Genomic DNA, 72,089 nt, shown 5'->3' with positions numbered 1-72,089 from the left:
TGTGGCAACTAAGTGTGAATTAATAGCCACAAACATAGAACCAAGCACTCAGGTGTTGGAGAGGTACAGGTAGTCCTCAACTTATGACCACAGTTGAGCCTCAAATTTCTGTTGCTAAACGAGACAGTTGTTAGGTGAGTTTCATCCCATTTTACATCCCTTTCTTGCTACCGTTGTTAAGTGAATCATTCTAGTTATTAAACTAGTCACATGGTCGTTACATGAATCCGGTCTTCCCCATTGACTTTGCTCACCAGAGCGTCACAAAAGGGGAACACGTGATCCCCCCTCCCCAGGACACTGCAACCGTCGTAAATATGAGTCAGCTCATAGGTGTGAAAAATATAAGTGGAGGACTACTTGTATCTACCTGTATCACAGGACCACAGGGAGGCTGCAATGGTCATAAGTGCGAGGACTGGGCTGTGATTTTTGTGACTTTTGAATGGTTGCTTATCGAAGAGTTGTAACCAATTGCCGCTTTATAAAAGCTTACTCAGGCCACACCTGGACCAATTTTGGTCACCACTCTACCAAAAAAGAGGTTGAGACTTTGGAAAAAGAAGAGCAGAGAAGAGCAGCTAAGATGATTAATAACTTAGGGACTAAATAAAACACGAGGAACGCCTGCAGGATTTGGGTTGGGCTAGTGACTAGTCCGCTAGTCTAAAGAAGAGAAGGACTAGGGGGGACATGATAGCAGCCTTCCAGTACTTGTGGGGCTGCTGCAAAGAAGAGGAGGTTAATTTATTCTCCAAAGCACCAGAAGGCAAGAAGTAACGATTGGAAACTAACCAAAAAGAGAAGCAACCTGGTATTAAGGAGAAACGTCCTGACAGGGAGGACAATTAACCAGTGGAACTGCTTGTCACCAGACATTGGGGGGGCTCCGTCACTGGAGGTTTTGAAGAGGAGACTGGGCAGTTACTGGTCTGACATATTATAGGTTCTCCTGCTTGAGCAGGGAGGGATGGATTAGAAGGCCTCCAAGGTCCCTTCCAGATTCTATTCTATTCTATTCCTATATTCTATTCTATTCTGTTCCGTTCCATTTCTTTTTATTGTATTGTATTGTATTCTATTCAATTCTATTCTGCTCTGTTCTATTCTTTTCTATTCCGTTCCGTTCCATTTCATTCCTTTTTATTCTATTCTATTCTATTCTGCTCTATTCTATTCTATTCTTTTCTATTCCGTTCCGTTCCATTTCATTCCTTTTTATTCTATTCTATTCTATTCTGCTCTATTCTATTCTATTCTTTTCTATTCTGTTCCGTTCCATTTCATTCCTTTTTATTCTATTCTGCTCTATTCTATTCTGCTCTATTCCGTTCCGTTCCATTTCATTCCTTTCTATTGTATTGTATTGTATTGTATTCTATTCTATTCTTTTCTATTCCGTTCCGTTCCATTTCATTCCTTTTTATTCTATTCTATTCTGCTCCATTCCGTTCTGTTCCGTTTCATTCCTTTCTATTGTATTGTATTCTATTCTATTCCTATATTCTATTCTATAGTATATTTTCTATTCTATTCTATTCTATTCTATTCTATTCTATTCTATTCTATTCCATTCTATTCCATTCTATTCCATTCTATTCTATTCCCTATCCTATCCGGAAAACAAACACACGGCAGCTGCTGGTGTTATGGCTCAAGTCACTCTCTGTTCAGATGTTGGCTGATCCGTTTCTTTCTCCCCCCTCCCCCCTAAGGAATCATCCTACTTAATCAGGACTGACTTGAAATGGGACCTTCCCCCCCTGCACAAAAGTGACAACTGCAAAGGAACCACAACGTTTCAGTCTCTGTGCTTCCTTTTTCCTTTCCCGGCAAGGCACAGAAGATGAGGCTGGCGGGCCAGGCACAACGTTGGCTCACCACGAAGTTGCACCCACTCCTGGAAGGCAGTTGCACTCCTCCCACGTGTGTGTCACGGTTGGGCCCCGAGTGCAAGAGAGGGCTGTGAGGCTCCCTGATTGGCTGGGCAAGCTGTTTCACATGCACAGCCACGCTGGAGATGCGTGATTACTTCTCTTGTTGACTCTCCCCAGTTGGGATCCGTCCAGCTCTCCGTCTCACTTTCCGTTTGGAAACGAGACTCCTTCAAGGTGAAAAAAGGAAGATCTTAGACGGGGAGATCTGTTGGGAGATCAATTCCCCTTAAAGTGGCCAGCGGGGTTTCCTAAAAAAAAAAAAAACCACCAAGGTTTTGCACTCAGATCAACCCAGTTGCTCCCAAAAAGAAACTAGATAGCAAAAAGCAAAATTCATCAGGTTCAAATTACATTAACAGATTAACAGAGTTGGGAGGGACCTTGTAGGTCATCTAGTCCAACCCCCGCCCAAGCAGGAGACCTTACACCATTTCTGACAGAGGGCAGTCCAGTCTCTTCTTGAATGCTTCCAGGGATGAAGCTCCCACAACTCCTGAGTAATAACAGATTAACAGAGTTGGAAGGGACCTTGTAGGTCATCTAGTCCAACCCCCGGCCCAAGTGGGAGAACCTACACCATTTCTGACAGAGGTCAGTCCAGTCTCTTCTTGAAAGCCTCCAGGGATGAAGCTCCCACAACTTCTGAATGCAACTTCTGTTCCATGGGTTGATTGTTCTCCCTGTCAGAGAATTCCTCCTTATTTCCAGGTTGAATCTCTCCTTGGTCGGTTTCCCTCCATTCTTCCTTCTCTGGCCTTTGGGGGCTTTGGAGAATAGCTTGACCCCCTAACCCCTCTCTGTGGCAGCCCCTCAAATACTGGAAGATGCTCTCCTGTCTCCCCTGGTCCTTCTCTTCCCTAGACCAGCCAGGCCCAGTTCCTGCAACCGTCCATCGTCTGTTTTAGCCTCCAGTCCCACCATCATCCTGGTTGCTCTTCTCTGCACTTTTTCTAGAGTCCCAATGTCTTGTTTAGAGTGTGGGAACCAAAACTGGATGCAGGACTCTAGGTGTGGCCTTACTAAGGCTTTACGGAGTAGTATTAGTGCCTCCCTTGATCTTGATTGTATCAAGATTGGAGGCGGAGCCGAAAGACATCAGATGGTTCCGCCCCAGGCGCCTGATGGAACCAGATAGGTTCCAGATGGAGCTTGGGCCACCTCCTGTAGCCCTGACCCGCCCCCGGGTAGAGGACCTGGTGGTCGCGTGGAATAATGCGACTACCGGGGCCTTAGACCGAGTGGCGCCTTTGCGGCCTCTCCTGCGGCAACGATCCACCCTGGCCCCTTGGTTTACCGAGGAGCTAAGGGTGATGAAACGCCGCAAGAGACGCCTAGAGAGTCATTGGAGATCCTCCCGTTCCGAGTTTGACCGAGCACAGGTACGAACCCATTTAAGGACATACCTTGTGGCATTGAGAGCGGCCAAACGTCAATATCGTGCCGCTCTTATTGCATCCGCAGATAACCGCCCTGCCGCCCTGTTTCGGGTGTCCCGCTCCCTTCTGTTTCAGAGGCCGCGGGAGGCCCCTTTACAGGGCAGGGCTGAGGAATTTGGGAAATATCTGCAGGATAAAATCGCTCAAATCCGGAAGGAATGGGTCCCTTTCAGTGGTCTAGTGGTGACTTCCGAGGCGAGTCTTGTGAGACCATTCTGGGAGGAGTTTGACTTGGTTGCCATCGAGGATTTGGACAGACTGCGTGGACGGCTGCGACCTACCATATGTTTATTGGACCCGTGCCCCTCCTGGCTTGTACTGGCATCCTGGGAGGTTACACGCGACTGGCTCCTGGGCCTAGTGAACGCTTCGTTGGGCGAGGGGTCTCTTCCGGCCGCCTTGAAAGAGGCGGTGGTGAGACCCTTACTCAAGAAGCCTTCCCTGGACCCTACGGAGCTAGCCAATTATCGTCCTGTCTCCAACCTTCCCTTTCTGGCGAAGGTTGTAGAGAGTGTGGTAGCTTATCAGTTTCCGCGACACCTGGAGGAAAATGATTATCTAGACCCGCGCCAGTCTGGCTTCCGACCCGGGCACAGCACGGAGACGGCCTTGGTCGCGTTGGTGGATGATCTCTGGAGGGCCAGAGATAGGGGTTGTTCCTCTATCCTGGTCCTATTAGACCTCTCGGCGGCTTTTGATACCATCGACCATGGTATCCTGTTGCACCGACTGGAGGGGTTGGGGGGTTCGAGGCACCGTTTTGCGGTGGTTCGGCTCCTACCTTTCCGGCCGGATGCAACGTGTGTTGACAGGGGAGCAGAGGTCGACCCTAAGCCCCCTCAATTGCGGGGTGCCACAGGGGTCGGTCCTCTCGCCACTCCTGTTCAACACATACATGAAGCCGCTGGGCGAGATCATTCGTGGTTTTGGGGTGGGATATCATCTGTACGCTGATGATACCCAGATGTACATTTCCACCCCGAACCACCCCAACGAGGCCGTCGAAGTGATGTCCCGGTGCTTGGAAGCCGTACGGGTCTGGATGGATGGCAACCGACTGAAGCTCAACCCCTCCAAGACGGAGTGGCTGTGGGTTCCGGCCCCCCGGTTCAACCAATTGCTTCCATCTTTGGCCATTGGGGGCGTACAACTGGCCCCCGTGGAGCGGGCGCGCAATTTGGGCGTCCTCCTGGATGCCCGGCTGTCCATGGATGACCATGTGACAGCCGTGGCAAGGGGGGCGTTCCACCAGGTTCGCCTGGTGCACCAATTGCGCCCCCTATTGAACCGGGATGACTTACGCACAGTCACTCATGCGCTGGTGACGTCTCGCCTGGACTACTGCAATGCTCTCTACATGGGCTTCCCTTGAGATGCACTTGGAGACTGCAGTTGGTCCAGAATGCGGCCGCGTGGGTGATTATGGGGAGTACAAGGTACTCCCATGTGACACCTCTCCTGCGCAAGCTGCACTGGCTTCCTGTGGTCTATCGGGTGCGTTTCAAGGTTCTGATTACGATCTTTAAAGCGCTCCATGGCACAGGACCTAGTTACCTGCGGGATCGCATCCTGCCCCATACATCCCTGCAACCAATTCGCTCGCACAGAGAGGGACTCCTCCAGGTGCCGTCTACCAAACAGTGTCGGGGGGCGACGCCTAGGAGCAGAGCCTTCTCTGTGACGGGCCCAGCCCTGTGGAATGACCTCCCCCCTGATATCAGGACTACCTCTGACCTCCGCTCCTTCCGTGCAAAGCTGAAGACCCACCTCTTCCAAGTAGCTGGCCTGGCTCGACCATAGTTTTTACCTTATCGCTCCTGACGGGTTTTTTAAATCTTGTAATTTAATCGAGGGTGTTTTAAATTGTCTATTTTAAATTCTATTTTATATATTTGATACCTCCTCCATGTATATGTATATGTGTACGTACGTGTATGTGTTTATTTTTATCTGTATATGTATTCTTCATTTGTATATTTTATGTGTTTTTTATTGTACGCCGCCCCGAGTCCTTCGGGAGAGGGTGCGGCTAACAAATAAAAAATTTATTTATTATTATTTATTTATTATATCCCTCTGTTAATGCAGTTTAGGATTGCATTGGCTTTTTTGGCTGCTGCTCCTATTTAGCTGGTTGTCGGCAAAGACTACAAAATCCCTTTCACAGTTCCTACTCTTAACCCTGGCTTCACCCATTCGGTATGTGCACTTTTGGTTTTCCTTGCCTCGGTGTAGGACTTTACTTTTCTCTACATTGAATTTCATTTTTTCCGGTTTAACAATTTTATTAAATTATGAGATAAGATATAAAATACGAAAGCAAATAGGAAAACAGGGTGGAGGGGAGGAAGAGAAAGAGGGGGAAGAGACGTAAGGAAGAACAAGAAAAAGAAAAGAAACATTGACTTCCGACTCTTTCTGTTGCACAAGGCATTAGCATCAAATCACAACTTTTTTGTTTTTCCATACTAATATGAACGAGCCATTTCTATAAAGATCTATCAATCGAATCGGTAAAACCCAAAATCAAAGTTTTAGTCTTTTCCACTTCAAGCGCAAAGTTCAGAAGCGATCTGATCTGTACTTAAGTAACTTAACTTAACAGTTAAGTACTTGACTGTACTTATACATATAATATAATGTATTCTATATATTATTTTCTTTGATCCAAATAGTCAGTTTTGCCATTTCAGTCAACTCCATCCATTTCAGAAATTACATTATCTTTAGCGGTTTAATCCAGGTTCCACACTCAAATAAACCCAGATTCTACACACCGAACCCCAAGTAACCACCAAAAAAAAAAAAAACCCTCACGACAAATCCGTTTTAAAACTAAATTATTTTTGCAAGATCGAATCCTGGTCGATCACCAGGACAAGAGGTTTTGTCTTCTGAGCTTTCGGATTCGTACAGGAGCCCATCCTGAAGGAATTCTCTCTACTGAAATTGTTTTTATTTATTTACCGAATTAATTGGGGGTTCATGCTAAAATAAATCCAGGTTCTAAAACAAAAATCCAGGCAACAAAAAGCACAATAACTTTCAAACTAGATTATCTTTTACTTCTTTAATTGGGGCTCTGCACTCAAATAAACCTAAATTCTACATATTAAAAAAACCAGGTAGCAAAAAACAAAACAAAACACAACATAGGTTGATTTTAAACTAAATTATTTTTACTTATTTAATCGGGCTTTCGTGCTAAAATCAACCCAGATTCTAAACCGAAAGTCCAGATAACAAAAATCACAATAAAACAATAAAAATTGGACAGCCATTTTTCCAGAATGATATATAGGGCGGGGGTGTCAAACTCAAGGCCCCCGGTGTGCTTAGATCGGGCCCTTGGGGCCACCACGGAAACAGCAGAGAGCCCCCAGTGCCTCTCTGTCCAAAATGTGGACTTCAAAAGAGTGGCTTTCGTCTTTGGAATGCAGGTGGACTGAGGAATCTTGTCCTGATGGATTTGTTCTCCTATGTTGTGCCATGCGCTTGTGAAGTGGCTGTTTTGTTTCTCCAATGGGCAGGTCTGCACAGAGCTCACTGCATTGTACTGCATGTACCACATTGCTCAGTTTGTGTCTGGGTGGATAGACTCCCTGGTCTACCCTTCCTCCGCTGGAGAGAATCGTTCCCTCCCCAGCTCGCCCGGGCCACCCACAGGTACCGCCGACATAAGTGACGTTAAGCTCGCCATGCCCACCCTGGCCACCCCCACTCTGCCCACGACCACCTGATGTAGCCTTCAATGAAATTGAGTTTGATGCTCCCACCCCCTTGTATAGGGTCTTCTGCTTAGCAGGGGGTTGGACTAGAAGACCTCTGGGGTCCTTTCCAACTCTCCTCGTTTTGTGAAAAGCTGAAGGTGTCTTTGCTGCGGGAACTGGCAAGAAACCAAGGAAACTGGTGAAGGATGTGTGATGGTGGGCATTTATCTGCCCCCAAATGATCCTTGTGGGCCAGTTGGCAGTGCAGTGCCCATTATCCCCAGCCAGTTTGTGAGGTGGGATTTTAAAAAAGCCCAGGTATCTGAGCTCCCAGCAGCTGGCAGGCTCTATCTGCCTACTCGGTGCCATAGTTATGGACACAGGGGGGCTGACATTGCCCGTGGCAACATTGCACACCCCATAATTATGGCAATCATAACAACAGCCTTTTTCAATTCCAGAGCAGTACACTTTTTTCCCTCAGGAAACTATTTTTTTGCAGCAGTGTTTGTCAACGTTGGCAACTTTAAGATGTGTGGACTTCAACTCCCAGAGTCCCCCAGCCAGCACAGCGCAATTCTGGGAGTTGAAGTCCACGCGTCTTAAAGTTGCCACAGTTGAGAAATAGTGTTTTAAAATATAGATGAACTCAGAGACATCTCTTGAATTTTTTTAAAAAAACCACATCTAAAGAGGAATAACACCATCACTTCCCCTGCTGTTGAACTGCCTTGGTTTGAGAGGTGAGGGTCTTTATTCCATCCTGTTTATCAAAACTCTATCAATGCAAAAATCCTGGACCCACTAAAGCCACAAATGGTCCTTTTGGAGTGAGAACAGGCACATAAAATATCCGGAAGGAGAAAGCATCTTCAAAGTTTGATCATCTCTGCTGGAATTTTAACCTGGACAGGTCTCTCATGTATCTGCAGAAAAATTGAGTGGTCGAAAACAATAAAGGAGTATTTCCCTGGTGGGTTTGTTGCTTTGTTATTCATTTGTTGTGGAAAGCATGGTTTGTTTTTTTGTCCTTTCGTTTAATTTTAATTTTTTACGTTTTTTAAAAAAAGATTAAATATCTTTTTTTGTTACAAAAATTAAAGACGTGGAATTAAAGCCATCAGAGACAAGTTTAAAAAAAGTATTCATTTGTTGGATTTACAGATAAAAGATTTAACAGAGTTGGAAGGGACCTTGTAGGTCAGGGGTGTCCAAACTTGGGAACTTTAAGACTTGTGGACTTCAACTCCCAGAATTCCCCAGCCAGCCATGCTGGCTGGGGAATTCTGGGAGTTGAAGTCCACAAGTCTTAAAGTTCCCAAGTTTGGACACCCCTGTTGTAGGTCATCTAGTCCACACACACACAAAGCAGGAGACCCAACACCATTTCTGACAGCAGATTAACAGAGTTGGAAGAGACCTTGGAGGTCATCTAGTTCAACCCCTGCCCAAGCAGGAGACGCCTGCACCATTTCTGACAAACGGCAGTCCTGTCTTCTTCTTGAAATTCTCAACTGATGAATTTGTTAAGCAAATGTTGCTCTGATGCAGTTAAAGTGACCACCGGAAGGATAGATATCCATTGCACAGGGTGACATTTAGTCCTGGTGGTGACATTTTCAAAGCTGCTAGTCCTCAAGAGGCCTGCTTGACCTCCATCTATAGAGGAACTGATACTCAACTAGGGTGGCAAAATTGCATTTCTAGACATATAACTACCCCCATTCAGACAGCATATTTTATGGCTGATCATTTAACCTCCTTTGCATTATGTCAACTTGCAGGGGGGAAAATGAATTTTGAAAGGGCAGATCAGATGTTAATATTTTCCCTATTTTATTTGCAAGTGTTGAACGCTTAAGGACTGAAAAAAATATATGAATACGGGGTTCCTTAAGGCGTTTTAATGGCTGCCAGTAGAAAATGTTCTTTGACATAAAGATAAAAAGTTCAATTAAGTAAGAACTGTAAACAATTTTGATCGCAGACCAACCTAAGGTAATATAAAATTATATAACCTGAGACCAATCTAGTGTTTTTCAGCCTTGACAACATTAAGACATGTGGACTTCAACGCAAAGTCCACACCTCTTAATGTTGCCAAGGTTGAACAACACTCTTCTAGGGTAGAAAATATATACTGATTATATATATATATTGAAAACATTAACAGCACTATCACAAATATTAATAACACTAAGGTGATCTAAAAGAAAGGAAATGTCATATAAAGATAAGCACAGTATTGCAAATATTAATAAATGCATAACAACAACAAAAAGAGAAAAACATGAATTTCGATCATGTGGCCTTGGGAATATTGTGCATGTGTAAAAAAAATGGTCGTAAGTCAGTTTTTTCAGTGCTGTTGTCACTTTAAACTGTCACTAAATGGATGGTTGCAAATCAAGCAATGCCTTAACCCGTTACCTAATGGCACGTGTACAGAAAATGGTTAGAAAAACAGCCAAAAGCCAGGCCGTATTTGGGGGGGGGGGGGGGCGTTTTCAGGCTGTTTCTCGGGACACTTTCAGGGCAATTTTCAGATGCTTTTGGGGGCATTTTCAGGTAGTTTTTCGGGCGCGAAAAAGGCTGAAAATCAGCCTGAAAATGATCCAAAAAATGCCCTGAAAACGCCCCCCCAACTTCATGCCTGGCCTAAACACTGTGCGTCTCAACTTTAGCAACTTTAATAGAGCTGGGATTCAACTCCCAGAATTCCCCACGCGGCATAGTTAGCTGGGGAATTCTGGGAGTTGAAGTCCAACTGTCTTAAAGTTGCTAAAGTTGAGAGGCAGTGGTCAAATCTCTTTCTTATTCAGAACCGTGGGAGGGGGGGGTTGCAGGCGGTACGCCCCGGTACGGGCATGTTGCTTCGGAGGGACCGCCCGCCCACGTTCAGCTGAGCTGTATTTGACCCAACCGGGCCATTTGCACACTCAGGGTGTGGCGTGGTGGATGCCCAGCCCTGTCGCAGTGTCCCGGTTGCGATGGGATCCAGAACCAACCCCTGATTCAGAAGTTTACATCACCTCTTTATAGGATACATGTCAACAGGAACAAAACAAGGAGAGAGGAGGAAGGAAGTGGATGACCCACATCTCCTAATCTAAAGGTGTTACAAGCCCCACAGCTTCACCTAAAGCAAGTCATCCAGACCCAGCTTCTGTTGAAAGACTTCCGGAGAAGGCGACACACCACTTCATGAAGCAATCTGCCTGACCATTTGACAACTGTTTGACGGTTGGGCAATTCCTCCTCCTATCTAATCTGAATCTCCTTCCCAGCGGTTTCAATTATACAGATCCACAAAGTTGGAAGGGACCTTGGAGGTCATCTAGTCCAACCCCCACCCACCAAAGTAGAAGAGCCTACACCCTTTCTTACAAGTGGCCCTCCAGTCTCTTCTTGAAAGCCTCCAGGGGTGAAGCTCCTACAACTTCCAAAGGCAACTTCTGTTCCATGGGTTGATCGTTCTCCCTGTCCTTATTTCCAGGTTGAATTTCTCCTTGTTCAGTTTCCACCCATTATTCCTTGTCTGGCCTTCAGGTGCCTTGGGGAATAGCTTGACCCCCCAACTCCTCTCTGTGGCAGCCCCTCAAATACTGGAAGATGCTCTCCTGTCTCCCCTGGTCCTTTTCTTCCCTAGACCAGCCAGGCCCAGTTCCTGCAACCGTCCATTGTCTGTTTGAGCCTCCAGTCCCCTCATCATCCTGGTTGCTCTTCTCTGCACTCTTTCCAGACTCTCAACCTCTTTTTTATAGTGTGGGGACCAAAACTGGATGCAGGACTCTAGGTGTGGCCTTACTAAGGCTTTATAGGGTGGTATTAGGACCTCCCTTGATCTTGATTGTATCCCTCTGTTAATGCAACTTAGGATTCCATTGGGGTTTTTGGCTGCTGGGTCCTATTTAGCTGGTTGTGCACTAAGACTCCAAGATCCCTCTCCCAGTCACTGCTATTAAGCCTGGTTTGACCCTGTCTCTATATGTGTACTTTGGGTTTTTCTTGCCTAAGTGTAAGATCTTACTTTTCTCTACATTAAATTTCATTTTGTTAGATAGTTCAAGTCTGCCAAGATCCATCTGGACCATGAGCCTATCTTCTAGGGTGTTGGCTATTTTGCCAGCTTAGTATCATCTGCAAATTTAGTAAGTTCCCCTTCTGTTGCCTCATCCAAGTCATTTATGAAGATATTGAAGAGTCCTGGGCCTAAGACGGAACCTTGTGGTACCCCACTGCTTACTTCCTTCTTGGTTTGGGGTGATGAAAAGAAGGTCCTCTCCTTCCTGGAGGTGACTGTTCTTGAAAGCTGCTATCTCAGGAGGAACACAAGGGGAAGTCCTCTTCTGCATACCAGAAGGAGAACCTCTGGGCAGCTTCAATGGGGCTCTTCCATCATTCTTATCAGAACTGTAACTAGAGAAGTATGTCTTTATACGGGAGTTGACTCAGTTACCCTTCATGTAGATGTAGCTCCATTAAGGACTACAGGTTGAGTTCAGTTGGTCAGCCACTTATGAATCCATCAGGCTGTGATGCTGTCTATCCCAGATTTTTTTTAAGCTTCTCAAATGTAGTTTGAGGTCTACTTTGTCAAATGCCTTATTGAAGTCCAAATATACTACCAGTATGTCCACAGCAGGGATGCAGTGGCTCAGTGGCTAAGACACTGAGCTTGTCAATCAGAAAAGTTGGCAGTTCAGTGGTTTGAATCCCCAGCGCCGCGTAACAGAGTGAGCTCCCGTGACTTGTCCCAGCTTCTGCCAAGCTAGCAGTTCGAAAGCACGTAAAAATGCAGGTAGAAAAATAGGAACCACCTTTGGTGGGAAGGGAACAGCGTTCCATGTGCCTTCGGCGTTGAGTCATGCCGGCCACAGGACCACAGAGATGTCTTCGGACAGCGCTGGCTCTTCGGCTTTGAAATGGAGATGAGCATCGCCCCCTAGAGTTGGGAACGACTAGGACATATGTGCGAGGGGAACCTTTACCTTTGTGTCCACAGTATTTCTTTGATCCACTAATTAAGTCACTTTGTCAAAGAATGCAATAAAATTTGTTTGGCATGATCTGTTTTTGACAAACGCATGTTGGCTTCTGGTTATAACTTTGTTTGCAGGTCTGCAGATCTGTTGCTTGGTTATTTTTCCCAGGATCTTCCCAGCTATTGATGTCAGGCTAATACTGTAGGTCTGTAATTTCCTGGATCTGGTTCCACCATCAACCCCCCCCCCCGTTTTTTTTTTTGAAGATGGGAACCACATGAGCTCTTTTCCAGTCCTCAGGTAGCTCTGTGGTGCTTCAGGATCTTTGAAAGATTTGGGTCAGTGGTTCCAAGATCAAGTCTGTCAGCTGAGACTCTGTTGCTCTGACCTGCCCCAGAATGCAAATTGGTCATAGTCTGACGCCAAGCTTTTGCTCAATGAAAGAAAATTAATTTACAAATAATATAATATGGCAAGGCCTTGATTGGGGCAACTAATGGATTCCCTCACAAAATAATCACATTATTTACATCTGCACCATTCAAAGTAATGTTTCTCTGGGAAATAGACCACAGGGTGTCTTCAAACTTACAACCCTTCAAAATTATGGTGGTGCTGAGTGACTTACCATGGATCCTTGCACTTACGACAGACGCAATATTGTCACGTAGTCAACATTTGGGTGATTGACATGTAATTATGACAGTTGCAGCATCCTGGGAATCATGATAATTGCCATTTGAAATCCTCCCAGCCACAAGCAAACCCAGTGGGGGTCACCACAATGTAGAAAAGAGGTTGAGACTCTGGAAAGAGTGCAGAGAAGAGCAACCAGGATGATGAGGGGACTGGAGGCTAAAACATCCGATGGACGGTTGCAGGAACTGGGCCTGGCTGGTCTAGGGAAGAGAAGGACCAGGGGAGACAGGAGAGCATCTTCTAATATTGGAGGGGCTGCCACAGAAAGGAGTTAGGGGGTCAAGCTGTTCTCCAAAGCCCCTGAAGGCCAGACAAGGAAGAATGGATGGAAACTGACCAAGGAGAGATTCAACCTAGAAATAAGGAGGAATTTCTTGACAGGGAGAACAATCAACCCATGGAACAAACGTTGCCTTCAGAAATTGTGAGAGCTTCATCCCTGGAGGCTTTCAAGAAGAGACTGGACTGAGACTTCCGGTTCCGGCGGCTACGGCGACGGGCAAGAACTTTGCCCCCTCCCGCTCTTCGGTGGGCTTCCCCCATCCTCGGGGGGGCACAGGACGCCCCGGAGAGGCGCCCTGCCGAAGGAGCGGCTCGCGGAAGGCTCTGGCACCGGCGGCGGCTGGTGGGGGCTTCTCCGCTTTGCTCCAGGCACCGGGGAGCAGTTTTGGAGGGCGCGCTTGCGTCTCGCCCCATGCTGATCGGAGAACGCAAAACTGAAGGAAGCAGCGGCGGTGCGGTGAGATGCTTCCTCTCTTCATCCCCTTACTTTTGAGTTGATGGACTTTTCAGTAATTTTAAAAGTTAATCTTTCGGATTTATTCTTGGAGGAGCGGCTAGAGGGGAGGGGGATTTCCCCCCCCCTTGGACAAGCGGCTTGTAAAAATTCTGCTCTCGCCCCCAGGGGAAGGAGGAGGGGGGAGAGCCAACTAATGATGCCTCACCCCAGTAAAAGTGTTTTTCATGGGACTCAGTTCCAGAACTTATTGATGACCTGAGAACTTTCTGAACTTTTAAAATTTTTCCTATGCCTCTGAGCCCAAAGCTGGCAGGGCAAGATGGCACACTTCCGTTGTCTTCATGAACTGTGAAACCTGACTCCACCTTTAAAATTCAAGCTTCCGGTCTTTGTCTCCGTGTCACCCAGAGGAATCTCTTGTGGATTGTTATTTCCTGAACTCTTTGGAGAAAAAACTTTCATCTATTGCTAGATTGACTTAAGAAACTCCCACCTGTTTGGATCCTCTACCTTCTGGACTCATCTGCCTGCTCTACTTCTCCAGCTGCCCAGTCTCTACACTGACTGATCTCTTTGTTTTATAAACCATGTCTCCAAAAAGACCACCCCCTGGAAAACCTGGCTTTGCTACTTCTGCACCGACATCTGCAACATCCAGTCCTGCCACACAGTCAAAGATTACAGAACTGATGCAACCTAAGAGTACAGAGATGGATTTGCAACAAATGCTCCAGCAACTTATACAGGGCCAGGAAGAAATTAAGAAACAATTAAAGGAAATGAAGGAAGAAATTAAAGAGAATCAAGTCCAAATTTATAAGAATTCACAGAGACTGGACCTTGTGGAGGGTGGGGTGGCGGAGGCGAGGGGGGGGGAGAAGCATTGCAGAAGGGAAACAAAGAACTTGATATTCAACAAATGAAAACAGAGTTTGAGAGAATGTCCTTTTATCTTAGAATTCAAAATGTTATAGAAGCGGATGGGGAAAATATAAGGGACATTATGACTAATATTTTAGCTGAATACATACATAAGGATAAACAACAGATGGAATGGGAGATAGATCTGGTCTATAGAGTGAATTCAGCATATGCCAGAACACACAATGTCCATATTAAATTCCTTAGGAAAAGCACAAGAGACGAAATTCTGGGTGTACAAAGGGGGCAAGCATTGACATATCACGACAGGGAGATAGCCATCTTGAAGCAGATCCCCCAAAAAATTAGGGAGAAAAGGAAAAATTATTCGCAATTGGCGAATAAACTATACCAGAAGGGGGTGTGGTTTAGATGGTTGATGCCTGAAGGTATGCTGATATTCTGGGAGGAGACAAGAATCAGAATCAATACACCCATAGAGGCCTTTATGGAAAAAAATAAAGCGAACCTAGAAAAAACAAAAGACACCACAATGGTCACACAGGACACGGGAGGGGCCGGAGCTCTGCCAGCGGGGGATGAAGGGGCAACACCAAGAAAGCTCAGATCACAAAAATGAATAAGAAAACCACAATGTTCTAAACAGACCGAAAGTAATAATGAAATTATATCTAGACTATATATCATAACTATATAAACTGATTGAAAACTATTTTTTCTAGAATTAATATGCTGATTTTTTATGATTATGTATTAATGTTTTATATTTAGATGTATTCTATGAGTTTGGAGGGAGGGGGCGTCTGCCACACTTGCAACTGCGAAAATTTGTAACCACTCCACTTACCCTTTTCCTTATAAATGTTTTAAAAAACCAATAAAACTTTTTGAAAAAAAAAAAAAAGAAGAGACTGGACTGTCACCTGTTAGAAATGGTGTAGGGTCTCCTACTTGAGTTGAGGGGGATTGGACTAGATGACCTACAAGGTCCCTTCCAACTCTGTTAATCTGAATCTATCAAAGATTATCAAAGGCCTGGAGGCTAAAACAGATGATGAACGGTTGCAGGAACTGGGCCTGGCTAGTCTGGTGAAGAGAAGGACCAGGGGAGACAGGAGAGCATCTTCCAATATTTGAGGGGCTGCCCCAGTGAAGAAGGGGTCTACCTATTCTCCAAAGGACTTGAAAGCAGGACAAGAAGCAATGGATGGAAACGAATCAAAGAGAGAAACAAACTAGAATTAAGATCAAACTTCCTGACAGGGAGAACGATTAATCAGTGGAATGCCTTGCCACCAGAAGTTATGGGTGCTCCATCCCTGGAAGATTTTAAGAAGAGACTGGACAGCCATATGTATGGGATGGTTTCTTGAGCAGGGGTTTAGACTAGAAGACCTCCAAGATCCCTTCCAATTCTGTTATTCTGGAGGATTTACTTAACAAGATTGTAAAATCGGGGATGACTCACTTAAGGACCGCATTGCTTAGCAATGGACGTTGCAGTCCCCATTGTATTCATAGTGTGAGGGCTGGTTTCAGCTGAATGAAAAGAGGTCGTGAAAATTTTGAAACACAGTTTTTTACAGGCATGTTAATGAAAGATCAAAGACAATAAAGACAATACATATTTATTTAAACGTATTGTTAACAAAGTCACAGAGCGGTTAGAGAAAGGGGCCTTGCATGGGACTAGCTCCGTTCTGGGAATGATAAATCCAGGGAAAAGAGATTTTTTCTGCCTTGTGATGTTGGAGGCCGCTCAATCCAGAGTCACCGAGTGCAGCCAGGTTCTCTTCACTGAGTCAGAAATTTTGCACAAAAACATCCACTTCCTCTGGTTGGTTTTCTTTTAGTTCCCAATGAGTTCAGTTTTCCCCAGATGCTTGTGGGGCAACCATCCAGCTGCCTCAGGCTTGTGCGTCACCCCACAAAGAAATAGCTGCAGTTTAAAAATAAGCTACTGGCAGCTCTCTGACCCAAATATATATATATATTTCCCAATCTTGGCAGTGTGAAGTTGTGTGGATTTCAATTCCTACACCAAGCCAAGTCCCAAAACACCAGACAATTCTTGGAAGCTCGGTGCTGGGACAAATCTGCCATCAGCAGGTACATAGAGATAAGCAACATTTACACACCATTCAAAAGAGACAATCAGAAAGCCCAAAAGGAACAAAAAAGACCAAAATAGCAATTGACAGCCAGATAAGCAGAGATTAACACCAAGATTAACATTAGACTCACAATCAAGAAAGTAAACAATATCCTAATCAAGGAACTGCCAACTCAGACAAAGAAGATAATATTAAACAACAATCAAGGAACCTCCCAGGAGAAAATTATACTCCCACCAATGCTGACAGGGGAAGTATATTGAAAGAGAACCAATCCCACTCCTTTCTAGCACTGATGATGTTAGCTAGTTTAGTAATGAAAGGTCTGCACGAAAACAGCCAAACTCAGAGACCACCAAAGTCTCCAAAGTGGTCATCCTCCCCCTCCCCCGCCTCCTCTTCTTCCTCCTCCTCCTCTCCACCAACCTCACTCCCTTCTAGCCTTGATGATGATGCCTAGCTGGGTCATGAAACATCTGCAAGAAAACCACCAGGCTCAGAGAGCACCAAGGACCCCTCGTTTCAACCTTGAGGTGCAAATATTCTCTTCTATCAACACAACTTTTTTTAAACAATATTTCAGTCCTTGAGATGGATTCATTTTTCAAAAACTCACTTTTATTTTGACCCACACACTGGACCTTGTTTTTGTATCTGAGCAGTGGACGAGTGATCTGGGAATAGGGGATTTAGTTGTTACTCCCCTGTCATGGTCAGATCACTCATGTCTCCGGCTGGACTTCCCTGGCGCTACCCCCCACCGCGAGGAGGCGGGACCAGACGATCCAAGCTGGTACCGCCCCAAGCACCTGATGGAGCCGGATAGGTTCCAGACGGAGCTTGGGCCATTACCTGTAGCCCTGACCCGCGCTCGGTCGGAGGACCTAGTGGCCGCCTGGAATAGGGCGGCGGCTGGGGCCTTAGACCGGGTTGCGCCTTTGCGACCTCTCCTGCGGCAGCGACCCACCCGAGCTCCTTGGTATACCGAGGAGCTGAGGGTGATGAAGCGCCATAGGAGACGTCTAGAGAGCAGGTGGAGGTCCTCACGCTCCGAATCTGATCGAACACAGGTAAGAGCCTATTTACGGACCTACCTTGTGGCATTGAGAGCGGCCAAACGTAGATATTGTGCCGCTCTTATTGCGTCCGCTGATAACCGCCCTGCCGCCCTGTTTAGGGTGACCCGCTCCCTCTTATCACAGAGGATGCAGGGGGCGCCCTTGCAGGGCAGAGCAGAGGAGTTTGGGGAATATCTGCAGGACAAAGTCGCTCAGATCCGGAGCGGATGGGCCCCCTTCAGTGGACCGGATGGGCCGCCAACAGCGAGTCTTGTGAGACCATCCTGGGAGGAGTTTGATTCTGTTGCCCCCGAGGATTTAGATAGGTTGCGTGGACGGCTGCGACCCACCACATGTTTAATGGACCCGTGTCCCTCCTGGTTGGTACTGGCATCTTGGGAGGTGACCCGAGGCTGGCTTCTGGGCCTGGTGAATGCCTCATTGGGTGAGGGATCCTTACCAACCGCCTTGAAGGAGGCGGTGGTGAGGCCCTTACTTAAGAGGCCTTCACTCGACCCAACGGAGCTAGCTAATTATCGTCCAGTCTCCAACCTTCCCTTTCTAGCGAAGGTTGTTGAGAATGTGGTGGCGGAGCAGTTTCCACGACACCTGGACGAATCCGATTATCTAGACTCACGCCAGTCCGGCTTCCGACCCGGGCACAGCACAGAGACAGCCTTGGTCGCGCTGGTCGATGATCTCTGGAGGGCCAGAGATAGGGGTTGTTCCTCTATCCTGGTCCTATTAGACCTCTCGGCGGCTTTTGATACCATCGACCATGGTATCCTATTGCACCGGTTGGAGGGGATAGGAGTCGGGGGTACCGTTCTGCGGTGGTTCGGCTCCTACCTCTCCGACCGGAAGCAATGTGTGTTGACAGGGGGGCAGAGGTCGATCCTGAGGCCACTCACTTGTGGGGTGCCACAGGGGTCGGTCCTCTCGCCTCTCCTGTTCAACACATATGTGAAGCCGCTGGGTGAGATCATCCGTGGTTTTGGGGTTGAGTACCACCTGTACGCGGATGATACTCAGCTGTACATTTCAACCCCAAACCACCCCAACGAGGCTGTCGAAGTGATGTCCCGGTGTTTGGAAGCCATTCAGGTCTGGATGGGGGACAACAGACTCAGGCTCAACCCCTCCAAGACTGAGTGGCTGTGGCTACCGGCACCTCGGTTCAGCCAGCTGATTCCATCGCTGGCCATAGGGGGCGAACAATTGCCCCCTGTTGAACGGGCGCGCAATGTCCTCCTTGATGCCCGGCTGTCAATGGATGACCATGTGGCAGCCGTGGCAAGGGGGGCGTTCCACCAGGTTCGCCTGGTGCGGCAATTGCACCCCCTACTGGACCGGGATGCCCAACGCATGGTCACTCATGCGCTGGTGACGTCCCGCCTGGACTACTGCAACGCTCTCTACATGGGGCTGCCCTTGGGACGCGCCCGGAGACTGCAGTTAGTTCAGAACGCAGCCGCGCGGGCTGTGATGGGGAGTACTAGGTACTCCCACGTAACACCTCTCCTGCGCGAGCTGCACTGGCTACCTGTGGTTTTTCGGGTGCGTTTCAAGGTCCTGATTACCATCTTTAAAGCGCTCCATGGCACAGGACCTAGTTACTTGCGGGATCGCATCCTCCCACACACTTCCCTGCGGCCAATTCGCTCACACAGGGAGGGGCTTCTCCTGGTGCCGTCCACTAGGCAATGCCAACGGGCGACACCAAGGAGTAGGGCCTTCTCTGTGATGGGCCCAACCCTCTGGAATGACCTCCCCCCAGATATCAGAACCACCACTGACCTCCGCTCCTTCCGGCAAAAATTAAAGACTCACCTGTTCCGACTAGCAGGCCTGGCTTAATTACAACTGTTCCTCCTGGTAAACGTACTATTAACTGGTTATTTTAGGGGTATTGTTTTTAATTTAATTTGTGTGTGTCCTAGGGGTTTTAATATTATATTTATATATACTTGCTCTGTACAGTTCTTTTTAATTCGATTTTAACCTCCTCCATATTTAACTGTACATACTTAATTCTGTTATTTATTGTATTTTGATATATTCTTTATATGGACTGTACACCGCCCCGAGTCCCTTTCGGGAGAGGGGGCAGTCTAGAAGCACGGTAAAATAAATAAATAAATAATAAACCCTTGCAAATCATGCAAATCAAATGCCATCCCTCAAATACACAGTTTTTCACCGTCATCTGCTTAAAATAAATTTGCATAGAGAACTTTATTAATATATATTTATGAGATGGATGGCTTTACATCCCTCGTCTGCGATTTTTAGAAATAACTCAAGGCGGGGGACATTTATGCCCTGTTGTAAAGTTTTTCTCAGCCTTGCTCTTAAAATTTCCACGGTGAAGCAAAGGAAATGTAAAAACAAACTATTAAAATGCTTTGAACTTGGGAACTACTTTCAGAATTACTCCTCCTCCTGGTGTGTCCTTTGTTTTCCAAGAAAATGTGGTCATATAACCGTATATAGATGTCTAAAACTGAAAATAATTCCTATTTTGTAAGTACACTGGAGCCTGAATCTTTGCCCTGTTTATTCTGGATTGTTTTCAGGTCTCTGAACCAATTGCCTAATCGCAGCTTTGCGGTCTGGCTGCAGGAACATTGTAATCTAACCAGGGGAACAAAATATTTGCTTAGTTGTCTCCAGAAGCAAACACTGCTTAGCCCAGCTGTTCCTTTCTCTTCTCCTTTCCCTGCAACAGACTTTCACAACCTTAATTACTTTAAGACCTGTGGACTTCAGCTCCCAGAATCCCCCAGCCAGCAGGCTTTAAAATGGGTTGACTTCCACTCCCAGGATTCCCCAGGCAGCATAGTTTAAGACCTGTGGACTTCAACTCCCAGAATCCCCCAGCCAGCATGCTTTAATATGGGTGGATCTCCACTCCCAGAATCCCCCAGCCAGGAGGCTTTAAAATGGGTTGACTTCCACTCCCAGGATTCCCCAGGCAGCATAGTTTAAAAGGGGTGGACTTCAACTCCCAGAATCCCCCAGCCAGCATGCTTTAATATGGGTGGATCTCCACTCCCAGAATCCCCCAGCCAGGAGGCTTTAAGAGAGGTGGACTTCCACTCCCAAAATTCCCCAGCCAGCATGCTTTAAGATGGCTGGACTTCTTCTCCCAGAATCCCCCTGCCAGGAGGCTTTAAAAGTGGTGGACTTCCATTCCCAGAATTCCCCAGCCAGCATGCAATTGTCATAAATATGAGCCAGTCACCAAGGGTCCAGATTCTGATGACGTGGACCTGGGGCTGTTGTAAGTGTGAAAAGGATTTATAAGTCATTTTTGTCCAGTGCCATTGTTACTTTGGTCACTAAATGCTGTAAGTCGAAGGACGACCTGGGAACAAATGGTTGTAACTTGGAAGACTACCCAAAATGCCTTTCCTCAGCACTTAATCGGAAACGTCACCGTGAGCCACAGTGGCGCAGTGGTTAGAGGGCAGTACTGCAGGCTACTTCTGCTGAGTGTTGGCTGCCTGCAATTTGGCAGTTCGAATCTCACCAGGAGATTCTTTTTACCGGGAGATCCTCATTTTACCGACGTCCGTCCTTCCAACGTGGGCAAAATGTGGACCCACATTGTTGAGAGCAAGATGCTGGCTCTCTAAACCACTTAGAGGGCTAGAAAGCATTGTGAAGCAGTATATAAGTCTAATTGCTGTTGCTATTCCTTCCTTCCCAGTGGTTAGAATGCAGTATTGCAAGTTAATTCTGCCCACTGCCAGCAGTTCAAGGTTGACTTGTCCTTCCGTCCTTCCGAAGTGGGTAAAATGAGGACCCAGATTGTTGGGGGCAAGAGGCTGACTCTGCAAATTGCTTAGAGATGGCTGTGAAGCACTGTGAAGTCTATTGCTATTGCCCTTCCTTCCTTCCTTCCCTCCCTCCCTCCCTCCCTCCCTCCCAGTGGTTAGAATGCAGGATTGCAGGCTAACTCCGCTGCCTGCCAGCAGTTCGATCCTGACCTGCTCCGCTGAAGGTTGACTCAGCCTTCTATCCTTCCGAGATGGGTAAAATGAGGACCCAGATTGTTGGGGGGAAATATGCTGACTCTGTAAACCACTTAGAGAAGGCCGTAAAAGGACTGGGAAGCACTATTGCTATCTATTTTACGCATGATAATTGCGGGGACTTTATTGTGTGTCCAGAGATGGAAAGATTCGGCACTATCTGTAACGGAGGTGGATGTTGGGTGACGATGATGTAACTGGCTAAGACTGTTCTCCTTGCACATGGGAAGCCTCCTATCTGCCTTTATTGCAGATTGCAAACTCTTTATGGGCTTCTTGCAGGAACGAGAAATAAAATGAGCTCATGGTTTATAGGATTAGAGGGGACAGATTGTAGAAAGAAGAGAGGTATGTTGCAACCCTTGAGCAAGCAGTAAATTGATAATGGCACTTTTAACTGATGTAAAAGAAGATCAGATACTACAGGTAGTCCTTGATTTAACAACAGTCCCTTTAGTGACCGTTCAAAGTTAGAATGGGAGTGGAAAAAATGACTTACGAATGTTTTTCACACTTATCACCATTGCAGCATCTCCATGGTTACTTGATCAAAATTCAAAGGCTTGGCAACTGGCATGTACTTAGTTAGGACGGTTGCAGGATCCCGTGTGTTCCCCTTTTGCAACCTTCTGATAAGCAAAGTCAATGAGGGATCCTGATTCACTTAACAACCGTGTGTCTAATTTAACAACTGCAGGGATTCACTTCACAAATGTTGGAAGAAAAGTTGCAAAATGGGGCAAAACTCTCTTAACAGCTGTCTTGCTTAGCAACAGAAAATTTGGGCTCAGTTATGGTCGTACGTTGAGGACTTCCTGTACTTCTTTGCATTTTCTCTTTCTAATTTTCTTTTTCTTTCTTGCACTTTTAGCTTTCTCGCTGCTTTTCTCTGCTTTTCTTTTTTCTCTTGTTTTTTCCCTTTCTTTTTTGAAAACAAAATCTTTAATAAAAATTATATATTTTCTTCCTTTGGATTTTGTACGTTTCACTTTTGAAAAAAATAAAATGGAGGCAAGTAATAAAAATTACATATCAAAACATTTAGGGGCTGCCACAGAGTGGAAGGGGTCAAGTCACCGAAGGCCAGACAAGGAACAAGGGATGGAAACTAACCAAGGAGAGATTCAACCTGGAAATGAGGAGGAATTTCCTGACATTGAGAAAAATCAACCCATGGAACAGAAGTTGCCTTCAGAAGTTGTGGGAGCTTCATCCCTGGAGGCTTTCAAGAAGAGACTGGACTACCATCTGCCAGAAATGGTAGGGTCTCCTGCTTGAGTGGGGGGTTGGACTAGATGACCTACAAGATCCCTTCCAACTCTGGTATTCTATATTCAATGGGAGAGAAGTTGCCTTCGGAAGTTGTGGCAGCTTCATCCCTGGAGGCTTTCAAGGAGAGACTGGACTGCCATCTGTCAGAAATGGAGCAGGGTTTCCTGCTTGGGCTAGATGACCTCCAAGATCCCTTCCAACTCTGTTAATTTAATTTAGAAAGGAATTCTGCTTTGGCACAGAAAGAGTTGCCCAAGGACCCCTCCTGCTCCACTGGGTCGCCCTATATTGCAACCCCCCCCTCCTTAAAATAAAATGAAAGGCTGCAATTAATTGGGAGATTGCATTACAGGAGGTCCTTGACTTACCACTATTTGTTTAGTGACTGTTCTTAAATCATGTTAGCTGGGGAATTCTGGGAATTGAAATCGTGGCCTCTTAAATCATGTTAGCTGGGGAATTCTGGGAGTTGAAGTCCACCCTTCTTCAACTTGCTAAGGTGGAGAAGCGCTGGCTGCAGCCCCAGGAGAGAAACAGGGAGAGGCAGGAAGGATCCAGCAGAATCCCCTCGGCTGCTGTGTTGCAATCCACCCCATTTTGCAGAGTTTTTGGATTCCGGCCAGAGGGGAAGGTGGCTGGGGTGGAGCCCAGTCTCCCAGGAGCCTTATCAGAGCCGGAGAGTCATGGGACTGGGAAAATCAGCCCTCCTGCACGTAGCCCTTGGAGAGCACAGGGCGAGAATCCTCATAGGGCCAGGAAGGAGGCGTGGGGGGTGGGCAGATCCACAACCCAGGGGCCCCTTCCCCTAAAGCTGGGAATCAGGCAGAGACCAGGCACACCCCCTCGCTCCCCCTCCTCCAATTGCACAAGAAAAGCAAGATTTATGGCAAGCAGCCTTTCAAAACCACCAGCCGTTTCCCTTCACTGAATCAACAGCTTTTCCTTCCCGTCTCTTTCCATCAATCAATCCGAATAGAGCTAGGAAGGGGCCCAGGGAGGACTTCTAGTCCAGCCCCCTGCTCAAGCAGAAAATCCGATACCTTCCTGATTAAATGGATGTCCAAATCTTCTTAAAGACCTCCAGTGATGGGGAGCACACACATCTTCTGGTGGCAAGCTGTTCCACTGGCTAATCATTCTCATTGTTAGGAAGTTTCTCCTTCATTCCAGGTTGCTTCTCTCCTTGATGAGTTTCCATCAAACCTCTGGTGCTTTGGAGAATAAGTGGCCCCCCTCTTCTTTGTAGCAGCCCCACAAGTACTGGAAGGCTGCTATCATGTCCCCCCTAGTCCTTCTCTTCTTTCGACTAGCCCAACCCAAATCCTGCAGGCGTTCCTCGTGTTTTATTGAGTCCCTAAGTTATTAATCATCTCAGTTGCTCTTCTCTGCTCTTCTTTTTCCAAAGTCTCAACCTCTTTTTTGGTAGAGTGGTGACCAAAGCTGGATGCAGTATTCCAGGTGTGGCCTTACTAAGGCTTTATAAAGTGGTACTAAGACTTCAGCTGACTTTGATTCTATGTCTGCTTACACAACCAAGAATTGTATTAGCTTTTTTGGCTGCTGCCACATACAGCTAACTCATGTTTAAAGCAATCGTCCATTAGGACTCCAAGGTCCCTCTCACAGTTACTGTTTTTGAGCCAGGTTGCACCTAATCTGTACTTGAACCTTTGGCTTTTCTTGCCCAGGTGTGAAACTCTGCTTTTCTCCCCATTACATTTCATTTTGTTGGATAGGGCTCATTGTCCAAGTCTGTCTGTTTTAGATCCTGAGCTTGTTTTCTGGGGTGTTGTTGGCTATTCCTGCCAGCTTAGTGTCATCTGCAAATTTGATGAGTTCCCCTTCTATTCCCTCATTTAAGTCATTTATGAAGATATTCAACCTGGAAATAAGGAGGAATTTCCTGACAGTGAGAACAATCAACCCATGGGACAGAAGTTGCCTTCAGAAGTTGTGGGAGCTTCATCCCTGGAGGCTTTCAAGAAGAGACTGGGCTGCCATCTGTCAGAAGTGGTGTAGGGTCTCCTGCTTGGGTGGGGGGAGTTGGACTAGATGTCCTACAAGGTCCCTTCCAACTCTGCTAATCTGAATCTATCTAAGATGATCAAAGGCCTGGAGACTAAAACATATGAAGAACGGTTGCAGGAACTGGGCCTGGCTAGTCTAGGGAAGAGAAGGACCAGGGGAGACAGGAGAGCATCCTTCCAATATTTGAGGGGTTGCCCCAGAGAGGAGTTAGGGGGTCAAGCTATTCTCCAAAGCACCCAAAGACCAGACAAGGAATAATGGATGGAAATTGACCAAGGAGAGATTCAACCTGGAAATAAGGAGGAATTTCCTGACAGGGAGAACAATCAACCCACGGAAGAGAAGTTGCCTTCAGAAGTTGTGGGAGCTTCATCCCTAGAGGCTTTCAGGAAGAGACTGGACTGCCCTCTGTCATAAATGGTGTAGGGTCTCCTGCTTGGGCAGGGGTTGGACTAGAAGACCTCCCAAGGTCCCTTCCAACTGTTAATCTGTTAATATTGAAGAGTCGTGGGCCTTAGTACCATTTTTTTCAACCTTGGTGACTTTAATGGCCCTCAAGTCCCAGAATTCCCGAGCCAACAGGATTTTAAGAGAGCAGGATTTCAACTCCCAGAATTCCCTAGTCGGCGTGTTTTAAGATAGGTGGACTTCAACAGTTAGATTTGTGCTTTGCGTAGGATTTCCACACGTTCTCTTTCCCTAGAGTTTGGTAACAGAAGACTTTAAAACAGGGTTTTGATTGGGAGCCTGCTGACTGGGGAATTCTGGGAGTTTGAAGTCTATACATCTTTAGGTTGCCAAATTTTGTGGGGGGGAAACCTGCATGAGATTGTTACCAATAGCTGCAATTATCACACCCCGCTGAAAAACCCTGAAGAAAATGCTGCCATCTAGTGCCATCTTCAGGTTTTGCAGCCTTGGCCAAGACACTTCCTAACTTTGCATGTTGTGTGAAGCAAGCAAGCATTGTGGTTTGCAGGCGGTTTATGACTGAAGAGGCCAACATGGGATGAGGAATAATGGCTATGCCACCTCACGTTTTGCAGAGGCTATTTACTATGAAATTTCTCTTGCTGCCAGGCCGCCATCTCTGTTTCCCCCACATTATTGCTTTATTAAAAAATGCAAAGGTGTCATTAAAGGTTTTAAGCATTGGTATCAAGCAGTGGAACAGACGTTGCCTCCAGAAGTTGTGGGTCCATCACTGGAGGCTTTTAAGAAGAGACTAGGACAACCATTTGTGTGAAATAGTATAGGGTTTCCTGACTGAACAGGGGGTGGGACTAGAAGACCTCAAAAGTCCCTTCCAACTTCTTCTGTTCTTCTGTCATTCTCTGCTCAAGGAGGAGACCCTATACCATTCTTAAATAGATAGATTAACAGAGTTGGAAGGGACCTTGGAGGTCATCTAGTCCAACCCCCGGCCCAAGCGGGAGACCCTACACCATTTCTGACCAAGGACAGTCCAGTCTCTTCTTGAAAGCCTCCAGGGATGAAGCTCCCACAACTTCTGAAGGCAACTTCTGTTCCATAGGTTGATTGTTCTCCCTGTCAGGAAATTCCTCCTTATTTCCAGGTTGAATCTCTCCTTGGTCAGTTTCCATCCATTCTTCCTTCTCTGGCCTTCAGGGGCTTTGGAGTATAAGTTGACCTCTTCGTCTTTGGGGCAGCCCTTACAATATTGGAAGACTGTTGCCCCTTGGCCTTCTTGTCATTATAGTAGACAATTTGACTGGGATAGTATAAGTCTCCCGCTTTGCGTAAGGGGTTGGACTAGAAGACCTCCAAGGTCCCTTCCAGACGTAGCATTCTGTGTACACCATTATGTTGTGGTTTTTTTAAAATTAAAGGCTTGGCAGGAAGCACAGGAGGTTATGTAAGATATCAACAGAACTTTAACAGATAAAAACTGGGAGTGTAGATTTATGTTCCAAGAAATTCTTGATTACTGGTGTGGAAGCTGCCGGTGAGTCACCTGGCCAGAAACCCCCCTGTTCTTCAGATCTCCTCCTCTGCCCCATTTAATGAAAGCTTAGGACAACAACAAGGTAACACCTGGACACTAGGCCTTCTTATCCAACTGCGATAGAAAAACACAACATCAGCAAGAGCTGGAAAAGAGAAAGCCAGGAGGAGAAAAAAACAGAAGTGGGCCAAAGTCCGGCCAGCACTTAAAACTCTGGTGGACAGCCATAAATCCTTAGAACTCGAGATAATCACGATAAAGACTAGTAGTAATGAAAGAATAATTTACTCCGGAAGAATATTGTTCAAGCACATCCAATCAGATAATGGATGGCTTTACTTTGAAGGGCACACACAGCCAGTCCTCGGGGTTACGACCATAGGTATGTAAGCATGTACAGGTAATGCTGGACTTACAACTATTTGTTTAGTGGCCGTGCGAAGTTACGACGACACTGAAAAAAGTGACTTACGGTCCTTTTTAACATCCCCATGGGGCAACTGACTCACATTTATGATGGTGGCAGGGTCCCGGGATCCTCTTTTGCGACATTCTGACAAGCAAAGTTTGTGGGGAAGTCAGATTCCCTTAACAACCGGGTTAAGTAACTTATCAACTGCAGTGATTTACTTACCAACCGGGGCAAGGAAGGGGATAAAATGGGACAAAAGGAATTTAACAACTGCCCCGCTTAGCAACGGAAATTTTGTGCTCAATGTTGGTTGTAAGTTGGCTGTATGTATTTATGTATTTAATGTAATTGATTCATTGATTATTTCCCTTTTCTGAACCATCCATTTCCTTCAAAAGAGAGACTCTGAGCAGTGTACTATCTATCATCTATCTATCTATCTATCTATCTATCTATCTATCTATCTATCTATCTATCTATCTATCTATCTATCTAATCTATCTATCCTCTATATCCATCTATCATATATTTCTATCTATCTATCTATCTATCTATCTATCTATCTATCATCTATCTATCTATCTATCTATCTATCTATCTATCATCTATCTATTTATATACATCTATCCTATCTATCCTCTATAACCATCTATCCTATTTATCTATATCCATCTCTTATCTATCTATCCATCCATCCATCCATTCTCTATATCCGTCTATCTATCCTATCTATCTATCCTCTATATCCATCTATCTATCCTATATTTATATCTATTTATATCCCTATCCTATCTATCCTCTATATCCATCTATCCTATCTATCCACTTATTCTCTATATCCATCTCTTCTATCTATCTATCTATCTATCTATCTATCTATCTATCTATCTATCATCTATCTATCTATCTATCATCTATCTATCTATCTATCTATCTATCTATCTATCTATCTATCTATCTATCTATCTATCATCTATCTATCTATCTTCTATATCCATTTATCCTCTATATCTATCTATTTATCTATCTACCTACCTACCTATATCTATTTATCTATCCTCTATATCCATCCATCCATCTATTTATCTGTCTGTATATATACATATTGAATGAGCTGGAAGGGATCTTGGAGGTCTTCTAGTCCAGCCCCCTGCTCAAGCAGAACCTATACCATTCCAGACCGTCCAGTCTCTTCTTTAAAACCTCCAGTGACGGAGCCCCCACAACTTCTGGTGGCAAGCTGTTCCACTGGTTAATTGTCCTCACAGTTAGGAAGTTTCTCCTTAATTCCAGGTTGCTTCTCTCCTTGGTTACTTTCCATCCATTGCTTCTTCTCCTGCCTTCAGGTGCATTGGAAAATAAGTTGACCCCCCCCCCTTCTTCTTTGGGGCAGCTCCTCAAATACTGGAAGATGCTATCATGTCACCCCTAATTCTTCTTTTCCTTAGATTGGCCAAGCCCAATTCCTGCAGCCGTTCTTCATATGTTTTAGTCTCCAGGTCTTTGATATATACCGTGAGGATTATTTGTATTGTATCACGTGATTGTAAATACTTGTTGCTTTGCCAAGCAACCAAATGTTGATTACCTGACTGCAACACTACGCCGGTTGTAAGTGCGAGGATGATTGTTAAGTCCCCTTTTTCCAGTGCCGTCATAACTTCAAACAGCTGCTAAACAAATGGCCATAAGGGGAGAACTACCTATAATTGATTAATTTTATTGTATTAAAACCCAGTTGATTTATAACCATGTTAAATGCCCAGTAGAGACACAGTCATTTCCAGTCACCTTTTAGGCAGGATTTCTTTTTAAATTCTTTTTCAATGTGTTGTCTCAATTGTAAAACTGCTAATGGATGGAACTTTTAAAAACAGCAGCCAAAATTCTCAGGAAACGGGTGGTTTTTGTGTGTGCGCAAGCAGTACCCCCACCCAGGTTCCCGTTTTGGGTGAGATGCTTGCTTTGTTGGAATTAGGCTCCCGAGAGCACAGCCCCCCTCAGCCACAACCTGACCCCGTAGGCCTTCCCACAGGCCTTCCTTACAAGCCTGGCATTGGAAAGTGGAAATCAAGGTCAGATGAGGACCCAAAGCCCTTCTCCTTCTCCCGTTCATCTTTCTCAAATCAGAAAGAAATCTGTTTACTGGGCAGAGAACCAGCTGCAGAAACAGAGTCCTCAGCTGATGACCATTTGTTTCACAACAGTTCAAAGTTATGACTGTGATGAAAAAGTGACTTACAGCTGACCCTCGCCCTTGTGATAGTTGCGGTGTTCCCACAGTCACCTCTAGAGGGGACGTCGGAGGTGAGTCTTGAGGTTCCATTCTGGGAGGAGTTTGACTCTGTTACTTCCGACAATATGGACAGGTTGCGTAGGCGACTGCGAGCCACCACATGTTCACTGGACCCGTGTCCCTCCTGGCTTGTACTGGCATCCTGGGAGGTCACACGAGGCTGGCTCCAGGAGTTAGTCAACGCGTCTTTGAGAGAGGGGCTCTTGCCGACCATCCTGAAAGAGGCGGTGGTGAGGCCCCTCCTCAAGAAGCCTTCCCTGGACCCAGCTGTGTTAGCCAACTACCGTCCCGTCTCCAACCTTTGCTTTCTGGCGAAGGTTGTAGAGAGTGTGGTGGCACAACAGTTCCCACGCCACCTGGAGGAAACTGATTATCTGGACCCATGCCAGTCCGGTTTCCGGCCCGGCCACAGCACGGAGACGGCATTGGTCGCGTTGGTGGATGATCTCTGGAGGGCCAGAGATGGGGGTTGCTCCTCCATCCTGGTCCTATTAGACCTCTCGGCGGCTTTTGATACCATCGACCATGGTATCCTATTGCATCGACTGGAGGGGCTGGGGGTGAGGGGCACCGTCCTGCGGTGGTTCTCCTCCTACCTCTCCGGCCGAGTGCAATTTGTATTGGCAGGGGGGCAGAGGTCGACCTTGAGGCCGCTCACTTGTGGGGTGCCGCAGGGGTCGGTCCTCTCGCCTCTCCTGTTCAACACATACATGAAGCCGCTGGGCGAGATCATTCGTGGGTTCGGGGTAGATTACCATCTGTACGCGGATGACACCCAGCTGTACATTTCTACCCCGAACCACCCCAACGATGCCGTCGAAGTGATGTCCCGGTGTCTGGAAGCCATACGGATCTGGATGGGAAGTAACAGACTCAAGCTCAACCCGTCCAAGACGGAGTGGCTGTGGCTACCAGCACCCCGGTTCAACCAGTTGACTCCATCACTGGCCATTGGGGGCGAACATCTGGCCCCCGTGGATCGGGTACGCAATCTGGACGTCCTCCTAGATGCCCGGCTGTCAATGGATGACCATGTGACAGCCGTGGCAAGGGGGGCGTTTCATCAGGTTCGCCTGGTGCACCAATTGCGTCCCCTATTGGACCGGACCGCCCTCCGCACAGTCACCCATGCACTTGTGACGTCCCGGCAGGACTACTGTAACGCTCTCTACATGGGGCTCCCCTTGAGATGCACCCGAAGGCTGCAGTTGGTTCAGAATGCGGCCGCGCGGGCAGTTTCGGGAGTCGCTAGGTATTCCCACGTAACACCTCTCCTGCGCGGGCTGCACTGGCTACCTGTGGCTTTTCGGGTGCGTTTCAAGGTGTTAATTATCATCTTTAAAGCGCTCCATGGCACAGGACCTAGGTATTTGCGGGATCGTATCCTGCCCCATACATCCCTTCAGCCGATCCGCTCACACAGAGTGGGACTCCTCCGGGTACCGTCCACGAGGCAGTGCCAGCAGGCGACGCCCAGGGGAAGGGCCTTCTCTGTGATGGGCCCGACCCTCTGGAATGACCTCCCCCCCTGACATCAGAACAACTACAGACCTCCGCTCCTTCCGTAAGAAGCTTAAAACCCACCTGTTCAATTTAGCCGGCCTGGCCTAATCCCAGCTTACCCACCTCAAGTCTGCATTTTTAAAGTCTATGGGTTGGTTTTAGGCCGAGTTTTAATTTTTATCAATTTGTACAGGGTTTAAGGTTGAATTTGATTTTAAGGGTATTTATTATGTATATGGTTTTTTAATGTGGTACCTGTACACCGCCCCGAGTCCCTTCGGGGGGAGGGGGCGGTCTAGAAATCAAATAAAATTGAAATAAATTGAAATTGAAATTGCAGTTTGGACCGAGACCCGGCAAAACGCTTACACCAACGACATTTCTGGTGTCCTGCAAATTTGCAAACCTTTCCCTGCCGGCTTCCGACAGCAATGGGGAAGACGGCAGTCTAGGGAAGAGAAGGACCAGGGGAGACAGGAGAGCATCTTCCAGTATTTGAGGGGCTGCCCCAGAGACGAGGAAGGGGGTCAAGCTATTCTCCAAGGCCGGACAAGGAATCATGGATGGAAACTGATCAAGGAGAGATTCAAACTGGAAATAAGGAGGAATTTCCTGACAGGGAGAACCATCAACCCATGGAACAGAAGTTGCCTTCAGAAGTTGTGGGAGCTTCATCCCTGGAGGCTTTCAAGAAGAGACTGGGCTGCCCTCTGTCAGAAATGGTGCAGGGTCTCCTGCTTGGAAGTGGGGTTGGACTAGATGACCTACAAGGTCCCTTCCAACTCTGTTAATGATTCCGTGAAACTACAACCATCATAAATATAAACCAGTTGCCAAGCACCTGTATTTTGATCAAGTGACTGTGGGGGGAGCTGTCGTGTGAAAAAAAATGCTCACCATTCCCTTTTTTTTCCATGCTGTCATAACTTCAAATGGTCACTAAACAAAACAGCCGCAGGTCTACCTCTGTCTTGTTCATGAGACCATTTGGGTAACAGCTACGGCAGAAAAGGATCAACTGCCATCCTGTGGTGCCTCGCTTAATGACCACACTGCTTAAAAGAGGAATTCTCCAGCCCCAATGGTGGTCGTAAGTCGAGGACTCCCCATATGAGGCCCAAAACATCCAAATTTCACACCTGCCCCAGAAACTCCTACCCAGCGTTTGGGAAGCAGCTTGAGCAGGGGGCTGGACTAGAAGACCTCCAAGGTCCCTTCCAGCTCTATTCTATTCTTCTTGCATTTCCCCTTCAGGAAGCAAAGGGCCAGGGAGACCTTGGAGTGGAAAAATCGGGATGGACTGGCCCCCGATCAGAGTCCTGCACACCGACACCTCCCCCTGGGCAGGTGGGCAATTTTGAGCTGCAAGAGGTGGCAAACTCCTCCTATCAGTAGCACCCAGAGGCCCCTTTATAAAAATATCCAATGTTTGACTTCCTTTTAAAGTCGAAGGCGATTGACACGGGCATCACCCCTACTAATTCCCCCGAATTCAGAAAGCGAAGCCCAAAGGCTCATTTCTGCCAAAAGGGGAAGTTGGAGAAACTTGAGATTTAAATTGCAATCCGAAATTTTGCAGACACGTTTAAAAGGAGAGAGCCCATGGATGCCAACACGGCCACCCCTCCCACCCCCACCCCCACCCCAAAAAGCCCCCAGTTTGGCACTTTGATGAGCTTCAGGATCCAGAAAAATATCTCAAGTTTGCAGCACAAATTGACGAGGATCCGACAGGCAATGAAAACTCAAAGAATCACTCCCAACTCTGTCCACAAAATTGGCTTCCTCTTTCTGTTGAGTTGGGGCTAAACCAGCATTTCTCAACCTTGGTGGCTTGAAGAGGGGAATTCTGGGAGTTGAAGTCCACCCATCTTCAAACATTTTGGATGTCCTTCCTGAGAAAGCATAAATCATAGTCTTAGTCCAAAAACCCCTCTTTTATTTAAACGGCTGTGGATTGTGGTCATTCACAACCCGTAATGATCCACAAACAGTCGGTGAAGAGTCCGACAGATGTCTGCTAGAGTTGCCACGGTCTTTCAGAGTAATGTTGATAAGCGCCCGCCTTTATCTCCCTTGAAGCGCTGCCAGAGACCTAATTGCCAATTAGTTTTGCAAAGCCAAATGGAGCACAGCGTCAAACAGGATTTCTCAGAGTTTGAACGGACCCGAATGAACTAATTGCTTCCTGCAAAGGCTCATGTCTGTTTGCTCCTCCTTTATGTCCCATGGGAGGGGCCAACCATCTCCAAGCCTTACTCCCAAGTCGCCCCTTTTGTCTTAACTGCGCTTGCCTTCTGGCAGCTCTGCACATGCGCACACTGGGAACAGGCTCCCCCTGTTCCTCTGCCTCGCTGATGTCAGACTCCGGAGGTAGCACATAACTCCCAGGTGGCCTTGGTCCCCTCTCTGCCTCCGACGCAGAGTCCTCAATCCAGGCCTTCCCCAGATTCCAGGATCTTCCTACCCAACTTCCTCACTGTCCAATTCTGCTGGCTGCTGGAGGGCCACAACCAGAGGGCCTTTCTCTCCTCCTCTGCTTTCCCCCCACTGGGGACCAGAAATAATCGAACTGCATCCACACTACGCCCTCTTTTTGCAGAATCCCCCTCTTCCTCCCAGCATTCCCTAAACAATCCAAACTGCCCCCACACAGCAGATCCAGCTCTGGGTTAAAGGTGTTTAGATGTTCCTCAAAATTTGGAAAGTCTGAGGAGAAGAACTTCCTCCCTTCTTCTGCTTTGGACAACAAGCCCCTCAAATCCTGCTGGATCAGAGCCTGCTGGTGGGACTGGCTAAGGAGGATGGGTTATGTCATCCAATGCAAGCTAAGGAAGATAGGACATGTCATCCAATACAGGCCAAGGAAGATAGGACATGTCATCCAATGCAAGCTAAGGAAGATAGGACATGTCATCCAACACAACCCAAGGAAGATAGGACATGTCATCCAATACAGGCCAAGGAAGATAGGACATGTCATCCAATGCAAGCTAAGGAAGATAGGACATGTCATCCAATACAGGCCAAGGAAGATAGGACATGTCATCCAATGCAAGCTAAGGAAGATAGGACATGTCATCCAATGCAAGCTAAGGAAGATAGGACATGTCATCCAATACAGGCCAAGGAGGCTAGGTCATGTAATCCAACACAAGACAAGGAAGATAGGTCATGTAATCCAACTCCAGTTGAGAAGGACGGGTCATGTAATCTAATGCAGGCCAAGAAGGATAAGTCATGTATTGCAATGCAGCTCACGTAATCCAACACAACCCTATTCCCTCAACTCCAAAGATCGTGGTTTATGGGTGGTTTGGGAGGCTTCCAAACCTATTTGTTGCCCGGTCCTGGAGAACTTCGGAGCAGCACGGAATCTGCTCCACGTAGCCCCTTTTCGGAGGAAATCCCCATCACCGGGAGGTAAAATGGCTCACCAGCAATACGGAGCACTGATGCCATCTTAAAGCAGGGGTCTGGCTGGGGAATTCTGGGAGTTGAAGTCCACAGGTCTTAAAGTTGCCAAGGTTGGAGACCCTTGATCTAAAGACTGGAGACCCTTTTCTAGAGCCTTCAAGGATGAAATCGCCAGAAACCTCGCCAGGTGGCCTCTGCAACCAGCCAGCCCACTGAGGACCTCAGTAGATGGCTTCGTCCATATTGTCATCGCTGTCTCCCCCAAAATCTTCTCCATTGTCAAAATAGGACATGATGTAGTCAGTCTCCTGCAGCAGCAAAAAGACACAACAATAACAACCACAAGGGAAGCTGCTGAAATCCGGCATTTTCAGAGCCTGCTAAAAAAAACTTAGGAAGGTGGATTGGAGATTTAGATTTTAAATCCACTTTTGTCGGAAGCTGCGATGAGGTTCCAGCCCCCCCAAAGACGCCCTCGTTGGGGGACCTGGCACAGAATCTGACTCTGAGCATTGTCCCCTCGGCAAGATGGGCAGCATTGAAAGTTTAAAAATAAAGAGAGAAAGTAAAGGAAAAAGGAAAATATAATGAAGTAACGAAAAAGAGTAAAAATAAATAATAAAACAATAAAACAAAACAATAAAACAAAATAATAAAATAAAGTAAGGTAAAATAAAAGAATAAAATAAATGAAATATGAATGAAATGAAATGATAAAATAAAAATAAAATAATAAAGCAATAAAATAAATAATAAAGCAAAATAATAAAACAAATAATAAAATACAATAAAATAAATAAAGTGGAATGAATGAAATAAAATGAAATGATAAAACGAAAATAAAACAATAAAGCAAAATAATAAAATAAAATGAAAAATAGTAAAATAAAAGAAATAATAAAATAAAATAATAAAGCAAAATAATAAAACAATAAAATAAAATAATGAAAAATAGTAAAATGAAATAATAAAATGAAAAATAAAAAATGATAACATAAAAAAGAAAATAAAAGAAATAACATTGTGGGAGCTTCATCCCTGGAAGCTTTCAAGAAGGGACTGGATTTCCATCTGTCAGAAATGCTTGGGCAGGGGGTTGGACTAGATGACCTACAAGGTCCCTTCCAGCATCTCTTCTATTCTAATTCTGTGCTTCTCAACCTTGGCCATTTTAAGATGGACGGACTTCCGTTCCATGCTGGCTGGGGAATTCTGGGAGTTGAAGTCTACCCACCTCAAAATGGCGGAGATTGGGAAACGCTGCTCCCCCTAAAACTCAGGAGCAGCCATTTTGGGCCTTCTCCTCTGCTGTGGTTTCTCTTACCTCTTCAAACTCTTCTTCATCATACTCTTCCTCCTCTTCCTCCTTGCCTTCTTCACCCTCTTCCTTCTCCTCTTCCTCTTCCGATGTCACCTCTTCCTCTTTCTTTTCCAGGGTCTAGGAAACAATTAAAACAACTGGATCAAAATGTTGGCTACTTGGCAATTGGCACACATTATTTTAACATTTGCAGAATCCTGGGATTGTTTAAGCGCCATTTGCGACCTTCCCAACAAGCAAATCCCCCACAAAAAAAGGGGGAGCCACATTCACTTAATGACCAATGATTCGCTTAACGACCGTGGCTAAAAGGTTGTAAAATCAGGCGCCGCTCTCTTTTAACGAACGCCTTGCTTAGCAATGGAAATTCTAGTTCCCAATTCTGGTTGTAAGGCGAGGAGTACCTGTATGCTAAGCCACAAAACACAAGTTAAAACAAACCAAAGTTTGATATTGTGGTTAGATGATGGGCAACCCCTGGAAATGGGGAGGATTTTCGTCCAGGGAAATGTACGAAAAGAATTTGGAAATACAAGTAGCACTTGGCTTATGACCACCATTTCAGTTGCTAAGTGAGACAGTTAAGTGAATTTTGCCCCATTTTATGACCTTTCTTGCCACAGCTGCTAAGTGAACCACTGCAGGACTTCACTTAGTTGCGTGGTCATTAACGGGCTTCCCCACTGACTTTGCTTTGCCAAAGGGGATTTATGACTGCGACCATCATAAATACGAGTCAGTTGCCAAATTTTGATCACATGACGATGGGGAAGCTGCTACGGTCGTAACTGTGAAAAATGGCCATAAGTCACTCTTTTCAGTCCCACTGTAATTTTGAAGGTGGCTAAAGGAACTGTTGTGTGTAGAGGACTAGCTGTACGAGAAGAAAAACCTGTATGAGGTGAGTTGGACTAGATGACCTCTAAGGTCCCTTCCAACTCTGCTATTCTGTAAGAATATCCTGCTTGAGCAAAGAGGGCTGGACTAGAAGACCTCCAAGGTCCCTTCCAACTCTGTTATTCTGTAAGGATCTCCTGCTTGAGCAAAGAGGGCTGGACTAGAAGACCTCCAAGGTCCCTTCCAACTCTGTTATTCTGTAAGGATCTCCTGCTTGAGCAAAGAGGGCTGGACTAGAAGACCTCCAAGGTCCCTTCCAACTCTGTTATTCTGTAAGGATCTCCTGCCTGAGCAAAGGGGGCTGGACTAGAAGACCTCCAGGGTCCCTTCCAACTCTGTTAATCTGTAAAGATTCAACTTGAAAATAAAGGGGGGAAAAAAAACCTTATTCCGTCCCAGCCCGTGGGTTTTTTTTTCCTGGAAAGCCCTGCAGGAGATCTGCCTTACCTCCAACTTCTTGATGGCTTCCTCCTTGTCTGCAGGCACTTTGGTTTTCTGCTTGGGAACTGGGACCGCCGGCCCTGTGCCAGAAAAATAACAGAAAAGCTGATTACTTTTTATTTTATTACTTTTATTACTGAGCACTTTTTCCCTTGTCCTGCCTTCTGGTACTTTGGAGAATAAGTTGACCCCCCTCTTCTTTGTAGCAGGCAGCCCCTCAAATTTTGAAATCCTGTTATCTTGTCTCCCCTGGTCCTTCTCTTCCCTAGACTGGACATACCCAATTCCAGTAACCTTCGTTGTTTTATCTTCCAGTCCCCTGATCATCCTGGTTGCTCTTCTCTGCACTCTTTCCAGAGTCTCAATATCTTTTTATATACCATGGAGAAAAACAAAACTGGATACAGAAAAACAGAGTGGGAAGGGACCTTGCAGGTCATCTAGTCCAACCCCCGGCTCATTGGTCGATTGTTCTCACTGTTAGGGAATTTATCCTGAATTCCAGGTTGCTTCTCTCCTTGATTTAGTTTCCAACCATTGTTCCTTCTCCTGCCTTGAGGTGCTTTGGAGAATAATTTGAACGCACTTGTAAGTGGATCACAAGCTTCCTAACAGACAGAATCAAACGATCCATCCGTTAAACTATGGAAGTTTGCAGATGACACAACAGCAATTAGAACAATCTGGAACGGAACACACTCAAAACCGTAGAAAAATGGTGGTAGACTTTAGGAGAAGCCCCCCCATATTACCACCTCTTACGATACTGGACAACACAGCATCAACAGTGGAGACCTTCAAGTTTCTAGGTTCTGTCATATCTCAAGACCTAAAATGGACACCCAACATCAACGACGTCATCCAAAAAGCACAAGAAAGGATGTTTTTTCTGCGCCAACTCAGGAAGCTCAACCTGCCCAAAGAGCTGCTGATTCAGTTCTACAGAGGAAGGATTGAGTCTCTCATCTGCACCTCCATAACTGTCTGGTTTGGCTCTGCAACCCAACAAGAGAGACGGAGACTTCAGAGGAGAATCAGAGCTGCAGAAAAAACAATGGCTGCCAACCTGCCTTCCGTTGAGGACCTGCACACTGCAGGAGTCAAAAAGAGGGCTGGGAAAACATCTACAGACCCCTCGCATCCTGGACATCAATTGCTTCAACTCTTACCCTCAAAACGAGGCTATAGAGACTTTGGCCACCTAATGAGAAGGAAGAAGGACCCCCTGGAGAAGAGCCTCATGCTGGGAACGATGGAGGGCAAAAGAAGAAGAAGGGGACGGCAGAGAAGGAGGGGGCTGGATGGAGTCACCAAAGCAGTCGGCGTGAGCTTAAATGGACTCCAGAGGATGGGAGAGGACAGGAGGAACGTGGTCAGGGGTCAGACACAACTTCGCAACTAACAACAACAACAACACTAGACACAAGGACAGCTTTTTCCCCAATGCCATCACTCTGCTAAGCAACTAATTCCCGCAACACTGTCAAACTATTTACTAAGACTGTATTACTATTATTCTTCTCATCCTTCCTATCTCTTCCCACTTACGACTATAACCTCTTTACGATTTATATTGTAAATTGTAAAGCTTTTTTCCCCAAACGCCATCACTCTGCTACACAAATTCCCCCACCACTGTCAAACTATTCATTAAGTCTGCATTACTTATTACTATTAGTCTTCTCATCGTTCCTAACACCCATCTCCTCCCACTTATTACAGTACTGTACATTACTACTGTAACTAGGTTGCTTGTATCCTTATGATTTATACTGATATTGTTTCCTGATTGCTTATTTGCACCCTATGACTATCCTTAAGTGTTGTACCTTATGATTCTTGACGAATGTATCTTGTCTTTTTATGTACACTGAGAGTATCTGCACCAAAGACAAATTCCTTGTGTGTCCAATCAACACTTGGCCAATAAAGAATCACATTCCATTCCATTCCGTGGCAGCCCCTCAAATACTGGAAGACTGCTATCATGTCACCCCTAATTTTTCATTCAAACCCAAATCTTGAAGCCGTTCTTCATATGTTTTAGATGCTTTGGAGAATAGCTTCACACCCTTCCTCCCCTCTGTGGCAGCCCCTCAAATACTGGGAGATGCTCTCCTGTCTCCCCTGGTCCTTCTCTTCCCTAGACCAGCCAGGCCCAGTTCCTGCAATTGTTCATCATCTGTTTGAGCCTCCAGTCCCCTCATCATCCTGGTTGCTCTTCTCTGCACCCTTTCCAGGGTCTCAACCTCTTCTTTATAGTCTGGGGATCAAAACTGGATGTAGTATTATAGGTGTAATCTTACTAAGGCTTTATAAAGCGGCACTAATACTTCTAACACTTCACTAACTGAAGTGATTCGCTTAACAACCACAGCAAAAAACATCGTAAAATCAGCAGCTGATCGCTTAACGAGCAAACTGCCTAGCCACAGTCGCAAACTGTGGTCGTACGTTGAGGACATTGAACTGTTTATTCAAAAATTAAAGATGGAAATTGGATGTTCCCATCATTATTAGCTGCATACACCTACCCACCAAAAACAGCCTGAAATCCAACAGGCAAACTTTGCTCACATTAGTGAGATTTTCCTTCAGGAAAGAAGTGGGGCCACCTTTCCTGCTACAGAGGTTTGGGAAGATTATATTTCCTCCACAGATAATAAAATACAATACAATACAATAGTAGAGTTGGAAGGGACCTTGGAGGTCTTCTAGTCCAACCCCCTGCCTAGGCAGGAAACCTTATACCGCTTCAGACAAATGGCTATCCAACATAAAGACTTCCAGTCTTGGGGCATTCACAACTTCTGGAGGCAACTTCTGTTCCACTGATTAATTGTTCTAACTGTCAGGAAGTTTCTCCTCAGTTCTAAGTTGCTTCTCTCCTTGATTAGTCTCCACCCATTGCTTCTTGTTCTACCCTCAGGTGCCTTGGAGAATAGTTTGATTCCCTCTTCTTTGGGGCAACCCCTGAGATATTGGAAGACTGCTATCATGTCTCCCCTAGTGCTTCTTTTCATTAAAATAGACCTACCCAGTTCCTGCAATGACTTACTTTGTTTTCGAGTCTTCTTCACCCGAATTTTTAGTTCAGGAGGGAGCTGCTTCCAATCTGCAGAGATCAGCAAAGATTTAATCGAGCAATTAAAATTTAGCCCCAACGTGCTCTGGTGGGATTTTAAAGAAATAAATAATTAGAAACTCTCCATCTCTTGGGCAAAATTTAGAGCAGGGATGCCCACTGTTGGCAACTTTAAAACTTCAACTCCCAGAATTCCCCAGCCAAAATGATTTAGAGACAAGGTGACTCTTAACCCTTCCCCAAGATTGAGGAGGAAAAAAAATCCAGATTTGGCTCCTGTGCCTTTGCCAATATCAACTATTTAGTACAGTAGTCCTTGACTTATAACAATTCGTTTAGTGACGGTTTGAGGTTACGTCACTGAAAAAAGGGACTTATGTATTTTTCAAATTTTTCAATTCAATTTTTTCAAAAAAAAAAAAGTTCACATGTATGGCCATTGTAGCATTCTATGGTCATGTGATCAGAACTCAGACACTTGCGTCGAAATAGACAAGCTCACGAAAGAGCTCAAAGACCAAGACGAATCCGAGTACTGCTTAGTATGGGACTTATGGTACAATTGGCCAGAGGAAAGAGGGGGGCAAAAAGGGAAAGCAATAAAGGGAAGAGACGAGACCAAGGAACCATAAAATAAATACAAAACCACAGAATCAACAAGAGGGGAAAGTACAGAATAGACTGGATGCAAAAATAGTACGGAATAAGAAATGTAAGAGAATCAAAGGTATCTAAAAGATGTAATGTATGGAATTAATAGAGATAAAAGGTATGTAAAAATATGTTTGTTTGTGTGTGTATGTTATGTCAAAGCACCTGGTTTGCCCAAATATGGGAGGGAGCATACTGCTTCCCTTTTGCCTTTCAGGCAGGAAACCATTTTTGTGTTGCGTTTGTGCTGATAAATAAACGAAGGGAGACTAGTATAGATCTATTTCAAGCTATTTAGCTCTCATCAGCTAGCGATACCCTTACTGGGATTCAAACCTGGGCTGTTTTTACATGTTAGGCAGTTGTATTAGCCTCTAAGACACAAGCTCTCCTCCCTTATCTATTTAATCTATTTATTATTATACAATACAATACAATACAATACAATAGTAGAGTTGGAAGTGACCTTGGAGGTCTTCTAGTCCAACCCCCTGCCTAGGCAGGAAACCCTATACCGTTTCAGACAAATAGCTATCCAACATCTTCTTAAAGACTTCCAGTGTTGGGACATTTACGACTTCTGGAAGCAACTTCTGTTCCACCGATTAATTGTTCTAACAGTCAGGAAATTTCTCTTCAGTTCTAAGTTGCTTCTCTCCTTGATTAGTTTCCACCCATTGCTTCTTGTTCTACCCTCAGGTGCTTTGGAGAATAGCTTGGCTCTCTCTTCTTTGTGGCAACCCCTGAGATATTGGAATAATGCTATCGTGTCTCCCCTAGTCCTTCTTTCTCTTAAGCTAAACATACCCAGTTCCTGCAACCGTTCTTCATATGTTTTAGTCTCCAGTCCCCTAATCTTCTTTGTTGCTCTTCTCTGCACTCTTTCTAGAGTCTCCACATCTTTTTTACATCGTGGCGACCAGAACTGAATGCAGTATTCCAAGTGTGGCCTTACCAAGGCATTATAAAGTGGTATTAACACTTCACGTGATCTTGATTCTATCCCTCTGTTTATGCAGCCTAGAACTGTGTTGGCTTTTTTGGCAGCTGCTGCACACTGCTGGCTCATATTTAAATGGTTCTCCACTATGACTCCAAGATCCCTTTCACAGTTACTACTACTGAGTAAGGTATCACCTATACTGTACCTGTGCATTCCGTTTTTGTTGCCTAAATGTAGAACCTTACTCTTTTCACCATTGAATTTCATTTTATTAGATAGTGCCCAATGTTCAAGTTTGTCAAGATCCTTCTGTATTTTAAGCCTGTCTTCTGGAGTGTTGGCTATTCCTGCCAGCTTGGTATCATCTGCAAATTTGATGAGTTCCCCATTTATTCCCTCATCCAAATCATTGATGAAGATGTTGAAGAGTACTGGGCCTAAAACAGAGCCTTGGGGTACTCCACTGCATACTTCCCTCCATGTAGATGCAGTTCCATTGAGAACTACACGTTGAGTGCGGTTGGTCAGCCAGTTACCAATCCATCTGGTGGTGATGCTGTCTAACCCACATTCTTCTACTTTATCTAGTAGTAGGTTATGGTCTACCTTATCAAAAGCCTTACTGAAGTCCAAGTAAACTATATCAACGGCATTCCTCTGGTCCACTAATTTTGTCACATTATCAAAGAATGCAATAAGATTAGTCTGGCATGATCTGTTTTTGACAAATCCATGTTGGCTTTTGGCTATTACTTTGTTTGCTTCTAGGTGTTCGCAAATTCGTTGCTTGATTATTTTTTCCAGAATCTTTCCTGGTATTGAGGTTAGGCTGATAGGTCTGTAGTTTCCTGGATCTAATTTTTTCCCTTTTTTGAAGATGGGAACCACATCAGCTCTTTTCCAGTCCTCTGGTAATTCCCCGGTGCTCCAGGATCTCTGAAAGATATAATTCAGTGGTTCTGAGATCTCGTCTGCTAGTTCCTTCAGAACTCTGGGGTGTAATCCATCCGGTCCTGGTGATTTGAACTCGTCTAGGGTAGACAGGTGCTCACTTACCATTTTCTTCCCTATTTCAATTTGTGTTCCTAATTTTGTGGTGCTGCTTTTGATAGGTTGGACTGTTTTATCCCTTTGTGTAAAGACAGATGCAAAACATGAGTTAAATAGTTCTGCTTTCTCCCTGTTGCTTGTCACCTTCTTGCCACTTTCTCCTAGCAATGGACCAATTGTTTCCTTAACTTTTTTCTTGTTTTTAACATGTTGGAAGAAGCTTTTTTTGTTAATTTTTACTTTTGTGGCAAGCCTTTCTTCATTGTGAGCCTTAGCTTTCCTCACTTCATCTTTACAGGCTCGGGCTATTTGCTGATATTCTGCCTTAGTTATGTCCCCCTCCTTCCATTTTTTATACTTACTTTTTTTGTCTTTCAGTTTGTCAGATAGTTGTTTATGCAGCCATGCTGGTTTCTTTTGGGAGCTGTTATTTTTCTTCTTCATTGGTATTGTGTTAGACTGGGCTTTTCTAATCTCATTTTTCAAAATTTCCCAAGCTTCTTGAGTTGTTTTCCCCTCGAGGATTCTCATCCATGGAATTTTTCCCAAGCTCTCTCTAAGTTTATTGAAATTAGCTTTCTTAAAGTCCAAGACTCTAGTTTGACTTTGTTCTACTACTTGTGTTTGGATAATGTTGAATTCCAATATTGCATGGTCACTTGCCCCCAGGGTTCCTATGGCTTCAACACCTTCTATCATTTCCTCTCTGTTAGTGAGAATTAAGTCCAGTATGGCTGATCCCCTTGTTCCCTTCTCTACCTTTTGGGAAACAAAGTTGTCTGCTAGGTTTGTTAGGAACCTGTTGGATCTTCCACTTGGTGCAGAGTTTGTTTCCCAGTTGATGTCAGGGTAGTTAAAATCTCCCATTACTATTGTGAATTATTATGTCAAAGGTATGCCCAAATATGGGAGGGAGCATTTTGCTTCCCTTTTGCCTGGAGCTGAAAGGCAAAAGGGAAGCAGTATGTTCCCTCCCATATTTAGGCATACCAGGTGCTTTGACTAAACACTTAATCATTTCCTTGGCTCAGCTGCTAAGGGGGAAGAGCTTGTGGCTTAGAGGTTAATACAGCTGCCTAACATATAAAAATCAGCCCAGATTCAAATTCCAGTAAGGGTATGGCTAGCTGATGAGAGCTAAATAGCTTGAAATAGATCTATACTACTCTGCCTTTATTTATTTATCAGCACAAATGCAACATATACATACATACATACATACATACATACATACATACCTATAGAGAGCTACATAAGATAGATAGATAGATGATAGATAGGTAGGTAGGTAGGTAGGTAGGTAGGTAGGTAGATAGATAGATGATAGATAGATAGATAGATAGATAGATAGATAGATAGATAGATAGATGATAGATAGATAGAAGAAACACAGTGGATATTTTAAAAGTTGTAGAAGTGTTACAAAGACAATATAAATGTATAATTACAAAAAACCTCAGACACTTGACAACTGACTCTTATTTATGATGGTTGCAGTGCGGGGAGGGGGGGTTGTCACGGGACCTCCTTTTGCGACCTTCTGACAATCAAGGTCAATGAGGAAGCCAGATTCACTTAACAACCGTGTTACTAACTTAACAACCACAGTGATTCCCTTAACAACTACGGCAAGAAAGGTTGCAAAACGGGACAAAACTCACATAACAAATGTTTCCCTTAGCAACAGCAATTTTGGGCGTAAGTCGAGGACCGCCTGTACAAGAACCCCCAAGAAATCCAAACCTTTCTTCTCGCCCTCACCTGGATTCCACTCCATGGGGTTGTCCGTTGGGCCCACCATCTGATACTTGTCAGAATAGCGCTCAATATCTGGAGAAATTAAAAATTCGGGAATTAGCGATGCCCTCGGGAGGGCGAGAAGGTGGAGGAGGGGAGCAGGCAGAGATGGCGGGCGGGGTTAAACACGTCATTAGTTGGGAATCACGGCACAATCACAAAAATCCCGAGTCGCAGCGCCCTCCCCGCGAATTTCGCTGACCCTTCTCTAGCGCCAATTTAGGCGCTTGACCGTTAGCAGACCCGATCTGCAGATGTTTTGAATAATGGGGAAACTAGCAGGTAGAAAAGGGGGAAAAAAGGAATTGAAGACAAAAAGAAAAGGTAAGAGAAAAATTCCCATGCCAACGATTCAATGACATCACAGAAGCTCAGCCAATCACGGGGCAGAAATTATTTCAAGGACGTCACGGTTTGAGGCTCGATGCCGCTCCAATGGCAGAAAGCGAAGAGGAACGAAAGAGTCTCTTGAGGCGGGGGAAGGAGGAGAGTGCCAAAGTTGGCTTGGGACTCAACATTAAGAAAACCAAGGTCATGGCATCTGGCCAATAGATGGGGGAGAAATGGAGGGAGTGGCAGGTTTTATTTTCCTGGGCTCCAGGATCACCGCAGATGGGGACGGCAGCCAAGGAATTAAAAGAGGTTTGTTCCTGGGGAGGAAAGTGGTGGCAAATCTAGACAGCATCCTAAAAAGCAGAGACATCACCCTGCCAATCAAAAATACCTATAGTCAAGACGATGGTTTTCCCAGTTGCAATGGATGGCTGTGAAAGTTGGACCATAAGGAAGGCTGAGCGTCAAAGAATGGAGGCCCTTGAACTCTGGTGCTGGAGAAGACTCCTGCATTGAGTCCCTTGGACTGCAAGGCCATCCAACCGGTCAGTCCTAGAGGAGATCAACCCTGGCTGCTCTTTAGAAGGCCGGATCCTGAAGAGGAAACTCAAAGACTTTGGCCACCTAAGGAGAAGGAAGAAGGACCCCCTGGAGAAGAGCCTCATGCTGGGAACGATGGAGGGCAAAAGAAGAAGAAGGGGACGGCAGAGAAGGAGGTGGATGGATGGAGTCACCAAAGAAGTCGGCCTGAGCTTCAATGGACTGCAGAGGATGGTAGAGGACAGGAAGGCCTGGAGGAACGTGGTCCATGGGGTCACGATGGGTGGGACACAACTTCACAACTAACAACAACTACTTTATCTATCTATCTATCTATCTATCTATCTATCTATCTATCTATCTATCTATCTATCTATCTATCATCTATCTATCCTGCGAGTCCCTTGGACTGCAAGGCCATCCAACCGGTAAGTCCTAGAGGAGATCCACCCTGACTGCTCTTTAGAAGGCCAGATCCTGAAGAGGAAACTCAAAGACTTTGGCCACCTAATGAGAAGGAAGAAGGACTCCCTGGAGAAGAGCCTCATGCTGGGAAGGATGGAGGGCAAAAGAAGAAGAAGGGGACGGCAGAGAAGGAGGTGGCTGGATGGAGTCACCAAAGAAGTCGGCCTGAGCTTCAATGGACTGCAGAGGATGGTAGAGGACAGGAAGGCCTGGAGGAACGTGGTCCATGGGGTCACGATGGGTGGGACACAACTTCACAACTAACAACAACTACTTTATCTATCTATCTATCTATCTATCTATCTATCTATCTATCTATCTATCTATCTATCATCTATCTATCCTGCGAGTCCCTTGGACTGCAAGGCCATCCAACCGGTAAGTCCTAGAGGAGATCAACCCTGACTGCTCTTTAGAAGGCCAGATCCTGAAGAGGAAACTCAAAGACTTTGGCCACCTAATGAGAAGGAAGAAGGACTCCCTGGAGAAGAGCCTCATGCTGGGAAGGATGGAGGGCAAAAGAAGAAGAAGGGGACGGCAGAGAAGGAGGTGGCTGGATGGAGTCACCAAAGCAGTCGGCCTGAGCTTCAATGAACTCTAGAGGATGGGAGAGGACAGGAGGAACGTGGTCTAGGGGTCAGACACAACTTCGCAACTAACAACAGCAACAACACGGTTTTCTCAGCCACTCGATACCTTTTTTGGGGGCCAAAGGTTTGATGAAATACGGCAAGTTCTTCATGGCTCCTCTCAGTTCCTGCTTTAGGGCAAGCATGTATTCCACCTCCTCTCCAGCCAGCAACGGAAGGGGTTTATATTCCAGCGGCTACAGAAACAAGCCAGTTTTAAAAAAGAACTTGAGAATGTGTTGTCTCCCTTCCCACAACATGTTTCATCAAGTATTAAATTAGCTCATTTTCTGGATCGGTTTAACACCCTGAAGCAGCAACAGCCCGACCGCTGAGGTCCAGCAATCTAAAGGTAAAGGTAAACACATGTGCTAGTCGTTCCAGACTCAAGGGGGCGGTGCTCATCTCCTTTTCAAAGCCGATAGAGCCAGCTCTGTCCGAAGACGTCTCCATGGTCACGTGGCCGGCATTACTCAACGCCGAAGGTGCACGGGACGCTGTTCCCTTCCCACCAAAGATGGTCCTTATTTTCCTACTTGCTTTCAAACTGCTAGGTTGGCAGAAGCTGGGACAAGTCACGGGAGCTCACTCCGTTACGCGGCGCTGGGGATTCGAACCGCCAAACTGCCAACTTTTCTGATCTACAAGCTCAACGTCTTAGCCCCTGAGCCCTGCAATCTGGGAATCCACAATTACGGTAACAAACCACAGGTGCTTCCTGTGTTGTGGGAATGCAGCCCCTTTCACTGATTCACGAAAGGGGGTTGCAGCAGCCCAGCCTTAAACCTTGAGCTTGGGCTGGTTACAGGTGGCCCTTGATTTACCACCACTGAGTGACTGTTCCAAGTTACAACGGCATTGGAAAGAAGTGATTTATGACTGTTTTCCATTCCACATGGTCACGTAACCCAAAAAATAATTTTCAGCCTATTTAGAAATAGGAGAATAGTAGAATGATATGATCCAATAGAAAGAAATATTGTTAACAAGGAAAAAACATGTTTCAATTAGAATGTGTGGGAATCATATCAAGAACCTAAAAGGTGTTAAATAATTACCTTATTATCTATTTTATAATAATTTTATTATATATATATTTATTTTATATTGATTATATAAAACTTGAAATCTGGAACTTGAAGATTCATATTGTTAATGGAAAACAGATGGAAGAGAAATGATAGACTGTTTATTTTGAAAGGGAAAGAAAAATTATATTGTTTGCACATGTTAAAAAACTAGAAATTGGAAAATAGGAGAAGGAAAGTAATATGGCTAAAATTGAAATAATGGAAATATAACGTAAAATGAATTATGTCTTTTGGTGGGAATGTTAAAGGGGGAATTCGGATAACGCTCCGTTCATAAAAGAATTTTTATTATGCAACAAAAATAAATAAAAAATCTTAAAAGAAAAAAAAATGTTCAGCTTGTAAGAGGCATATCGAGTCTGGGCGTGTGTCATAAATACCTTTAAAAAGTCCAAACAAAAACTCAAACTCATGATCCATCACAAAAAGGGAAATTTAAATGGACTTAATGGTTTTTCACGGGCACTGAAATATACTCAAAACTCTCCCAAAGTCTTCCTATGGATACAAAAACGGACGGAATTATCTTTATGTTGAAACGACAAAGATCGTTCAGTAATATTGGCTTTTAATAGAGATTGTCCTCGAGTTATGACTGTTTTGTTCAGTGACCATTTAATGTTACGACCCATGCTGAAGGAAGGGAGTTAGGATGGCCCTGGGAGTTTGATAAAACGTTCTGAAAAGTCGTGGCCATTGTTAGTTTCCGATTAAGTATCCAAAGTCTTTCCCATTTAGCCAATTCCACATTATAACCAAAGTTTTTCGCCCAGGCGACCATAGTTTCTTTGACATGTTCTTCCTCAAATTTATATCCCAACAGAAATCTGTACAGCACTTTGATCAACCCATCTTCTGTCTGTATCAGGTGTTCTATACAGATGGCATCTTCCCCCAGCATGGCTCTCCAAAAAATTTAGAAATTTGGCCCCAAATTGTTGGAAGTGCAAAAAAAAAACACCAGGCACCTTTTTTCCGTATGTGGTGGACATGCAATGATGCAAAAAGATATTGTAAAATCATACAATCATGGTTGGAACAAACGGTGGGAGATCAAATTTTGTTCAAGCCAGAAATTTTTCTCCTAGGCATAATACCGGAGGAGTATAAGAAAGATGTGCGTTATCTAATTATACATGTACTAACTGTGGCGCGTTTAACTTATGTGCAGTATTGGAAAAAAGAAAATATCCCAACAGCGTTAGACATAATTAGGAAAATGTTGGCCTGTGCAGAAGCAGATAGGCTCACCCTCGAATTAAAAAATAAAGGGGAATTGGAATATTATGAAGTTTGGAATAGATTGTATTACTGGTATAAGATGACAAGACTGGAAAAATTGGAAACCATCTGATTGGATAGAAGGATAGATAATGACCTAAGCAGGCTAACAGCTATTGGATGAGATTATCTGTATATAATGTGACTGTATGGTGACTACGACTTCGCTATGCTGCACTGTTTTAAATGCAAAAACAATAAAATATATTTTTTTTAAAGGACAATGAAAAATTGGGGAGGCATTTAAGGAAGTCCGAAGGAAACCAAACAACTCACAGGGAAGAGAGGGGATGGCTTCAGGGTGGGAGGGGGCAAGGCCTCCCCCTTCCCGATGCCCACCGCCTCAACATTGAAGGTCATATGGCCACCCCGGCCCCTTCCTCTTCCTCCTCTTCCGGCCATGAGGAGACCCTGGGGGGGGGAAAAACATTAAAAAGATTACCAAAAGTTGGAAGACAAGAAATCCTCAAATAAGCGATTGGGCCTGAAATCAGGAATTTCTGCAGATGATGGGCCTTCTAGGAGGGACCATTTGAGAAAAAAAAGTGACACGAATGTTTTTTCAGACTTATGACGGCTGCAGCATCCCCACGATCACATGATTGAAATTTAGCTAATTATTCCTATATCTATACATTTAAACTGTACATTAAACTGTAATTAGGAATGGATGAAAACCGTATTTGAATAACAAATGGTTATGTTAGCACTGTCAAAAAGGATCGTGATTTATACAAAATTATTATTTTTTAAAAAGGTATTTGCATTTTAAAGTTTGAAATTTTCAATAAAGGTTCAAAAAAAAAATTTTTTTTTAAAAAAAGAAAGAATTTCAACTGTTTGGCAACTGACTCATATTTATGACGGCCGTAATGTCCCTAGGTCACGTGTTCCCGTTTTGTGACCTTCTGACCGGCAAAGTGAATGAGGAAGTCAGAATCAACTTAACAACCGGGTTACAAATTTAACAACCACAGTGATTCGCTTAACGACCATGGCAAGAAAGGTCGTAAAGTGGGACAAAACTCACTTAACAACTGTCTTGCTTAGCAACAGAAATTCTGAGCTGTATTGTGGTTGTAAGTCGAGGACTAACCTGTGTTCAGTTACTGCATTATTATTTGTATTGGACTCCACTGATATTACAAGAACCAGCCTGTCCCATTCAGACGTTACTAAATGCAGTTGATCTGGGTTTACACGGGTCATGAGAACACAGCCGGGGTAGGGGGTGCATTTTCCTCACCACTGCTGCTCATGGCTCTCCCCTCCTTTAGGGTCCCGGAAACTAGGCCTAAGCGACTGCAGCTAGAAATACAGTTCCTCAATGCAATCTATGTCATTGCATACCTATGCTATAGGTAAAGGAAAAGCTTCCCCTCGCACATCTGTGCTAGTCGTTCCCAACTCTAAGGGGCGGTGCTCATCTCCGTTTCAAAGCCGAAGAGCCAGTGCTGTCCGAAGACGTCTCTGTGGTCATGTGGCTGGCATGACTCAACGCCGAAGGCGCCCGGAACGCTCTTCCCTTCCCACCAAAGGTGGGCCCTTTTTTTCCACTTGCATTTCTTACGTGCTTTCGAACTGCTAGGTTGGCAGACGCTGGGACAAGTCACGGGAGCTCACTCCATTACGCAGCACTAGGGATTCGAACCGCTGAACTGCCGACCTTTCTGATTGACAAGCTCAGCATCTTAGCCACCTAGTTATATCAGGCTGCAAACATGCAACCCACCAGCAGAGGGCAGCAAAGATGCAGCAGTATCTGCAAGGCAGGAATCATACTTGAAAAAAATCAGTTGGCTGACCAGAGAAAAAACCATTTAAAAGAGGGGTTTCCCCCCCCCCCACAAAACTTGGCCATTTTTAAGATGCCTGGACTTCAACTCCCAGAATTCCCCAGGGAGGATGCCTTGGCAAGACTAAGAGGAACACGGAAGGTCTTTCAATTTGCTGTGATCTTCCACCTTGATAATAGAGCCATTCTAGAAATAGACTCCCTCCAAGTTGAAAGCTAAGTCTGCAGGCAAAAATAAAGATTTAAAACACTCACACACAGACAGTTTTTCAAACTGGGCCACCTTAAGATGGGTGAACGTCCGTCCACCTTAACTTGGCCTTAAGTTGGGAGAAACTCCAATTCAAGCTGTCTTTATTTACCAAATTTATATAGCCACCCCTAGGGGGCGCAGCACACAGCAATAGATAAAGACAAAAATGGCAAATACTATAAATATAACAGCAATGTAAAATTATATCAGTGGAGGTTTTCAAGAAGGGCCTGTGGACAGCCATTTTTCTGGGATGATATAGACTATAGTGTCCTGCTTGAGCAGGGGGTTGGACTAGAAGACCTCCAAGGTTCCTTCCAACTCTGTTAATCTGATGAATAGAATAGAATATAAATAGGAATAGAGTAGAGAATATAAAATAGAATAGAATATAAAATAGGAATCGAATATAGAATAGAATAGAATATAAATAGGAATAGAATAGAATATAGAATAGAATAGAATTCTTTATTGACCAAGTGTGACTGGACACAGAAGGAATTTGTCTTTGGTGCAGATGCTCTCAGTGTACATAAAGAAAAATAAAATAGAATAAATTCATCAAGAACCATAAGCTATTCATAATCATAAGTTAAACTTAAAAAGCTACAAATTGTAATATATTATTTTGTCTGTTCCTCTATTATTTGTTCTTTAAATTATTATTGCTTTTAATGTTTTTATTTCTAATGCTGGTCTGTGACTGAAATAAAAATTGATTTAGGCAATATAAAAACCCATAATAAAGAATCATAATAAACCCAGAATCCCAAGTGAAGAACAACACTTCAACAACAAAATAACAGAGTTGGAAGGGACCTTAGAGGTCTTCTAGTCCAACTGCTGTACAAGCAGGAGAACTTATACCGGTATCATTCCAGACAAATGAGTGTCCAATCTCTCTTTGAAATCCTCCAGGGATGAAGCTCCCACAACTCCTGTTCCATGAGTTGATGGTTCTCCCTGTCAGGAAATTCCTCCTTATTTCCAGGTTGAATCTCTCCTTGGTCAGTTTCCATCCATTCTTCCTTCTCTGGCCTTCAAAGGTGCTTTGGAGAATAGCTTGACCATCTCACGGTTGTCCCAAAGGTGCTTTTTCAATTCCATTCCCTACCATCCAGTCAGAGCTGAAGAAGCTCCTTGGGTGAGAAGCGAAAGGTCTTCAAAGAAAAACCAGGAAGTCCAGTTGCCTTCTGAAAAAGCTAGGCTGGCTGTTCCTGTTGTTATTATGCATTAACGGAGTTGGAAGGGGCCTTGGAGGTCATCTAGTCCAACCCCCAAGCAGGAGACCCTACATCACGTCTTACAGATAACAGATTTAACTGAGTTGCAAGGGATCTTGGAGGCCATCTAGTCCAACCCCCAGGCCAAGCAGGAGACCCTACACCATTTCTTACAGATAACAGATTGAACTGAGTTGGAAGGGACCTTGGAGGCCATCTAGTCCAACCCCCAGGCCAAGCAGGAGACCCTACACCATTTCTTACAGATAACAGATTTAACTGAGTTGGAAGGGACCTTGGAGGCCATCTAGTCCAACCCCCAGGCCAAGCAGGAGACCCTACATCACTTCTTACAGATAACAGATTTAACTGAGTTGGAAAGGACCTTGGAGGCCGTCTAGTCCAACCCCCAGGCCAAGCAGGAGACCCTACATCACTTCTTACAGATAACAGATTTAACTGAGTTGCAAGGGACCTTGGAGGCCATCTAGTCCAACCCCCAGGCCAAGCAGGAGACCCTACTGCTACTTCTGACAAATGGCAGTCCCGAACCTTACCTGGTCCGACCCAGCAGAGGACTTCCGAGCGCGTGCGTCTCCCTTTGATCCCGGCCCGCCGCGAAGCGAACGCCGCCCCAGAAGCCGGATACTCCACGTTCGAAAGGGCGGAGCCTCTGGCTCGGGCAGCCAGTGAGAGAGAGGCGAGAGCGCTCAGGTTCGATACAAGCAACGTTCGAAAGAAGCTTGGCAGCCAATCAGGGAGATGAGGCGGGGAAAGGGGCGCGGCCTGAGAGGCTGTTGAAAACAAGGCGAGAGGAGGCGGGGTCGTGGTATAATTAGGCAGGAGCCGCTAAGCCCCTCCGCGGTCCTTTCAGCTCCCATCATCCACAGCCTCGGTCCTTGTTTTGCATGGTGGTGTTATAAGCAAGGGGAAATCAAATAGATGTAAAATAAGGGTCTGTTGTATCGGCGTTTTCGTTTATCTTAGTGAGTTTATGGCAACTTTACGACTTGTGGACTTCAACTCCCAGAATTCCTGAGTCAACTATGCTGGGAGTTGAAGTCCAAAAGGCATAAAATTGCTATAATTACCCCTCCCTCCCCTTAGATCAGGGGTGTCCAAACTTGGGAACTTTAAGACTTGTGGACTTCAACTCCCAGAATTCCCCAGCCGGCTGGGGAATTCTGGGAGTTGAAGTCCACAAGTCTTAAAGTTCCCAAGTTTGGACACCCCTCCTTAGATAATCACAATTTTTTCTTTAAGCTCTGCCAGGGGGCATCCTGGGGCATCCTTTGCTATTCAGAAAAAACTCAGTGGAGCTGGAGTAGGAGAATGGGATGGGGCACCACCTGGAAATCCTAGAAAGTACGTTCATCTGGGTTTAAGAGGATCTAAAGTCTAAACCTTTGCCTTGCTGGAAAAACTGGCTGAGCTGTGTTCTGTACCAGGGCTGAAACCAGGATCTCTTTAATGATGGCTTAAGATGTTGGTTTAGTTCATTCAACACAGTGCATCACCACCAGATCTAGTGGGTTATACAATGCAGGCAATAGGGTTGCCTAGGGGAAGCTGACCAGATGTGTTCAGAAAAGCAGGGTTGTGGGAACAAGGTCGCCATGGTATATGTGCAGATCAGTTTTCCTGATTGGAACACATATATGGAATTTGGGACTGGAATAAATTGAGTAGTAAATGCGGGTTGAGATGGATGCCCACTGGGAGGTCCCAAATTAGAAAGCTGTGCTTGCAAAGCTAAAGTAATATCGAAACCATCTTAACAGGGACTTTCAAACTGAGGAAGTAACAGCTTGCAATGTAGAAAATGTAGCTGCACTGTGTATATTTCTGCATATCCTGTTCCAACCACATAACCATGAACTGTGGTGTTTCCATGCCTTGCCACACCTACACAGGAAACTATTGTGTACGATTCGCGGAACCCTGCCCTCTTTTTTACCCTAATAAAAAGAGCTCCCCGAGACTGTTCGGGGCAGCGATTTCATCCCGAACGGTGTCACAGCCTTCTTTTCATGTGTCTCGCCCCCGGTATGAGAGGCAGCCTCAAACCGGGCCAAAATTCCCTCAGGTCGCCACTGCTAGTGGGGCCCCCTGGGATCGCCGCACAGGGTCCAGGGGGAGGTCCTTGTAGCATGATTTTTAAATGAGGGTTTCCTTATCCTGAACCCATCACCCAAGCCAGCTGGCCAGGAGGTATCTTAGCTGTGAAATGATGGGAATTGTAGTCAAACACACCTCGGGTGCACAGCTTAGGGAAAGTAGGATAAAATATTAGACCGGTTTACCAAGAAGCTGTCATTTCTCTGTTTCGGATGAAAAGGCGTGATTGCCTCTTGTACCTCAGGATGGGTTGCTGGGGAATTCTGGGAGTCGAAGTCCATAAATTTGAAAGCATTCTGGCTGGGGAATTCTGGGAATTGGATTTCACCCCTCTTAAAATGGCCAAAGTTGAGTAGGGCCAAAATGGCCTAACCAGGTCATACAAGGAGAATTGGCTGACTTCACCTGATTAATCTTAATCTTACAGAATAACAGAGTTGGAAGGGACCTTGGAGGTCTTCTAGTCCAACCCCCTTTGCTCAGGCAGGAGATCCTTACAGAATAACATAGTGGGAAGGGACCTTGGAGGTCATCTAGTCCAGCCCCCTTGCTCAAGCAGGAGATCCTTACAGAATAACAGAGTTGGAAGGGACCTTGGAGGTCTTCTAGTCCAACCCCCTTGCTCAAGCAGGAGATCCTTACAGAATAACAGAGATGGAAGGGACCTTGAAGGTCATCTAGTCCAGCCCCTTTGCTCAGGCAGGAGATCCTTACAGAATAACAGAGTGGGAAGGGACTTTTGAGGTCTTCTAGTCCAGCCCCCTTGCTCAAGCAGGAGATCCTTACAGAATAACAGAGTTGGAAGGGACCTTGGAGGTCTTCTAGTCCAGCCCCCTTCCTCAAGCAGGAGATCCTTACAGAATAACAGAGTTGGAAGGGACCTTGGAGGTCTTCTAGTCCAACCCCCTTGCTCAAGCAGGAGATCCTTACAGAATAACAGAGTTGGAAGGGACCTTGGAGGTCTATTTTTTTTTGAACAAAAATTTTATTGGTTTTACAAATTTTTTAGGATAAGGGGTAATGGGTAAGGGTACAAATTATGGCAGCTACATTGTGCAGAGAATGGCACCCCCTCACTCTCATAATATTCACTTGTTATTACATTGATACATTAAATAAAATATTATTTAACAATTTTTTTGACAGCATATTATACCTTATATCTTCAATATTTTCAATCTATTTTACATCCAACAGAAATGAATTCCCTATCTCAGCAATTGCAATGTTTTTCTGGCTCACTTTTGTGATCTAAGTTTTCTCGATGCTGCCTCTCCCCCCCCCCCCCCAAAGCTCCGGCACCTCCCGTGTCCTGCGTGTCCTGTGTAGTATCAACAACTTTATCTAGGAGAGCATTGTTTTTTTGTGTTGTGTCAATTCTAACTCTGCTATCCTGGGACCTTGGAGGTCTTCTAGTCCAACCCCCTTTGCTCAGGCAGGAGATCCTTACAGAATAACAGAGTGGGAAGGGACCTTGGAGGTCATCTAGTCCAACCCCCTTTGCTCAGGCAGGAGACCCTTACAGAATAACAGAGTTGGAAGGGAACTTGGGGGTCTTCTAGTCCAGCCGCCTTTGCTCAGGCAGGAGATCCTTACAGAATAACAGAGTTGGAAGGGACCTTGGAGGTCTTCTAGTCCAGCCCCCTTTGCTCAGGCAGGAGATCCTTACAGAATAACAGAGTTGGAAGGGACCTTGGAGGTCTTCTAGTCCAGCCCCCTTTGCTCAGGCAGGAGATCCTTAGAGAATAACAGAGTGGGAAGGGACCTTGGAGGTCTTCTAGTCCAGCCCCCTTTGCTCAGGCAGGAGATCCTTAGAGAATAACAGAGTGGGGAGGGTTAAATTAGCTTAGAAAATGGGATCAATGTGTTATTATTAATCTAAGAGAAATTTATATTGTGTTTGTTGGGAGGAGAGGGGTTACGAGTAATCTATTTTAAGATGGGGGGAGAGGAGGGGGCAAAGTATTTGGTATAATATTTGAAAGTGAATTTTTGTGGGGGGGTTGGGGGGGTATAGCATTTGTATGAGATTTATATTGTATGGCGGGGGGGTTGAAAAGGGGGAAAAATTGTTTGTACAAAACTCTTTTAATTAAAAAAAAACAGAGTGGGGAGGGACCTTGGAGGTCTTCTAGTCCAGCCCCTGCACAAGCAGGAGAATTTATACCAGTATCATTCCAGACAAATGGCTGTCCAGTCTCTTCTTAAAAACCTCCAGTGATGGAGCACCCACAACTTCAGGTGGCAAGCTGTTCCACTGGTCTGTTGTCCTCATTGTTAGGAAATTTCTCCTTAATTCCAGGTTGCTTCTCTCCTTGATTAGTTTCCATCCATCGCTTCTTGTCCTGCCTTCGGGTGCTTTGGAGAAGAGCTTGACCCCCTCCTCTCTGTGGCAGCCCCTCAAATAGTGGAAGATGCTCTCCTGTCCCCCTCAGTCCATCTTTTCATCAACTTGGACGTACCCAATTTGTGCCACTGGTCTTCGTATGTTTTATCTTCCAGTTTCCTAAAACTCTTGGCTGTTAAATATTCCAACCTCTTCTGCAGAACTTCTGCGATGCTCTGGGGCCCAGCTCCCTCCAACCCCGTTCCTCTGACCATGGGCAAAGTTCTCTTTCTCTTCCTATCGGATGGTACCAATGACTCCCTGAGGCTCACTGCTCCTTTTATCTTCAACACTGCATCCTGTTTCTGACGCTAACCTCTCCTCCTTTTGTCATTCTCCTTCACCCCAAAAACACCCCCCAAAAACCCCTCTTTTTAAATAAATAAAGTAATAAATAAATCCCCCCTCTGCTCATGTCAGCCTCTGCTTCGCTTGCTTGCTATCGGCTGCCATAGAAACGGGGAGGGTGGGGGCTTATGGTATTTGGGAAGGGAATCTTATGGTACTGGAGGAGTTATGAAGAAGGGAGTTTTCTTCTCACCATCTTCTGCGCATGCTGATGGCCAATGTTTGGTCTTGTTCAAGGCCAACCCTGTGGCATACCAATTCGATGAGGCCTTTTGAAGATGCACCCCACATGACACCTGAGGGAGCTTCAGATTGGACATTGGGTTGGGGTAATTGGGGGGAGGGTGCTGGGTAATCGTTTGATATGTACTTGTTCGCGCCTTTTTGGCTCAGATCTTGCTTTCCTTTCCCTGCTATCTTTTCATAACCAGTAAAAATACCTTTCATTCCACGAACAATGGAGTTTCGAGTTTTCTTTCTTGGTTATGGTTGGGGGCACGCCTGACATTAAACAAGATCTGATTTTGCACTCATCCTGGAGCTAACACCTTCCAAGGGGAATGCACAGAAAGAAAAATAGAATTTAAGAACCTCCAAAGATGAAGAATGTCCAATCCCTGCAGTGACCAGGAGGACATGGGGCTACCGGATCCTCTTATTGTCAGTGTTCCAAATATCATCCAGAATTGAATCAGAGTCCAAGGCAGAGCTTTCCTCAAAGTTCCAATTTAATAATAGAGACATGTTGGTACATCTGTGGAAAACCCGAATCTGAAAGCTTCCTGGGTTTCCCACCCAGTTGAAAGTTCAAGATCTTTCCCCCACACCCACAATTAATTACATGATCCAATCTTCCTCTGCCACGCTGGCATTTCCACCCATCCAGTTCCGGTCAGGTGCAGAGACAAAGGATGACCTTGGCTTTCTAGAAAGAATGTTGTTATGGCTACATAGCATCTAACTCCTTACAATCCCCCCCTCCCGTTTTCCCACCATAGAAGCAGCATAGTAGAATAACAGACGTGCGGAAGACCTGTCTAATCTTGGGGGGGCCCTGGGGGCAGACAGGGGAGCTGATCGGGATGGAGGAGCCCCAGCCGCAGCAGCCGTCCAAGCCCCCCCAAGTGGGGGAGTGACCCCCTGCAGACACCGAATGCCAAAGGTTCCTCCCCAACGTACAGGAATGGAAAGGGGCCGTATGGGAAAAGGAAGCTTTTGCCGGCTGGTGGGCCCTGAGAACCTTTCCTAGAGGGGGCCAAACACCCTTTTGAAGTGAAGGTGTATATGAATCAATATTGGCTTCTGTTTATATTATTGTATACTGTCAGAAATTAGTTATTTTCTAGGACAACAAATTGTAACCTTAATACTGGATGGCAAATGTTATCTCACTGCTGCGTCTCGCTTCTATTCTTGGCTTCAAAGCTAGGCACATTCTTGAAAACACAGAAGAAACTGCTACATGGGCTGCATAGATAAAGGAACCAAACTAGGGAGTTTTCCTGGCTCATAAATCCTTAAAGCATTCTGCTGAAAAACAACTTGGCCAAGGTGGGGCAGCCACCTCCTACCCAAGGCTATAGGAATATTCCACAGAGAAGGGAGGCAGAGACAGGAGCTTGAACAAAAGGACGTTTTAAAGATCAGGTTGGTAACGAATCTTTGTCTCTGATTGGATAAACTTTGTTTCTATCTGCCTAAAATGCATGTAATCCTCTGAGCCCCTCTTGCAGGGGGCGGCTATTCCTTCCATGCATTTGTTTGTATGTCCTGGATATAGTTTGGTCACCCAGCTTTTGCTACGGCCATCAATAAAAGCGGATATTTTTTGCAAGCCTCGTCTGGAGTCTCCACTCTCTTGGGCATCTCGGTGGCTCGGGGAAAACGGCTGGGACCTTACAGAAGTATGGACTGATCATAAAAACCTGGAAGTGTTGGGAAAAAACTGTCACTTAAACAGGTACCCTGGGCACAGCATTTCAACCGTTTCAACTTTACCCTAAAATACATCCCTGGAGGGAGGAATGTTATGGCAGATGCCCTGCCAGGCTTCCCCAGTACAGCAGCACCAGACTAACTGTGGTTCATCCAGTCATCCCAGCTAAGAATCTGGCTGCCCCAATGGTTACTAGGAGCCAGGGGGCAATGGGTTTAGATGGAATCACAGACTTGATGCACGAACTTAAGGAGGGCCTCGCATCCGGTGACTGGTTCAAAGAACATTCTGATGAATGCAGCACCATGAAAGATGGACTGGCTTGGGTAGGAGCGAAGCTGTATGTTCCTGCCAGCCTGAAAACTGTTGTCCTTCAATGGGCCCACGATTCGAGGAGGGTGGGTCATTTTGGGTTTGTGAAAACTTTGCATTTGATTAAGAGGCAGTTTTGGTGGCCTTCTCTGAAAAAAAGACATTGAATCATGCTGTCATTGTTCCCAATATCATGCAGAATTAGATCAGAGTCCAAGGCAGGGCTGTCCTTAAAGTTCCAATTTAATAAGACAGACCTGTTGGCACAAACTGTGGAATCCCAAATCTAAAAGATCATGCCAGGCTAATCTTATTGCATTCTTTGATAATGTGACAAAATTAGGGGACCAGAGGAATGCCGTCGATATCGTTTACTTGGACTTCAGGAAGGCTTTTGATAAGACCATAACCTACTACTAGATAAAGTAGAAGAATGTGGGTTAGACAGCATCACCACCAGATGGATTGGTAACTGGCTGACCAACCACACTCAACGTGTAGTTCTCAATGGAACTGCATCTACATGGAGGGAAGTATGCAGTGGAGTACCCCAAGGCTCTGTTTTAGGCCCAGTACTCTTCAACATCTTCCCCAATGATTTGGATGAGGGAATAAATGGGGAACTCATCAAATTTGCAGATGATACCAAGCTGGCAGGAATAGCCAACACTCCAGAAGATAGGCTTAAGATACAGAAGGATCTTGACAAACTTGAACATTGGGCACTGTCTAATAAAATGAAATTCAATGGTGAAAAGAGTAAGGTTCTACATTTAGGCAAGAAAAACGGAATGCACAGGTACAGTATAGGTGGGACCTTGCTCAACAGTAGTAACTGTGAAAGGGATCTTGAAGTCCTAGTGGACAACCATTTAAATAGGAGCCAGCAGTGTACAGCAGCTGCCAAAAAAGCCAACACAATTCTAGGCTGCATAAATAGAGGGATAGAATCAAGATCACGTGAAGTGTTAATACTACTTTATAATGCCTTGGTAAGGCCACACTTGGAATACTGCATTCAGTTCTGGTCTCCACGATGTAAAAAAGATGTGGAGACTCTAGAAAGAGTGCAGAGAAGAGCAACAAATATGATTAGGGGACTGGAGACTAAAACATATGAAGAACGGTTGCAGGAACTGGGTATGTTTAGCTTAAGAGAAAGAAGGACTAAGGGAGACATGATAGCATTGTTCCAATATCTCAGGGGTTGCCACAAAGAAGAAGGAGTCAAGCTATTCTCCAAGGTACCTGAGGGTAGAAGAAGCAATGGGTGGAAACTAATCAAGGAGAGAAGCAACTTAGAACTGAGGAGAAATTTCCTGACAGTTAGAACAATTAATCTGTGGAACAGAAGTTGCCTCCAGAAGTTGTGAATGCCCCAACACTGGAAGTCTTTAAGAAGATGTTGGATAGCCATCTGTCTGAAACGGTATAGGGTTTCCTGCCTAGGCAGGGGGTTGGACTAGAAGACCTCCAAGGTCCCTTCCAAGTCTACTATTGTATTGTATTTAAAGCTTCCTCTTAATTGTTTGCTGATATTTTACGCTGACCCGGTCAGTACATTGGGACACAGCTTCCCAGCTCGGGATAGCTGAAGAAGTAAATTGAAGGGAGATTTATTTTAAAAGGAGATTTGGGATAATGTCAGCGTTCCAAGTATCATGCAGAATTAAGTCAAGACCCCAAGGCAGAGCTATCCTTAAAGTTCCAATTTAATAAGACAGACATGTTGGCAACCAACTGTCTTATTAAATTGGAACTTGAAGGATCGCTCTGCCTTGGACTTTGACTTAATTCTGCATGATATTTGGAAGGCTGACACATGCTCAGCTGATTCACGCTGCCAACCCAGACTCGGCGTAGCCTTCCCAATTGCACCAAGGTAAAAATAAACTGATTTTTTTTTCTCCCCCTTCCTTCTTCTGATGTTCGGGATCGTATTAATAGCCAAGCTGCCAACCCGTGGCTGGTTGCTTTCGGTGCACCGGGGGTGGCATGCAGGAATGCCAGGGATCTGGAGATCTTTGTCTCGGCTCCATCTGCGATGCATCTCCGCCACCCATCACCCGGGGATACCTATGTGCCCAGACGGGAGGTTGCCACGGCAACCATGCGCACAGAAGGGGGGCGCCGAAGATGGAGGAAGAGGAGGAGGAGGAGGAGGAGGAGGAGGAGGAGGAGGAGGAGGAGGAGAAGTGGACATGCAGGAAAGGACAGGGAGAATGGAGGGTGGAGGAACGGAGCCATGAATGAAGTCTAACAGGCAAGAAAAACCCAAAGTACGCATATAAACTGGGTCAAACCAGGCTTCTTAATAGCAGTGACTGGGAGAGGATCTGGGAGTCTTAGTGGACAACCAGCTAAATAGGAGCCAGCAGCCAAAAACCCCAATGGAATCCTAAATTGCATTAATAGAGGGATACAATCAAGATCAAGGGAGGGACTATTACCACTCTATAAAGCCTTAGCAAGGCCACTCCTAGAGTCCTGCATCCAGGTTTGGTCACCTGACTATAAAGAAAGAGGTTGAGACCCTGGAAAGAGTGCAGAGAAGAACAACCAGGATGATGAGGGATTGGAGGGTAAAACATAACAATGAATGGTTGCAGGAACTGGGCCTGGCTGGTCTAGGGAAGAGAAGGACCAGGGGAGACAGGAGAGCATCTTCCAGTATTTGAGGAGCTGCCCCAGAGAGGAGGAAGGGGGTCAAGCTATTCTCCAAAGCATTTGAAGGCCAGAGAAGGAAGAATGGATGGAAACTAACCAAGGAGAGATTCAACCTGGAAATAAGGAGGAATTTCCTGACAGGGAGAACAATCAACCAAAGGAACAGAAGTTGCCTTTGGAAGTTGTGGGAGCTTCATCCCTGGAGGCTTTCAAGGAGAGACTGGACTGCCCTCTGTCAGAAATGGTGCAGGGTCTCCTACTTGGGTGGGGGTTGGACTAGATGACCTACCACAGTGATGGCGAACCATTTCACCACCAAGTGTCCAAACCGGAACATGTGGGCATGTGTATGCGCATGCCAGAGTGCTGCAAGCCCGAAGACAAGCTGGCTGGCACATGCATGCCTGTTTTGTGGGCGTTATTTTGGGCATTTTCAGGCCATGGGGGGGGGGCTTTTTTGGGCCATAAACTGTCCAAAAAGCAGCTTGAAAATAGCCCCCAAAAATGGCCTGAAAATGGCTCAAAAACCATCTGTTTTTTGGGGCGTTTTCTGGCGCTAAGGGCACCTGCCATCAGCCACTAGCAGGTGTGCACCGGAAAGCAGAAGAGCAGCTGGTGATGGCACATGTGCCCACACATGCCAAAAGTTTGCCATCACGGACCTACAAGGTCCCTTCCAACTCTGTTAATCTGTTAAAAGAGGGCATTTTAATGTGGGGACATTTGCTCTATTTGAGATTTCCTTCCGCAGCAGAACTGAGCTCCTGGTTCTCCTGCCCACAGACCCTCTTCCTATCGCTTCCCGCCCCCCACCAGCGCCCTCAATTTCAGAAGCCTGATCGGGGGTGAAGGGGGGGGTGTCAGTCTTGTGAAATTCATGAGGACAGAAGAACCACCCACCCCTCCTTCCTTTGCTGGCAGGACTCCCCTCCCTGCCTGCCTCTCCCTGCACCATTCGGGCACTTTGGTACTAAAATAGCAGGATATAAAAATAATCTCGCTAACAGAGAAGCAGACATCCAATTCCGGCTGCGAATTGCCGTGAATATATCTCAGTACAGGTAGTCCTCGACTTACGACCATTTGTTCAGCGTCCTTTGGAAGTGAGAATGGCGCTGGACAAAAACTAACTTATCGCCGGTCCTCGTACCTGTGACCTCTGGCAGCCGTGACCCTCCCAGCCAGTTTCCGAGAAGGAGTGGGGAACCCAGATTCGCTTAGTAACTGCATGAGTCACATAACCATCATGGCCAAAAAAAAAAGGGAGGTAAAAATTAGATGTGGCTCGCTTAACAACGGCCTTGCTTGAAGCTGTGGGCTTCACTCAATGACCATGATGATTTGCTGAATGACTACAGCAAGAAAAACCCCAGCCACAATGAAGTGAATGTAACAGATTAACAGAGCTTGAAGGGACCTTGGAGGTCATCTAGTCCAACCCCCTGCCCAAGCAGGAGGACTTCAACTCCCAGAATTCCTCAACTAGCTGACAACCGAAACTTAAGGAGTGCTTGTTTAATGCAAGAGGCTCTCCAAAATTGGCTATGGTGCCACCGTCGTTAAGTGTGAAAAGTGGTCATAAGGAATTTTTTTCAGTGCCGTTGTAACTTGGAACAGTCACTAAATTGTTGTACGTCCAGGACTAGATGTACAAAATTAGCAATACGACGTTTTAAAGCCAAAAAATGATTTTAAAAGAAAGTCTGTGGGGAGGAGACCTGGCCTAGAGGGGCTGAAGAATGAATTCCTTTCAGGTAGATTTGCAAACCAGATTATTCCGTGGTTTCAAAGTGGCTTCCTTTCCCATGGCCTCCGGAGATTATATTTCTTATTCTGCCTTTTTTATGTCGCAGGCAGAGAGGAAGGGCTCAAAGGATGGATGGGAAAAGCAGCTTTTCAACCCAGGTGGCCCTCAGCTTACAACTGTTCATTTATTTATTTAAAAAAGTTTTTATAAACATTTTTACCTTTAAAAACAGAAAGAAAAACACAACAACAAGAAAAGGAAAAAAAACAAGACATACATAACAATATAAAAGTAATTGTACAGCATGAATGTATAAATGTATAAACATGAATGCTGATACAGAAGGCTGTATAATTACTTTGCTACTACACTTCATTTAGTGACTGTTCCAACTTACAACGGCACTAAAAAAGGTGACTTACAACCGTTTTTTCACACTTACAACCGTCGCAGCATCCCCATGGTCCAACTTCAGACATTTGGCATTTGACTCATATTTACGATGGCGCAGTGATCCCCTTTTGCCTCTTTTTCTGACCAGCCAAGGCGGAAGCCAGCTCCAACCCTGTTACTCATTTAACGACTGCAATGATTCACTTAACAAATGTGGCAAGAAAAGCCGTAAAATGGGGCAAAAACTCGCTTAACAAAAGACTCGCTTAGCAACCGCTCAATTGTGGTCATAGGTTGAGGACTGCCTGTACAGTAAAGAACAGCCAGAGGGAAAATCATGGAGCAGCCTTGTTGTTCTTCTCCTGCAGGGCGTTTTAGCATCCCAGTTTGAGTGCAGACTGTTTTCCTGGAATTTCCCAAAGTTTTCCTCTTCCAAAAGGGTCCAAGGCTGGGAATGCCCCTCCCTACAGCATGTTGTCCCCACCCCACCCCACCCCTGGGGGTTGATGTCCACCCATCTTCAAGCATGGGAATTCTGGGAGTTGAGGTCCTCATATTTAAGCCACTCTGGCTGGAGAATTGTGGGAATGGAAGGCAGGAAATCTTTCTCAGGAAAGCTGGCCCAAAGGGGAAAAGCCCCCGCCCCAATCTCAGCTGGCTAAGGCTACTCACAGACCCAGCATTCCCTCCCTAACCCTGGGCAGCTAAGAGTGAGAACCCGCATCTTTCTCTCCAATCATCCGCGACCCCCAGGCACCTTCCTTCGCCCAAGCCCCCCAGCAGGGCCGGCCGGGCCGAGGGCGCCCGACCCCCTTCTCAGTCCGGGGGCCCTGGGAAAAAGCCACGTGCCTGATGCGCAAAAGGAGGCGGCGCTGCGGCCGCCCAGCTCGGCTCAGTCCGCCTCCCGGAGCCGAGGAGCAGGCAGCCCGGCGAGCGGCGGTGCAGCGCCCGTCCCCGCCCCGAGGCCAAGGCAGGTAAGGGGTCCGGCAAGTGGAAGGGGCGGCCGGGCGGGGCAGGCGAGGCAGGCAGCTCCCCTGGACCGGCTCGGGCGGGATGTGGGGGGATGGGGATGGGAGGGATGGATCTCGCCCACCAAAGGGGCCGGGGTCTGCTCGGACGCCCCCTTTCCACCCCCCGGCGGGCGGCCAAGTGGCGCGGCTTGGAAGCGGCCGGCGTCCCTCCAGGTGAGAAGATGCCGCGGAGAAGATGCTCTTCGCGCAAAGATGCTCTCAAGTCGCGCAGCCGCCGGGATGCTGGACTGCGCTTCGCTCCCTTTGCTTGCAGGGCGCCCCCGGCCCTTAGATGCGGGGGAGGGGAGGGGAGGGGAGAGGATGGGGAGCCCCCTCCCCTGCAGCCCCCTCCTCTCTCTTCCCCAGCCGCTTCTCCCTTCGCGGCTTCCTCCCAGTCTGGCAGGACCCTCCGCTGCCGCTTCTTCCCTCTGGATCTTCCTACGGGATTACGACCCCCCCCATCTTCTCTCCCCCCCCCATCCTCCCCGCAATTTTCTCCCGTTCCTTCCCCATTCTGCCTCCGGCGCCGCAGCCCTTACACCCGGCTTCTATTTTAATTGGCCAATCCGGTTTTTTAGGGGTTGGGGGATGAGGTTTCTATTTTTGTTTCTCTCTCTCTCTCCCTCTCTCCCTCTCTCTCTCTCTCTCTCTCTCTCTCTCTCTCTCTCTCTCTCTCTCTCTATCTATCTATCTATCTATCTATCATCTATCTATCATCTATCTATCTTCTCTCCAGCCAGGCCTTAATTTGGCTTTGAAGCACCTGTGTTTTTTTTGGGAGGGAGGGCGAGGGGGGGAACAGGAGTTGGATGATTTTGGCAGAGGGTGGCGGCTTTCCCTTGGAAGAAAGGAACCAGAAATTCATAAAATTGTTCACTTTTGTGTGCCGTTATGTAACTCAAGCAGAGCCGACACTCCCTAGAGAGACACAGACACACACCGAGAGAAAGAAAGAGAGAGAACTAATTTTAACCGCTCTATTTTTAAATGCATATCCCCACCCCCACCCCGGACACACAAAGAGCCCAAAATTCCATCCATAAATAAAATGCCGTCACTAAGAATCAATTTGAGGGGGTTCGGATCCTTGAGGTATCCATGGCAGAGATTCCAGTGGATCTCTTTAGAGATCCCCTTTTGCAGCCAGATTCTGCTTCTTCCTTCTCAGAATAAGAGGGGTGCAATGTTGTTGTTATTATTAATTATTATTAATTATTTTAATTATTGTTGTTATTATTGTTGTTGTTATTATACTTTGGTCATTAAACATGAAACTCAGCCAACTGAGAATTCAAAAATGCATCACAAATACCAGTGACTGGTGCTAATGGCCAGCATCCTATTATTATTATTATTATTATTATTATTATTATTATTATTATCCATGTAGGGTGGTTTTTTTGTAGAATCAGAATGTTCAAGTCCGATAAATTTAGGATTTTCAAATAGCGAGGTAGCCCTTTAGGTATTTCTCCAAGGGCTCCAATTACAATTGGGACAACACACGATTTCTTTTTCCAAAGTCGCTCAACTTCAATTATTATTATTATTATTATTATTATTATTATTATTATTATTATTATTATTATTATGTTAATTTTTGGTGAGATTCACAGCCTTTTGGCTGGTTGGTAGCTCAACAGCTTGAGTTGTAACCAAGGACCTAGGAACTGTTAAGATATTATTATTATTATTATTATTATTATTATTATCATCATCATCATCATCATCATCATCATCATCATCATCATCATCATCAAAACCAACTCTCTTTGCCTTTCAACAGCCAAATCCACTCCTTTCCAACCTTTGCAGGAATGACCTATTAATGAAGCCCCTTCAGGTTTAAGAATTCTGCTTCCATTAAATATGGGAGTTGAGCCAGGTGCTCCTTTGATGCTCTCCAAATAAATTTGCTTTTAAACATGTCTGTCTCAATAGAAGCCCTGGCGATGAGGAATAAAAGATAAATTAAATTTGCTGCTAATTTCGAGCCACGCTGGCTCAGGATAAAAATTACTGGGAATTCCTAAAAATGAAACGGGGGGGGGGGGGGGGCTTATTTCTCTCCCAGTGTGAGAGGCACATTTTTTTTCCTGATTTCAATCTTTGACAGTTTTCATTGGAGGGCCTCCCTAGGGAGACTCAGGAAATAATGAGTGGGGGAGTCGGACTAGGAAATTGCTGGTATCAGTGATGAGTAATTCCTCAGCCTTCGCTTGTTTCTCAGGCAATAAAATAAAATAATAGAATTAAAATAGAAAAGAAAAGAATAAGGATAGGATAGGAGGAAGGAAGGAAGGAAGGATAAATAAAATAGAATAGAATAGAATAGGATGGCTAACCTTTTTGGTGCAAGAGCCCAAAGTACTTGCGCGAAATACCAAAATGCAATGTGAGTGCCCCCTGCATATGCGCCAACCCTCACCCATCTTTGGCTCCCAGGCTGGTACAGGAGGCTTTCCAGGCCCCGAATGCAATGTGAGCATCCCCCGTGCATGTGCCCTGCCTCCCCATGCATGCGTGCATCCCTTGCATGGGACCCGCCCATGCGTGGCAGAGACCCGAAGACCACTGGCCGGCAGGAGGTACGCGCGCCTGCGCAGTGGAACTGGGCTGGGGCGACAGTTGTTGTGCCCACAGAGAGGGCTCGGTGTGCCATCTATGGCATGCATGCCATAGGTTCACCATCATGGGAATAGAATAATAAGAGGATAGGATAGGATGGAATGGGATGGGATGGGATGGATGGATGGATGGATGGAAGGAAGGAGGGAAGGAAGGAAGGAAGGATATAGAATAGAATAGAATAGAATAGAATAGAATAATAAGAGGATAGGCTGGGAGAAGGAGAAGAGAATAATAAGAGGATAGAATAGGATAGGATGGGATGGATGGATGGATGGATGGATGGATGGAAGGAAGGAAGGAAGGATAAATAGAATAGAATAGAATAATAAGAGGATAGGATTGGATAAGAAGAGAAGAGAATAATAAGAGGATAGGATAGGAGGAAGGAAGGAAGGATAAATAGAATAGAATAGAATAGAACAGAATAATAAGAGGGTAGGGTAGGGTAGGGTAGGATAGGAGGAAGGATAAATAGAATAGAATAGAATAATAAGAGGATAGGATAGGATAAGAAGAGAAGAGAAGAGAATAATAGGATAGGATAGGATAGGAGGAAGGAAGGAGGGAAGGAAGGAAGGATAAATAGAATAGACAAGAATTCTGAATAGAATGAAACAAAACAAAACGCAATATAATAAAATAAAATTGCTTGCACAGGTGAAAGTCTTTTGCTCTGAACATCTCCCAAAATAGGTAATGTGACTTACGTGGGTTCTGGTGAAACAACTGAATTCTGCTCTCACGGATAAAAATCCTCATTTAAAATAAAACTAAAAAACAGAAATGGGGAGGTGGCTTGTTGGGAAAGAAAGTATCTCGAGTGAGGATCCCCTCCCTCTGGGCAGTGGACGAGTACCGAGCTGTCTAAACAGTGGGCGGGCGAGCGAAGCTTTATCTGCCCATGTGTGGGAACGAGGTTGTGCGTGAAACCATTCCCCCTCCCTCCCTGCCCATTTCATGGAAAAATTGTCTTCCACAAAACCAGTCCCTGGTGCCAAAAAGCTTGGGGATCCTGAGCATTCCTCTAAAGCAATAGAATAGTGTTGTGTCAACTTAGGCAGCATGAATATGTGTGGACTTCAACTCCCAGAATTCCCCAGCCAGGAGAATTCTGGGAGTTGAAGTCCGCACATCTCCAAGCTGCCAAAGTTGAGAAACACTGGAAACACTGGAGAGGTGATCAACTGAGGACAAGGAGTTGATCCAGGAAGCAAATCAAATGTGGATGCTGAATGGCCCCTCCCTGGCTGGGGAATCAGTAGAAGGTGGTTGTAGAAGACAACAGTTCGTATTTCTGAAGATTTTGCTCATTGTGTTTCGTGCATCAAAGACTGCTTGCCAGAACTTAATTTGCAGGCGCTACAGCAGTCCCAAAGGTGCTTTTTCAGGAGGCAACTGGACTTTCTGGTTTTTTCTTTGAAGACGTTTCGCTTCCCATCCAAGCAGCTTCTTCAGCTCTGACTGGATGGCAGGGAATGGAGGGATTGATATTCCTTGTAGAAAAGCTGGTCATTTGCACCCTTTTTAGAGAGGAGTTGGAGCCTGAGAACACAGACAAACCTCCGAGTGGCCTCAAGGACCCCCTAAAAAGGATGCAAATGACCAGATGTCTGCAAGGAGCATAAACCCTTCCATTCCCCACCATTCCCATCAGAGCTGAAGAAACTTCTTGGAGGAAAAGCAAAACGTCTTCGAAGAAGAACAAAGTCCAGTTGCCTCTTGAGACAACCATGATCTGAATGATTGAGAATCTCCATGGACACTGGCCATTTACGTACTTGACAATCGGCGGGCCAGAGACCTCTTGAGTAGTACGTGCAGATTGGGGCCCTTAAGGCATCCAGTTGCTGACCCCCACCCTAACCTGATACAATTATCAGGAGTTCGGGATGAGTTTGCAGAGCCCAGTTTTGTTCCCACTAAAACACCCCAAGACAGGCCAGTCCAAACACATGTCTGAACATTAGAAAACTGGTGCCAAGGGCTCTCAGATGGCGTCAGCCTTTAGTGGGCTCACGGCCCCACTTCTGGGGGTCCTAGGGAGACATTTGAACCCTGCCTGTGTTGTGGCCTGCCAGACTCGGACGATGAGGCAGTTGGGGAGAACCTTGAGCCAGCTCTGGAGTCTGGGGAAGGCTCTGTGTTGGGCGTAGAGATAGAGCCAGGGCCGTCCGACATTCCCCAGCTGCCTTTGGAGGCGGAGATAAGTGGGGAGGAAGAACAGCTGGGGCCTGTTACAGATGCACGTATGTGCAGAGCTGTTAGGAGAGGAGAACAACGGAGGACAAGGAGTCAGCTTGGGAAGCAAGGCACAGGTGGACGCAGAATGGCCCCTCCCTGGCTGGAGAATAAATAGAAGGAAAGGGGAGTGATGGTCGTAGGAGAAAACAGTTTGAATTTCTGAAGATTTTGCTGATTGTGTTTTGTGCATCAAAGACTGCCTTGCCAGAACTTAATTTGCAGCCTTTCGGCTGGGAACTCCAGGCCTGGCAATTATCACAAAGAACTGATAAGGTTTGTCCTGCAGTTAACTCCTTGCAGGACTCTTGCCTGAATTCCATGAATTCACAAGAGGCTTTTTTTTTATAAATTGGGCTTTTTCTTGACAAGGGGTCTGTTTCTTGCTTCTGCTAAGGTGGGTCAGAGCAACCCCAGTGAAATGGCTCTTTTGGGGTGGGTTATCTCTGAAGACACAACTCCCCCCCCTCCTGATGAGCCCTAACTGAGCATGCCTGGAAAATTTGGTGGTGAAAAATAAATAAAGATATAAGCCTGAGATGCTCATTGCTTTGGTGAGGAATGTTCGCTTCGGTGCAGCCTCAGTTGTGGCTAATAGTGGGAAGTCAAGTGTTAGATTATAAAGCCTTCGACTTATATAGGTAGTCCTTGACTTACGGCCACAGCTGAGACGATTAAGGAAAATGGATTATTATTGAAGCTAATGTTTTGATGAATCAAGGCAGAAAATAATATTTCAATTTATCATAATCTCCTTTTTATGACCCCATAATCCCCTGCGGGGTGCAGTCTGGGCAACTAAATGGAGTATTTACTGGCCAGATGCCCTTCCTGTTGCCAAGGTGGAGTTTTGTTCAGCAGATAAATTTATGAGATACTTAAATCAAGATAGACTCTTATAGATTCTTATCTGGCGCTTGATTATTGTCCATGGTTCTTAATATTCATTCTTAATCTAACAATGATGTTTCTTCTCATGTGATATACAATACAGGTAGTCCTCGATTTATGACTTCTGTTAAGGGAGTCGCGCCTGATTTTAGGATCATTTTTGGTGGTGGTGTTCAGTAAATCACGGCAGTTATTCAATGAATCATGCGGTCATTAAGCAAATCCAGCTTTCCCCCATTTGCTTGTTGGAAGCAGGCTGGGAAGATCGCCTATGGTGGTTAGGGGATCCCAGCTTGTTGTAAATAAACATTGGTTGCTAAGTGCCCGAATCATGATGGCGTAACCATGGGGATTTGCAAGTGTGAGAACTGGCCATAAATAGCTTTTTTTCCCTGCCATTGTAACATCAAACAGTCCCTGACGTCAGTTGTTGGAACTACCTGTGTACAGGTAGTCCTCAAACTTACCACGATTCATTTAGTGACTGTTCAAGAGTTACGGCAGCTCCGATCACACTTTAAACCCAAAACCCAGCCTGAAGATTGGGGGGGGGGGGGAACCTCACTGAAACATTGCCAAGACAATCTCAATCTTACACGGGAAAAGACCTGAATACAACAAGACCAGCATACCTGTACCCCATTTTTTTTATGTTGGCTTGTTACATTTGTGTTGCATTTGTGCTGATAAATAAATAAAAGGAGACTAGTATAGATCTATTTCAAGCTATTTAGCTCTCATCAGCTAGTCTCCCTTTATTTATTTATCAGCACAAATGCAACACACACAAACATTCTTTTTTATATTACAACTGACTCATATTTATGACAGTTGCAATGTCCGTGGTTCACATGATCCCCTCTTCTGACCTTCCGACAAGCAAACTCAAGGGGGAAGCCATTCACTTAATGACCGTCTTACTAACTTAGCCACGGCAGCGATTCACTTAACCACTGCAGCAAGAAAAGTCGTAAAACAGGGCGGAGCTCACTTAACAAATGTTCCACTGAACAACAGAAATGTTGGGCTCAATTGTGGTCGTAAGTCGAGGGCTACCTATATTTAATATCTACACTTACATAATGATATATGTCAGGGGTGTCCAAACTTGGGAACTTTAAGACTT

The 72,089-nt window shown here is 45.6% G+C and overlaps 1 protein-coding gene across 1 annotated transcript; it reads right to left on the bottom strand.

Annotated features, from left to right (window-relative positions):
- Positions 1 to 33,874: 33,874 nt before the first annotated feature.
- Positions 33,875 to 52,946, bottom strand: POLR3GL (RNA polymerase III subunit GL). The gene is made up of 8 exons (XM_081967821.1): positions 52,844 to 52,946; positions 49,292 to 49,426; positions 46,711 to 46,840; positions 44,641 to 44,709; positions 40,209 to 40,265; positions 37,157 to 37,230; positions 35,816 to 35,929; positions 33,875 to 34,799 (listed from the first exon to the last, which is right to left on the bottom strand). The coding sequence occupies exons 2-8, from the start codon at positions 49,415 to 49,417 to the stop codon at positions 34,713 to 34,715; spliced, it is 657 nt and encodes a 218-aa protein (XP_081823947.1). The 5' UTR covers positions 49,418 to 49,426; positions 52,844 to 52,946; the 3' UTR covers positions 33,875 to 34,712.
- Positions 52,947 to 72,089: the final 19,143 nt, after the last annotated feature.

Source organism: Natrix helvetica (assembly GCF_964273705.1).
Source record: "Natrix helvetica genome assembly, chromosome: 16".
Classification (NCBI taxonomy): domain Eukaryota; kingdom Metazoa; phylum Chordata; class Lepidosauria; order Squamata; family Natricidae; genus Natrix; species Natrix helvetica.
Note: the sequence above shows the minus strand (reverse complement) of the source record. Positions and strands in the feature narration are given on the sequence as shown.

Bases quoted from the DNA above. Each gene is read 5' to 3' on its own strand.
- POLR3GL (XM_081967821.1), bottom strand. From the start codon at position 49,417: ATGGCCGGAAGAGGAGGAAGAGGAAGGGGCCGGGGTGGCCATATGACC. The intron at 44,710-46,710 runs GTATCGAGTGGC...TAATTTCTCCAG, and splicing joins ACCTTTGGCCCCCAAAAAAG to ATATTGAGCGCTATTCTGAC. The intron at 40,266-44,640 runs GTGAGGGCGAGA...TGATCTCTGCAG, and splicing joins CCCCATGGAGTGGAATCCAG to ATTGGAAGCAGCTCCCTCCT.